Source organism: Elephas maximus, chromosome 14, assembly GCF_024166365.1.
Source record: "Elephas maximus indicus isolate mEleMax1 chromosome 14, mEleMax1 primary haplotype, whole genome shotgun sequence".
NCBI classification, from domain to species: Eukaryota; Metazoa; Chordata; class Mammalia; order Proboscidea; family Elephantidae; genus Elephas; species Elephas maximus.
In genome coordinates, this window is record NC_064832.1 from 71,395,028 (window position 1) to 71,467,116 (window position 72,089).

Here is a 72,089-nt window from a genome sequence, read left to right on the forward strand (position 1 = left end):
TTCCTTATCCCATATTAATAAAAAAAAATATATATATATTTTTTTATTAGTTAATCTATTAAAGATTTAGCTTATAGGTTTATTTTTTACTACCTTCAACACAATAATGCCATTTTAGTTTTATAAAACAATGCAATAATATATATACATATTTTTAATGTTCTAAAGATCTTTTAGATAACCCCTTGGTTATCTACTTTTGAAAACTAACAATTATTTGGAAATTACATTAAAAAATTTTATGCACTGAAACTCGGCCATAGATATTTTTTGAAGAAATGACTTATGAACTTCCTCAGTTTGCATTACCCTGTGTTTGTGGTCTATAATACACAGAGTCTGCTATGTTTTTCTTTTCGTGATCAGCCTGGGGGTGATATTAATATAGATTTATAATTTCCTGCTCCTTTTGCCTCTGCTGTCTTCTTGTATATTTTGTATGTGGCCATTTCCTTAAACATACAGGTTTGTAGGGGTTTTTATTACATGCAAAATTTACAATGGCATTGACCTTAGGCCTTACTTGGAGTACTGATATTTTCATTGCAAAGAAATAGACTTTAAGAGCTATGGAAAACATCCAGAAATCTAGAACCTTCAGATTAAAGCAGAAATGAAATGAATAAAATATCATATACAAAAGGTGGGTTATTGTTGTTATTGTTGGGTGCCGTGAGTCTATTCCAGTTCCTAACGATCCCATGCAAGAGAGTAGAACTGCCCCAATGGGTTTTCTGGACTGTAATCCTTACAGAAGCAGTTTTTCTGCCAGGCCTTTTCTTCCCCGAGTCTCTGGGTGGGTTTGAACAGCCAGCCTTTGGGTTAGCAGCTGATCGCAAACCTTTTGCACTGCCTGGGCTCCTTTTAAAGTTAGAAGTCAAGTACAAATTGTATCCATCACCCAGGGACCTTAACAACAGATTAATGTAGTGGTAATAAATTTCATTTCTAGAAATTGAAATTATACTTCAAGATTATGTCTTCTGCATATTATAGCTTAGATTTTTCAGGGATGAGAATTGTTAGTTGTTTGGCGTGATAGCCTTTTAGCACAGTGCCTGGCAGATAAGAAGGGTCAGTAAATAAATGTTAAACGAAAGAATAAAGGTGGATAAATGAATTACCTGTGTACAATGCCATGTAACTGCAGTGACTTTTCATGTGCTATTGGAATATGGACTCCTTTCAGACAGCGTTTAAAGTAAGGATTGTCTTTGAAATTTCAGAATATACTGGAACCATTAGGGGAAAAATTGTTATTTAGATGGTAGCAAATATCTAGCTAAATTTCTAAATTAATTTTTCTTTAGACCAAAAAAAGCTGAAATGTGTGCTTTCAGAATAAATAGGACTAAGGCTTTTAAAAGGCTTTTAATGATATAAAATTCATTCCAGAACATGAACTTCCTATTTTTTTCAAGAAAAGTACTAAATGCAGGCATTACTTTGGAGGTTATCTTCTATGGCTTTATTCCTATTGACTCTTTCATTTAGTTTTCTATCCTTCGTTGTTATTCTTTTAAAAGTTGATGCAGTTCTTGAGTGGTTGAAATTTTCAATGACTGGACTGTAGACATTTTAGTTAACTCCTTAAGATGCTTCTCTAAAAAAGGGTAACTGCTAACTTTAAATATAGTTTAAATGAAGGCAGAGGAAGTGAGGTTTGAAGTAAGTATTCTTTTATTAAGTTTAGTTTTAACAGCCCATGGCTATTATCTAATTATAGAGAGTTGCCTAAATGAGAAACTCATTAGTATGTGACTTCACAAGGTGTATTCCTCATGCTCAGAGTTCTTGTGAGAGAAATGTTGCGATTTAATATATCCATAAAAAAAAAAGAAATCATCAGTGTTTTGAATTCACCAAACTTGCAAATTTTACTACATAAAAAGTTTCCTTCAAAGTAAATTCTCTCACCAGTTCCCACGAAAGAACCATTTGAATACAAAATTTAAAGCTGGAAGAAATAGAATAACAGTATTTCGGTTATGTCAGTGGGTTTTGTGGTGCTTTGGAAACATATGATACAGCAGGATGTTTAAAAAAAAAAAAGAGATACACTTTCATCTTTATTTATCACGTCTCCATAGAGAATAAATCAGTAAAGTAGATCAAAATGATAATGTCTTAAGTCTTCACTTGTGTTACAGAAAACATTAAAACTCATTGCTGTTGAATCGATTCCAACTCATGTCGACCCCCTGTGACAGAGTACAGCTGCTCCACAGGGTTTCCTTGGCTTCATCTTTATGGAAGCAGATAACCAGGTCTTTTTCCCAGATTGTCTCTGGAAGGGTTCGAACTGCCAACCTTTAGGTTAATAGTTGAACACGAACCATTTGTACCCTTCAAGGACCTATGTGTAAAAACATGTCAGGATACTTTCACTTCCAGGAGGAGGGAGTAGACATATTTTACTTATTCCTCCCACTAAGTACAGCAAACAACCCTGAACATTGTGTATAAAACAAGCATAAAGAGACTTTGAAGGGTAGATAGAAAAAAAGTACACTGGCTAGGGATCTCAGAACCCTAGGGATGATATGGTGGTGAGATCGCAGGTTTTTCTTTTTGCCTCATATATCCCAGACTTGGAGTTGAAGAAGCCATCAGTACAGAAACACCAACAGGCACAGACTTAATCTGGGTTTCCATTCAAACCTCTACTTACATCTTCTGTCCACAACATCTCTACATGCATGGAAATTCTCTCCCACTCCGTGATCCCATGGGATTCCAGCTATATCTTAGTTTTAGCCCTCTTAAATATGTTTTCCAATCTTTTTAAGTTATCCCAAGATTTTCCAAAGTGTTATAGATTGAATCGTGTCCCCAAAAAATGTGTGTCAACTTGGCTGGACCATGATTCCCAATATTGCGTGATTGTCCACCATTTTGTCATCTGATGTCATTTCCCTATGTATTGTAAATCCTACCTCTGTGATGTTAATGAGGCAGGATTAAAGGCAATTATATTAATGAGCTAGGACTCAGTCTACAAGATTAGACCGTGTCTTAAGTCAATGTCTTTTGAAATATGAAAGAGAGAAACGAGAAGAGAGATGGGGGTACCACATACCACCAAGAAACAAGAACCAGGAGAATAGCATGTCCTTTGGACCTGGGGTCCCTGCACTGAGGAGCTCCTTGACCCGAGAATATTGATGGCAAAGGCCTTCCCCCAGAGCAGAGAAAGAGAGAAAGACTTTCCCTGGAGCTGGCACCCTGAATTCGAACTTCCAGCGTCCTAGACTGTGAGAGAATAAATTTTTTTTGTTGAAGCCATCTACTTGTGGTATTTCTTTTACAGCAGCACTAGTTAACTAAGATACAAAACAAAAATTGTATTTGCTGCAGAGTCCCTGATTCAAGCAAAAATATCCCAAACATCACTCCCAAAATTTGTTTAGCATTTTTCAAATGACTTGATGACAACACACCCGTGTGTGCATGCACACGTGTGTTTGTGTGTTTGTGACTCTCCTAGGTCACAAAGCTCAGGGTTGGCTGAGATCAATAAACACTTTATGAATTCACAGATTAATTGAATAGAGTCTACTCTATATTTTCATATCTGCCAGAGCGTATCTAATGTTTTCTTCTGGATAGTATAGGAAGATCACAGGTTGGACAAGGCAGGTATTCCTGAGTGAACACTATTCTCTGTTCTTGAAAGCAAACTTTTATGCTTATTCATATCTCTTGAGTTCATCTCTTTGTTCTTTCAACAAACTTGGCTTTATTTGAGGTGATGGGAATACAAAGATTCATCAATGTATATGAAATTCCCACCCTTGACTTCACTGAAGAAGCTATCCAAAAGCCACATTAAGGAATATTCCTAAATAGGATTGGTATTTTGGAATAAGAAAACAATGTAGGATAAGTCCTAATAATAACAGGGAGTGAGCAAAACTAAGTTTCAACACTAAAAGAAATGAAAAATGAAGAATGAAAAACTTTGGTCCTAAATGGACACTTTCCTCAAGAGATGGGAAGTTAGGATCCTGTCCAGTGGCACTGTGGTTTGGGAACTGAATATCCTGTGGCCAGAAAGAGACGTACATGGACATTCTTTCTTGAGACACCTGGACTATAATGAAGTGACCTTAAGGCTGCTACTAGAAATGCCAGCCCAGCCTAGAGTGGAGGGAAAGATGCAGCCTGGCACTTGGAATTCCAGGACTGGTGTCAAAATGACAACGTCTTGGTCTACAGAGGTTGTTCCATTATTACTGCTCTATGGAGGATGAAGGACCCTGGTGGACAGTGGTTAAGCTCTGCTGCTAACCAAAAGGTTGGCAATTGAAGCCCACCAGTTGCTCCATAGGAGAAAGCTGTGGGAATCTACTTCTATAAAAATTTATGGCCTTGAAAACCCTATGGGCCAGTTCTACTCTGTCCTATTGGGTCGCTATGAGTCAGAATCCACTCAAAGGCAATGGGTATGGAGGATGAGCCAGAGCCAGGACTCAAAGAAAGTGAAGGCTGAGCAATAGGTTCCCTCCCTTTCTTTCCCCACATCCTTCAAAGCTGACCTGCCCAAGCTCCAGCAGTTGTATGGTTTGTGGATGACCTTGCAAATGGCTACACCACTGAGTTCATGAGTTCCTCTCTCCCCTTCCTTCCCTCTTCCTGTTAGCTGACGATGCTGGGGAGAAGGAGGAGTATTCTGATGCTAGGGACAAAACAAGAAACAAGTCATGAGTTGGCATTTTTTGAGGGGTTACTGCCATCTACATATTATCCCTTGTTGGGCTAATAGCCTGGGAATGACAGCATTTTTTGGTCACTTGAATACAGCCTTAGCACCTCTAAAGCCATTTTCAGTTACTAATCATAAGACTACAGCTTAATGTTTCTCGGTCCAAGAAAACACACAAATCAGATACCAGCTACATAGTAATTTTTTTAATTCAGGATCTTGGCCAAAATGTCTTAAAACACCAAGAAATTAATTATATCTAGATGGGAATTTATTAAATGCTATAAGTACACATGCTCAACCACATACTCTAATATGATCCTTTTTAGATCCAAAATTTAGTTTTTATAGAAATCATGGATAATTAATCCAGACTGACTAAGTTACCTAAAAAATAAAATAAGTAAAAACCAAAGCCATTGCTGTCGAGTCAATTCTGACCCTTAACGACCCTATGGGACAGAGTGGAACTGCTCCATAGTGTTTCCAAGGAGCAGCAGCTATTGGATTCGAACTCCCAACAGCAGGAGTAGCTCTTAATCAGTATACCATAAAGAAATACAATCTCTTTGCAGCCTCAGTTTTAACATGGACTCTTTCTCAAAAACTCCTTTGAACCTAATTCTTGGATTTGTCTAGAGGAAATAAAGTAATACCCCCAGATATGGATGTAAAGCTTGTGCATGTCGACACTGATCCTAACTGGACTTGCTAGAAAAGATCTAAATATCCTCCAACATAATACTGGTTAAATAAATTGCAGTAAATTAGTAGGAAGGAATGACTTACATCCATTTGAAATGATGCAGATTATTCGATGACATGAACATAATGTTTAAAAGCAATTTAAAAGTCAGAAAAGAAGTCAATTGGAAAAAGAATTCTATTATGAAAACATTCTGCATCCCACTTTGAAATGTGGTGTCCGGGATCTTAAATGCTAACAAGCGGCCATCTAAGATGCATCAATTGGTCTCAACCCACCTGGATCAAAGGAGAATGAAGAACACAAAGGTCACACGATAACTAAGAGCCCAAGAGACAGAAAGGGCCACATGAACCAGAGACCTACATCATCCTGAGACCAGAAGAACTAGTTGGTGCCCGGCCACAACTGATGACTGCCCTGACAGGGAGCGCAACAGAGAACCCCTGAGGGAGCAGGAGATCAGTGGGATGCAGACCCCAAATTCTCACAAAAAGACCATACTTAATGGTCTGACTGAGACTAGAGGAATCCCGGCAGTCATGGTCCCCAAACCTTCTGTTGGCACAGGACAGGAACCATTCCCGAAGACAACTCATCAGACATGGAAGGGACTGGACAGTGGGTAGGAGAGAGATGCTGATGAAGAGTGAGCTATTTGTATCAGGTGGACACTTGAGACTGTGTTGGCATCTCCTGTCTGGAGGGGGGATGGGAGGATAGAGAGAATTGGAAGCTGGCAAAATTGCCACGAGAGACTGGAAGGTCTGACTCATTAGGGGGAGAGCAAGTGGGAGAACGGAGTAAGGTGTATATAAACTTATATGTGACAGTTTGACTTGATTTGTAAATGTCCACTTGAAGCTCAATAAAAGTTAATAAAAATAAAATAAAAGTCAGAAAAGGATAACAAAACCAAATTATGTATTATCTTGGTAAATAACAGAAATGTATATAGAAATTTTATTAAAATGTAATTTATATATTAAGTCTTCTCCATATTATCATGGAAAAATACTATCCACATGTGATTAATGATTATTTGTAGAATTGTAGATTTTTTTCTTTTTCTTAATATACAATAATAATGATAAAGTTAGGTTAAATATTATAAAAAAATATTATAGACAGGGTAAAATGAAAGAATAAACTTGGAACTCAGTGTCTTTTTTCTTCTAAAAAATAATTAAAAATCTTTTTAAAATCTGTAAAGTGTATTCAACCTAACAACCAAACAAGAAAAGAGGAACAACCACTTGAAAACCTGGTGGTCAAGACAAACCATATTTTCTGGGCTGAGGTCTAGTGGAGTGACTTCTAACTTTACCTCTGCATTCCAATATAGTATATTGGAATTGGGGAGAAAAGTTGAATCAACAAAGTTCTAAGCATTCTCATTAAGATTTGTACTCACCACCACCACTTAGAGGGCAGCAGGCTGAGGGTGAAAGAATGAGAAGGTTATTGCAGGAAATGTCATCCAGGACAAATCCTGTATAGAAAAGGGCTCAGGAGCAGGCACAGAACCACAGGAAATGGAAGATAACCTCCAGGCCTTGAGATTCTTCAGGGTTTACTGATAAATTTGGGTTAAAAAAAAAAAATTCAAAGCCCTGGGGAACTCCCTTTCAGGACTGAAATCTTTTCCCAACTATTTGAAATGATGCAGAACATTTAACCAAATCTCAGGGGAGAGAGCAGAGCTGGTGACCGTAAAGTGAGGATACACCTAGGCACAGCTGAACCCTCGTGTTACAGAGTAGAACTGCTCCATAGGGTTTTCTTGGCTGTAATTTTTACCAGAGCAGATCATCAGGCCTCTCTTCCATGGTGCCACTGGGTGGATTTGAATTGCCAACCTTAAGGATAGTAGTCAGGTGCAAACTGCTTGTGCCACCCAGGGACCTCCTCCAAACTCTTCTGGAAATGCGACTCCACTCTACTTATGCCAAATTCTTTGTAATTATGCTTGACCTTTGTCTTTCTCTAACATCTTATTTCTCTCCATCAGCAAATTCTGCCGGCTCTATTTTCAAAATATATCTAGAATCCAACTACTTCTCACCATCAAAGTTGCTGGCGCAGGGCATGCTAGCATGGGGAGTATGCCTGGAAGGAAAGGGTGCCCAGCCATGTTCTCACAGCCCATGGAAGACCTCACTGGTTCCTGTGGCTCCATAGGAATGAGAGCAGTGGAGAGGAAGCAGAAGATTCAAGTTGATCAAGTGGCCATCACACAAGCAAGACAGTGCCTTACAGGAGAGAAGGGCCAAAGGAAGGTGGGTGCTACTCTCTGGCGGAGTCCTTAGAATGAAAGGGACAGTGACTGTCTGCCATCTCAGGAAAACCATAGACACAATCTACATTGAGACAGCACATCAACAGAGCATCCAGACCAAATCAGAGAATACCAGAGATGCCGCACATCACTGCTGTGAACACTTAAGAGGGTAGGTCCCTGCCTTCTCTTCCCTCCCCTTGCCCTTCTCTTCCTCACCTTTCTCCCCCTTCCCCTCTTCCTTTTCTTCTTTTTTCATTTTCTTTTTTTCTTTAATACAAATATATTAGGAGAGAATGCCAAAGACCGAAGTGTGAGAAGTTGAATAGAGATTTGTATGTGAATGTGTGTTGGGGCCTAGGGAACAGGTGCTGACATGCAGGAAAGTGGTAGGAAGGCAGAATAGACACCCCTGATGCTGGAGCTACAGTCTGACCAGGGAAGGCAGCCAAGACATGTCCGGATAGCTTAGCCTCCAGATGTATGAACAGGGGTTCCCACATTGGTGAAGCTGTTTACATCTAATGGAGGACCATTTAAACTTTAAAGAGGCTCAGATCTAAGGTTCTCTTCTTTTAAAATTTAATATGGCTCTCATGAAATTTCAGTCGTAGAAAAATGTATTTAAAGTAACTCTTTGAAAGTAGGAAAGATGTGAGAAATTATAATTAAAATCATAATTTCTGAAGAAACACACACACACATTAAAATGCCCTTTATTATACTCCGACCCCTGGTGGCACAGTGGTTATGAATTCGTTTGCTAACCAAAAGGTCTGCATTTCAAATCCACTAGCTGTCCTGTTTTGTCCTACAGGGTCGCTACGAGTCGAAATCGACTCGATGGCAACGGGTTCTTTGGGTTTTATTATACTAATGGATGTAGTTTTTCAAAAGTATTGCAAGATAAACACTGTCCCTCTGCGAGGAGCCCTGATTTTAGGCAAGGGATGAAATCTAACTTTCATTTCCTTTTAGACTTGTTGTGTTATTTGGGGAAGATTAAGAGCGCCTACATTTCCCCCTGCTGGCAGCAAGTAAGAAGTGCCGCTTCACTATGTTCGCCCTGACAATAATGGGAAGAGATTCCTGGCTAAATAAAAGCTCAAATTAAAAAAAAAAAAAAAGATTCCTTCTAGCTCTGATTGCTAAAAACGTCAGAAACATACATTCAAAACATGAAAATAATAAAATTTGTGGGCGACACTAATTCCAGAAGTCAGACCAATAATGATTTTATGTTAAAGTGGCATAGTTTCATATTCATACAGACCTTTGTCCTTCTCTAACATCTTATTTCTCTCCATCAGCAAATTCTGCCAGCTCTATTTTCAAAATATATCTAGAATCCAACTACTTCTCACCATCGAAGTTGCTAGTGCAGGGCATGCTAGCATGGGGAGTATGCCTGGAAGGAAAGGGTGCCCAGCCATGTTCTCACAGCCCATGGAAGACCTCACTGGTCTGACAATAAATGAATGAGCTATCAAGCCATGAAAAGACAGGATGTATACTGCCAAGTGAAAAAAATTAAGTCCGAAAACGCTACATACTTTTTGATTCCAACTATACGTCTTCCTGGAAAAGGCAAAACTATAGAGACAGCGAAAAGATCAGTGGTTGCACCGGGTTCGGGGGGAGAAGAGAAAGAATGAATAGGTGGAGCACAGGATATTTTTAGGGCAGTGAAACAATTCTGTATGATACTGTAACAGTGGACACATGGCATAACGCATTTGTGAGAACCCATAGGACTGTACAACACAAAGAGTGACCTCTAATATACACTATAGACTTAGTTAATAGTAGTGTATCAATATTTGTTCATCAGTTGTAACGATGTGCCACACCAATGCAAGATAGGAATAATAGGAGAAACAATGTGCAGGGGAGACGGACTACTTGGGAACTCTCTGTATTTTCTGCTCAATTTTCCTGTAAATTGAAAACTTCTTTACAAAAGAACCTATTGACTTTTTTTTTTTTTTTAATGTGTGTTTCTGAATCTGATCCCAGAATGACTTTCTGATCTTTTGGACATATCGGTTGTATCTCTGCTGGCTCTAATTCTCTCTCAGTAGATGCCATCGTTATCTGTGGCAGAGACAGGAGGTTCACCAATCATTTACTCTGCTCCCTAGCCCACACTTCACAGCCCTCCTTGCAGTTCTTGCAGTTCGTAGCAGTGATGTGTGTCACCTGTGGGTCCACACGCAGGAGAGCCAGCCCACACTGCAGCTTCTCCTCTGCTGCTCTGGCCAAGGCATCTGTTCCAGATGGTGGAGCGCCCATCAGCCCGGGTACCTGGACACTTCATGGAGCCGAGTCCTCTGCATGCATCCCACCCGCCCCCCCCAAATCTACAGTGGACTTTGCAAGAAATAAACTGCCAGGAGTTAAGGTAATTGAGATTTCAAGGTTCTTTTGCTCTGAAAATAACAAACTAACTGATGTTTTTAGAACATTTGTGATGTATTAGTTGCTATCCTGAGCACTTTACACATCTCCTTTGATGCTTACAACAGCCTTATGAAGTATATATTATCATCAGTCACACTTCATAGATGACAAAACTGTGGCAAAGGTAACTAAATAATTCTTCCCAGATCTCACACCTGGGAAGTGATGGATCCAGGCATCAGTCCAGTCTCCAAATTCTCTCCATTTTTATTTTTACACTGCACAGTCACATCGATCAAATTTCATAATTCAGGTAATTACATAAAGTTGAATGTCATCATTCTATTTTACAAATTATAAAGACACAATATGTTCTTATCTATTTAACTAAATGGTATTTACTAAAAGTCTACTTTGTTTAAGGCACTGTCCTAAGCATTGTGAGATATATGTAAAGAAGTATAAAGTGTGTTCCCTCTTCACATAGCTTATATTCAAGCTAACGAGACCAGCCAATGGAACATAGAAAGCTAAATAGCAACATTTTGGAGATTTACAAACAGTCCATGACTAGTTGCTAAATCAGTGTTTCACAAATTAAATTATAAGTAAATGTTTATCAGAGAGAAAGAAGAGAGGAGGTCAGAACGTAAAAGTGGAAAAGAACTCATGAAGAAGGTAAATGATAGGATTACAGGGCAGATTCCCAGTGTGCAGGATGGAATAGTCAGGCAAGGCTTCACCAAGGAGGTGAAGCTTGAGCATGACCTTGAGCGATGGGTTGGGTTGGCATGGACTGAGACTGTCGGACATGCTATCGCAGGTGAGTAGAGCAGCATAGATACATGGATATGCACACAACTTTCTTCAAGTAGTCTAGTTTCTCTGGAACAGGAAACTCATGTATTATCGAACATAGTGAGATGAGGCAGGTAGGTGTAATTGACACCAAATTATGAAACTCGCAATTAAGAAGTTTGTATTTATATTATAGACATAAAGGTATCATTAATGTTCACAGAATAACAACCTGGCAGTGAAATAACTTAGCACATAAAGAAGATATATGCAGAGAGATCAGCCAGTGGGCTTTTTAATACTCACACACGCACACCCCAGCTTATTATTTTATCTATGGCGATCCTTCTATAATGTCTGAAGATGTGATTTCTCTAATTTTGTCTTGACCAATTGTTCATCTATTTGAAAAGCGATACCTGCTTAAAGTGTACATGTTATTATTTTATTCTGTCATTGATTTCTATATTCTTTAATTTAAAACAAATGACGTAGCATGCATGAAGTATTTTGTATGTTATTTTTATTGGTAAAAATATGTGCACATGGATTATAGCAAATACGGCAGAAGAACTCACAAATGATTGTCTCTCAACCCTTCCGTCTCTTCCCCCCTCCTACTCTCCAGAAGTAAATTCTCTTAACTGTATCTCTTTGTTATTATCATGTTTCTCTCCATAATTCTGTGATATGTTGATACCTCTATTTCTTGACTAATTAGAAAATATCTGGGCGGTGCAAATGGTTGCCATGCTTTGCTGTTAACCAAAAGGTTGGAGGTTCGAGTCCACCTTGAGGATGGTTCTATTCTGACACACATGAGGTCATCATGAGTCGAAATCAACTCAACAGCAACTGATTTTCCCCCTTCTCCCAGTCTGGTATTTATATCATTATGTTAGTTCTTTTCATTACTACTTTTGTAATTTTTAATAATATTCTTAACTTCTCTTTTTTTCCATCAACTTTTGACAATACTTTTTGACTCATTCTTTGTGAGATGAGGGTGTGAGCATTCCAACTCTTCTCCACACGTCCTCTCTTTCAAGTGCAACTTTCACCTACATTTTTAATTTGATTTCGCCAACATTATTAACATTTACAATCTCTCCAGTAACCCTAACCAAGTCTTTCATAGTTTGACAATACATTAATGATAAACTTGAGAATCAATAACCAATATTTACTCTGTTTGGATCAGAATACTGGGAATCATGGCCTTACCAAGTTGATACACATATTTTTTTGGCCGGGGGGGGGGGACATAGTTCAATCCATGACAGAATCCTTTTGAATATTTTATTGATTCTCATTTTGAACACTTGAGCAATTATTAAGTTCATGTCACATTTAATTTGCTTTTTATCTAGACAATGAATTTATTAGACAGGTATTTTCTCCAAGATCTATGTTCTGGTGATTATTCTCTTTGTTGTCACTAGTTTTCTTCATACACTTGGTGATACTTGATTATCCATTCAGGGTTGACATAGAAGAAAGGAGTAGCTAGGATGTTTTCCCCCACATGTGTTTCTAACTTAAATCTCTCCCCTAGAGGGAATTAATGATTGGGAGCTCTGTGTGGGGCTGAACACGGCCAAGTGGATGGCAGTGGTCCCTGCTCAACTCCAGGCATGTCAATACAGCCTCACCTTTCCCTTCTGTGAGAGGAGATGGTGGCCACAGTATTTTTGTTTTTGTTTGTTTGTTTCTTTTTTCCTACCTGACCAAGCCTGCACTGATAGCTACAGGGATGAGGCTTTACTTTGGGGAAAGGGGATAAAGAACCAATTGTCTGCCTCCAGCTCTCCAAATTCCAGAATAAGGAAGACTTTCAGTGGTTGGGGAAGTAAGATCCATATTGGAAGCTATGGCTTTTCCCTCACATTTGGGTTCAGTTTCTTTAGAAAAGGGCCTTGCAATGCCTCGTGTGAAGAGAATGTCAACTCTGGGTTCAGTGCTGGGGTGGGGCAGTGAGATGGCACACAGACTGGTCCAATGGTCCCATAAAAGATCTTTTGTTGACTCCCTTCTCTCTATTTCTTTTCCCTTTCCTGCAGTAGTGCTAATTCTGAACCTGGATACCCTTGGGGTTTTTATTAGGTGGGTATTCCTCACTCTCTGGTAGCATATTCTAGACTGACTTTGCCCACCATTTCATTGCTCAACTCACTTCCATTCTCTGGTTTCCAGACATTTTTTTTTTTGGGAAATGTTTGTTCATTGACAACTGCTTTTCCCAGCCCTCATCTTGTTCTTTCAGCTGTTATGGGTATATTCTTTTTGTTGTTTGTACCTATCCCATTTCACCCCTGACCCCATTGGTGTTTCAGAAAAGAATTGGAGGCAGACAGGATACCAATTACATTTTCCTTGATTTCTCAGAGACACTACATAGGTTAGCTGTTTTGAGAATTTCTAAATTCCAAGAGGAACATCTATATGAACAGTTTGCTACCTCCTTAAGCTCTTGTAGCTGAGTATCATGTAGTCAACTCTGACTCATAGTGTCCTATAGGACATAGTAGAATTGCCCCATAGGGTTTCCTAGGCTTTAATCTCTATAGAAGCAGATCAACAGTTCTTTCTCCCATGAAGCCCCTGGGTGGGTTTGAACTATTGACCTTTCAGTTAGCAGCCTGGTGCTTAGTTGTTGCACCAGCAAGGCTCCTTCCTCGTCAAGTAGTATGAAGGAAATGAATACATAATGGCTAGGGGCTGCTGCTCATATTTCTCAGCCTCACAAAGAGACCTGTTTTAATTTTCTTATGCTTCACCTTGAACTTGGGTATGAGCAATTGATGATTTGTTGCACAGTTGGCACCTGGCCTTATTATGACTGATGATATTGCACGTCTCCATTGTCTGTACATAGGCCTGTACATAGACCAAGAACAAGGAGATACTGCATGGTTTAAAATCAGGAAAGGCGTGTGTCAGGGTTGTATCCTTTTACCAGATTTATTCAACTGGTATGCTGAGCAAATAATCCAAGAAGCCGGACTATGTGAAGAAAAACACGGAGTCAGGATTGGAGAAAGATTCCTTAACAACCTATGATATGCAGACGACATAATTTTGCTTGCTGAAATTGAGGAGGATTGGAGCACTTCCTGATGATGATCAAAGACCACAGCCTTCAGTATGGATTACACCTCAACATCAAGAAAGCAAAAATTCTCACAATGGAAGCAATAAGCAATATCATAATAAATGGAGAAAAGATTGAAGTTGTCAAGGATTTCGTTTTACTTGAATCCACAATCAACACCCATGGAGGCGGTGGTCAAGAAATCAAATGACACATTGCATTGGACAAATGTTCTGCAGAAGACCTCTTTAAAGTGTTAAAAAGCAAAGATACCACTTTAAGGTGCCCCTGATCCAAGCCATGGTATTTTCAAACATCTCATATGCATGAAGAAAGTGGACAATGAATAAGGAAGACTGAAGAAGAATTGATGCATTTGAATCATGGTTTAGTGGAGAACATTGACTATACCATGGACTGCAAGGAGAAACAAATCTGTCTTGGAAAAAGTTCAGCCAGAATGCTCCTTAGAAGAGAGAATGACAAGACTTCGTCTCATTTACTTTGGACATGTTTTAGGAGGGACCAGTCCCTGGAGAAGGACATCATGCTTGGTAAAGAGGAAGAGGAAGACCTTCAAGGAGATGGACTGACACAGTGGCTGCAACAATGGGCCCAAACATAGCAAGGATTGTGAGGATGGTGCAGGACCGGGCAGTGTTCTGTTCTGTTGTACATGGGGTCGCTATGAGTTAGAACCAACTTGACAGCACCTAACAACAACATGAAGAAAAGTAAGAGTGCTATGCTGATTTTGATCAAAGAAAATATACTTGTGGTATTTTTAGAATCCCTTATTCCTGTCCTTTCAACTGCATCTGGTTCAGTGTTTGCTTTTGCCCTTGATTCTGCACATTAGTTTTCTTGACTTCATGTCTGGAAGAAGATTTTTTTTTTAAAGATCTTGCTATTGATGCCTCCACAAAAGATTTTAACCAGAGTTTTTGCTTTATCACCATCATCAGTGTTATTATTACTTAAAGGATTTGATTTCTCTGGTTTCTATTTCCAACCTCTTAACTCCCTTTGGATTTTTAATCTGCAATTCCCAGTGTTTGCCAGTTTAGCACCATCTGCGAATTAGTTAATGTGCAGTTTAGCCTTTCTTTGAAATCAGTAATTAAGATGTAAAGTAAGACTGAGCCCAAGACTAATTCCCTGAGCTTCCCACTGGGGGCCTCTCCTGAGCTCAATAACTTTTTTATCACCACCTCTGGTGTATCATCTTCCAGCCAATTCTCAAGCCATTTTACTAGTACGTAATTAAGTTGATTTATGAAGGCCACTAGATTAATTTTATTTTGTTAAATATTGTCTGATACATATATTTATTTTACTTAGCTTTATAGTCATGTATGTTGACATTATAGCCAAAGAAGAGAAGAATATTTTCGGTCAGTCTACCCTTGACATTTTATGTTAGAAGATCATATAGTTTAGACACATATACAGATAGTCTCTGAATATTAGTTCTATCATTTAACTACAGTCAAAGTTCTCTGTCTATAACATAATTGTGATCCAATGATATTTTTTGTTCTTTCTCTTTCTTTTTTTTTTTTTTAAAAAAATATTTCTCAGTTTTCTAGTATCTTTCCACTTCATTAGGATAAAAAACAATAGAGTGTTATCTATTTTATTAAATTTATTCACTTATTCCCTGATCAGCCATAGAAAAATCTTTTGTTTTGGGGTCTTTGACATTTTCTATTAGTTGCCAATTATCTATGTCTCAGACTGACATTCAAATAATTAAATATTCAGGTGCACTGATCTTGCCACCAAGGGTTTTATGAGCATTTGAGAAATTTGTTTAAGTTTAATTGGGAAATTAAGCCATGGGGCAACGTTACTGCAAAGCTATACTGCTGTGTTCTGAGTAACTAGACTAATCTAGGTCAGAAAAGCACAATAGGACATAGAAACACCCAAAGAACTCAAAATAATGCTTTTAATAACTGCCAAATTCTGAGACACTTTAATCTTTCCATTCTGGGACTCTTTCTTCCTTTGGTGTGCAGACTGGATTCTGGTTTATGAGCTAAGTCTTCTTAATGGTTTCTATCTCCTGCCTCTTCCCCCTGGCCTCCTTCTCCCTTCAGAACTTACTCAAGTTATTTTATTGCTTGTGCGTTTGCAAAACATATTGCATTTTTCTCTGTAGGGTCAGATAGCATTCCTAGCATTCTGAGTTAGACCTTGGTTTCTCCTTTTCTGGGAAATGCATCCAGACAGGCAGTAAACATTTTTATTTCACTGTAAATACATAAGAGTTTATGATGTATACGGGACTGTGGAATGATTGTTTCTTCCCAGCTGATGCTTAGTTGCTTCATTCTTAGCTGTTGCTTAACAGAGAAGAGCAAATGAATGGGCTTTATTCATTTTATATTTTCCCTAAGAACTGCTTACCATAACTAAAAATTAGCAAAAGGGAAAGAAGGAAAGAAAAAGAAGAAAGGAAGGAAGGGAGAAAAGGAAGACAATGAAAAAGAGGCAATGAGCATGAGAGTATATAAACTTGTTCATAATCTTGAACTCAAACTTTCCCAGCTATATTCTATTATCTTTTTTAGAGTCAGTAGGCATGTATTTTTAATGAAACCTCCTGGATTCTCCTTGGGTGAAAATTTTCATAGCTACATGGTCACATGTCTTCCTTATTGCCTTCTTCAGAAGTAGAGTGATTAATTGAACACATATAAACCCCCTTAAGAAGCAATTTTATATATTTAAGACTCCTGAAATTCTGAACCTCTTAAGATGGGTGCAGAAGTATTAGATTTATTTTTCTAATGGGGGGTTTCAATTAGGAGTTTGGGTAAGTATTGTTCCAGGCTCAGCTATTCTTTGTGAATTGGAAATCTAGCCATCTCTGTCAGATTTCATGAGTTTCTGTAATCCCGATTTTGGCTTGTTAGTATTGTATTCTTGTTTATGGCTGTATACTATTCTTTTCCTTACTTCCCTGTGATTTTATATAGATGGTGACTTTCAGTAAAGCTCTACTCGACCTAAAATACATGCAAGTATAATTAGCATGGCTCTTGGTTTCTGTGTGCCTATGATGTAAACATGGCATACACATACATTAAAACAAAAGAAGTTGTCATCAAGTTGATGCCGACTCATGGCAATGCCATATATGTCAGAGTAGAGCTGTGGTCTACAGGATTTTCAATGGGTGATTTTTTTGGAAGTAAATTTCCAGTCCTTTCTTCTGTGACACCTCTGGGCGGACTCAAATCTTCAACCTGTCAGTTAGCAGCTAAATATGTTAACCATTTGCCCCACACAGGGACCCCACACCTACATACATGAAGTACACAATCCTGGATATTATTTGAATCATGTTAGGTTCATTTTTATTCTTTATACATTCTCTTACTTCTTCACTTAAAAAATCATTTTACAATTGCTTATTTTTCAGATAATACTATACACTAGATTTGCAATATGGGGATAATAGTGTTCTTAACTAAAGAAAAAAAACTCAAACCCATTGCCTTTGAGTCAATTACGACTTGTAGTGACCCTCTAGGACAGAGTAGAACTGCCCGCATAGTTTCTAAGGAGTGGCTGGTGGATTCAAACTGCCGACCTCTTGGTTAGCAGCTGAACACTTAACCACTGTGCCACCAGGGCTCCAGTGTTCTTAATGGCTGGGTAGAATTCATTGACCTGATGAATAACCACTATTTTCCACCTCTAACTGTATCAGATGGTTTTGGGAACACAGTTTTGGTTGTAAAGACTTTTGGCCCATGATATCAATTTAAAGTATGACTCTACATGTATCCTAGTTGGATATGCCATTAACTGCGATTTTTTTTTAACATTTTTTTATGTGTACGATTCAGTGGCACTGATTACATTAACCCTATCGTACAACCATCACTGCTATCCATTGAAAATGACATACTTTTGAAACTATAAGACTTACAAGTCAGCTACTCTACCCTTTCAATTAAAAGATAAGGTAACCGAAGATCAGAGAAGTGAATACCTCAGCCAAAGCAGCACAGCATGTTACTGGCAGCTCTTAGACTAGAAACAGAGGTAGTTCAGAGTGCTCTTCCACTCTCCATCTCTAACACTACTATTTCTGAGGGTCTGCCCATATGAGTTTGATAAAAGTAATGAAGGAAATACAGACTTGTCCTTTAAGAGGAAACAGCTACAGATCGTGGCCAATCCTGGTGAAAAACCTCGGGAAACGCAGCAATCAATCAATAAATTTGTATGTTACTTGTGAATTATAGAAGTAATAGGTAGGTTGACAATTACTGAGAGCCTTTGGCTAAAGTTCAGAGAGAAATAATCAGAGTACAAGTCACAAAAATAAATGGTGTGGGTTAATCGGCTTGAGTATTAGCTATAATGAATCCACTATTTTAAATTCATAAAAAACTTAATATATTAAGACTATTTCCAAAACTGTTCATTCTTTGCATTGTATAAACTTTTTTTTTTTTAGTTCCTAAAATGTGGGAGTTGTGTTTTAATTAATAACTTGTCAGTTAAAAAAAAAACAGAAAAAAAAGTGTTTAATTCAGTACGGAAGAGGTCAAGCACTATGGACACCACTAGATGGCAGTATGACACAAAACCATAATTTCCACTAAAAAAATAACAAAACTACGTTTCAAAATTGCAAAAAAGAAGTTAGTTTAAAACATAGTGTACATACATATTACAGATTGTATTTATAAAAATATTTTAAATAAAAAATGATATACAAATTTAAGATTCTGATATAAAAACATGAGACAGAAATCAGAGAGAGAGAGAAATGGAAGACCAGACAACAGGAGCTAGAGAGTGAAGGCCAATGACCGGGAAGTGATGTTATCTCAAGAAGACAAACAAGACTTCTATCTACCATGCTGGCGCCGTTACTATGTGTTGGCACAGATGAAGTTGCATCATTTGGTAAATGTTTTAGTCAAAATTACCATGTGGGGGGAAAAAAAAAAACTTCAAAAAATCATTTAATCATTGTGACGTTCTAACTTCAACATAAAAAGTAACATAAATTCCATTTATCATTACCTATTTGGACAGGACAATAATTTTGAGTTCCCAAGAGCTGGTAATTTACTAAATGTGATTTTATATAAGAAGGATTTAACATACAGGGATACTTTTTCTAAAGAAGAGTATTAAGTTCAGTAAGTTTGTTTTTGAAAATCATTCAATTCTCTTCTGGAGGCAGGTGTTGTGCTACGTAAAGTTTCAATACAGGCTATGAAATATAATTTATTCTAAAGATTGAGTATATGGAATATAATTTACTAGACTCCCCTAGTATACTGCCTGTATTAGAGGTCTTAGCAGGCAGAAAAAAACTGAGAGTAACTCCAAACTTTTTTACATTCCCAAAATTGCTATGTATGAGGTAAAACAGACACCATGCCTGTAGCATTCTTAGCTGAGATAGAAATACTATATTTCTAGCTGGCAAAGCTGGAAGGATCTACTTTTATTTTTTTAATTGGCCAATGGCGGGTGTGCGCTTTGAAGGAAACAACGTGATTACTCCTCACTCTCACACCCCTTCCTTTGTAGGACCAACTCCTGACATAATGAGAGGTAAGCAGCGTATGGCGACCAGCTCAATTCAATTCGGTGACATGTTTTAAAGAGGCAAGAGTCTCATTACTGCGAGGGGCTTTTAGGGACCCAGCGATATCCCTTCATAAATGTATTTTGTCCAGTACCCAGTCTGCAATCGTCAGTCGTCTAGGCTTCACTGCCAGGTTCTTCTTTAGATAATTCAATCCCCACAGTAGTGTCTAATCTAGGTAGTTCAGTATTTTAGTCCACCCTCTTGGATTTTGTTATATTGACGGTGTTTGCTAATACTCGTGTATTTGGAAGTCTTTAAAGCTAAAACTCTTTCCGATCCTCCAAAAACAAAACCCACACCAAGGAGCTGCCCTCCACTCAGGGTGCCTGATCCTTCCATGCTCCAGGGCATATTGTTATCACCAGCTGCGGTCAAGGGAAAAAAAAGTCCTCTTCCCTGTGATGTAATACAGTACAATTAGACACCTAATGTGGATTTTATGCCTTTCTCTGAAACATCTGGCATGTACTACTTTCTAAAACCAAAGCTTGGACAGCCAGATCTCCTGTAGCATTTTAATATCTTTTTCACATATTGGTTATTGAATGTTTGTGCCAGATTTTGAAAACATCACATCCTAAATATCACCTCTTAAATGAGTGTAAATTCAAAATGCCTGCCAGGGGGTTAAGTGTTTTGGAGAGAAATAATATCTGCCCTAATCTAAATACCAAATGAATTTTAGGTTGTCATTCTAGCCCAGTATTAGCATCAGCCCTTGGGAAAATCATGGCTTATGTATTCTTTTCAGATGTTCAGAATTAAAAATCAATCTATTTAAACCTTGTTGCTAACCTTGCGTCTGAATTTCTGACATATTATGTAAATGTGTACAGAGTTATTACTTTTATCCATAGAGAAAAAGTCAGCAATGAAAAGTTCCAAACAAATCATCTCCAAGTTCTCAGGAAAAAAGGATCAAGCCACTTGGGAAAAAGATAAAATATTACCCTGAGATCCTTGTAAACACAAACTTCTCTCATTGAGATCAGTGATCTCCTTAAGGCAGGGCAATAAGATTAAAATAACTGCTCTAACCACACTTACTGATCCCTCTTGTCAAGCCATAGTCATAGGTTTCTATTTTCTTTCCCCATAACATTTATATTACAACAACAACAACAAAATGCCAACACAAATTAAACAAGAGTGAAGATAAGCATAAAATGGAGGAAGCTAAATGTATGTGATTCGTATAGTCAGAGTTTTTAATATAGCAAAGTGTTGGTAAAACATTCACAAATGCTGATGCAAAAAGGCTTGTATTAAAGACCTTTAGTTGACACCAGTCAGGGCTCTGTTAAATATGCTGCAATTTTAATAAAATAAATGACAGATTGTTTGAACTTGCTGCAACATAAGTAAATTTGAAAATATTAGAAGATTAAAACCCCAAAAAATTGTTAAGTTGCATAGAAAATTGTCCATATCCTTGGATGATCACTTTAAGAGTTATTAGCAGATTTAATGAAAGGATACCTGGGTATTTACTTTAGCATCAGAATGTTTGGGCGACTTTGAAGAGTAGACTGGTGCCTTTGTGCCATTTTGGTCGAGATGTTGCAAAGACCTTAGGACATTATTCTTGAACTCTCAGGGTCTCAGTTTCCTCATTTATAAGAATTGGTTACAATAAAATGGTTTCTAAGGTAGTTTCCAGCTCTAAAATATTGACTGCATGGATTCTTAGTGTAATACCCTGTAACTGCGTGCGGTGAGTGCCTTGCTGTATGTGAATGTCAAATCTGTGATGTGTACGTTTGCATCACATTCCCATCAGTGTTTTCTTAATAAATATCAGTGAACAATGATTACAACACTATGATATAAAACAAAGATGGCAGTGCTGGATAGCTGTCAGTGGAAGGACAGATGGAGCAGGACTTAGATTCTAGCTCTGGAAACTTCTAAGGAGTTGAATGACTGGGCTTATTTTTTTTCTTCTAATTTGAGAAATAATTTGGTAGAAGAATGAAGAGCACTGTTTCCACTAGGTGAAACAATATAGAGATAGGAAAAGAATTGAGTTTTGCAGTATGACTGACAGACCTAGTATGAGTGGCTATTGCACTAAAAACTTTTGAAATGATGTATAAAGTACAACAATATTGTTTTAATAAAAATACAAAGATAAGTTAGAAAGAAATAGAGGAAGATCCCTAGTTCCAGAGTCAAGGGTAATCATAGTCAGAGCGGGAAGCAGGTCAATTGGGGCCCTGGTCCTTTGGATATTGACAATCAAATATGCAGAGGGCACAGGCTGTCCACAGGGGAAAAAAACAACAAAAAACAACAGCAACAATAATACAATACCAACTGAAAATGAGCTCACAATAAAAATTATAAACTACATAAGGAAATGATAGCCATAAGGTATAGTCAGCATATACACAAATGAGAGCATCCTCAAGAACTGAGCAATTTAAAGGTTAGTGTAAAATGTGTATATTTAAAATATTTAGAGCCATAAAAAAAAAAGAAATCAAAATGATAGAACAGAACACTCTAATAAAATGACAAGAAAGCTTCTTTGAAAAACTCAATGGAAATTAAAGAAATGTGAAATAGATGCATTGGAATTAAAATAGAGGACCAATGGGTATTTCAGTAATTAAAATTAGACACTGTTGAATGAAAAAGTGGTGAACTGTAAGACAGAACTGAGAAAATTAACTAGGATGAAGCATTGAAAATAAAAGAGGTGAAAAATGTGAAAGACAAATTAGAGACTGGAAGATCCAACACAGTCTAACAGGAGTTTCAGAAAGAGAATTAAAGAAGGGGGCAGGGAGTATGTAATATGGTGTGTAGTATTTGAAGAGTTAATGGCAGATTTTTTTCAGAATTAATGATTTTACTCTAGCTAGTTTCTATGAGTTGGAATCAACTCGACAGCAACGCGTTTGGTTTTTTTGTTGTTGTTGTTGTTTGTTCTTGATTTGTAGTAAAGACCAAGAAACACTTCAAACATTCCGCTAAGAATACTACATGCAATCAAACTATATTTCAAAAATGAAGTTGAAACAAGTTTTCAGACAAAACCTGAGTGTCACTCTTAGGTCTTTCCTTAAAAGACTACTAAAAGAAGTATTTTAGTAAGACTCAAGTCACAAAGATGTGAGATATAGGAACCCACTGCCATTGATTCAGTTCTGACTCATAGCAACCCTGTAGGACAGAGTAGAACTGCCCTTAGGGTTTCCAAGGAGGCACTGGTGGATTTGAACTGCCGAGCTTTTGGTTAGCAGCTGAGCTCTAAACCACTGTGGCACTGGGTAAGCAAAAAAAAAAAAGATAAATCTTTCCTCAAATCTAAACACAGACTGTGGAAAAAAAAGCAAATAAAGATTATCATGATGAATTTAAAGGATTTACAAATGAGGTTGAACTTACTACTGAATAACCAACCAACCAAACAAACAAAAAAAAAATCACCCTTTGAGTCTATTTCGATTCATGACGACCCCATATGTTATAGAGTAGAACCAGTCCATAGGATTTTCTTAGCTGTAGTCTTTAAGGAACCAGATTTCCAGGCTTTTTTTTTCTGCTGGGTGAGTTTGGACAGTGAAGTTCTAGGTTAGAAGTCGAGCACAAATGACTTGTACCACCCAGGCACTTAAAAAAAAAAAACTGGATAGAAATAGCATAAAATGTAGGAAAGGGTAACTGATGTTTAACATATCCTAAGGTCCTTGTATTGTGGGGGAAAACATAAAGATAATAATTTAATTGTAGCTCTTACTAGATAAAAATAGATCTTAAAATACAAAGGTGGCAACCGAGGTTATTTCTATGCTATTTACAAGAGACAGATCTAATATGTCATGACATAAAAAAAGTTGAAACTAAAGGGATAGAAAAAGATGCACCAGACATGCTGACCAAAAGAAAGATGTTATAGAAAGATAACAGTCAAAGTAGACTATGAGGCCAAAAGCATTCCTGCGATAAAGAATGCCATTATAAACCACTAAGAAGAAATATTCATCAGAAAAATCTAAAAGTTCTGAACCTGTGTGCTCTAAGAGCATAACCTCAAAATATCTAAAAATTGACCGAATTACATGGAGAGATGTGCATATCCATCACCATAGTGGGAGGTTTTAAAGTTCTCTCAGAAATTGGTTGGTTAAGAAGATAAAAAAAAAAAGGATGTGAAAAATTTGAGCATCACAGAAATAAAGCTTGATCTAATAGATTACTCTAATAGAAGCCTGCACCAAACAATTAAAGAATACATATTCTTTCAAGTATCCATGAAATAGTTTTAAAAATCAACCATGTACTAGATCTCAAAACAGTGTTTATAAATTTCATTCTTTGACTATCAAAACAATTAGAATCACCTATCTATCTATCTATCTATCTATCTATCTATCTATCTATCTATCTATCTATCTGTCTGTCTGTCTGTCTATCGTCTATCATCTGTCTGTCTATCTAATCTATCATCTATTTATATCGACATGTCAGCAGTATTTAAATCATGATGTGTGAATACAAATGATTACAATTTTCTACGTTACTATTTTCTAATTTACATTTTCCCTAGTTTACAAAATGTTCTACCCCACACTGGTATTTATTTTATAACATGAAAAATACCTCAAAGACTTTGCAGCTTTCAACATAATGATTCTTGAGGAGTTACCATCAGGTCAGTGGTAGCACAAATATGTAAAAATCCCCCGTGATTTCCTGGTTTACTGGAAAAGCTGCAGACAATTCTCCTATTCTGGATTGTAACAATATTTCATTTTTATCTTTGAGTAAGCCTTCCATTGCTTGTTTTTGGAACGGTGTCCTGGAGGTGCATCGGTAATCATGGGAAGACTTGTTTTCCTAACTCAGTGTTGCATTCCAAAGACCTCAATGCCTGTGATCTAACAGCGATATAAAGAGTGTGACAATCTAAATTATAAGATGATATTTTTTTCTTTACTAATACACTGTCTTAATTTGATGATCAAAGTACATGGTAATTCATTAATATCAGAGTTTGTGGAACTAAGAAGATTAACAGTAGAAAATAAAGAGCTTCAAGCTAGAACTAATCATATATCTTCCCCGTATGTCTGTAGGAGTACAAATAACCTTTTTTTTTTTTCTCTTCAAAAAAAAAAAAAAGAAAAAAATCAGCTTGGAACCCTGGGGGGGAGCATATTCAGCTCTTGGAGAGAGGAGGGGGCAGGGCTAACAAGGGGCTGCCTTCAAAGAAAGTTGAAACCCAGGAGGATTTTCATCACAGGTTTTTGGCATTGGAAGGTCTTTGAAGATTTTTGGATTTTCGCTTAACAGGTGGTCCCCGTGCCTGCTGCTCTCTCTGCGGATCTGAAGCCACACAGCCCAGCATGACTCCTACCTGCTTGGTTTTCTGGAGGTATGGCCCCAGGAATCACTACTTTTTTTTTTTTTCATTCAATGATTACTTTTCTTATTTCAATTTCCCTCCCCTTCTTCCCCACCCATAACCAACTGTCATCCCAAGGTTCCAGCATAAATACCTGTTCATCAATTAGACAGGGAGAACCTAAAAGAAAAAGTAGTAGAATGAAAAGTGCCCACTAGATGGCAGAATTGATTAAGCAGATAATATGCGAAGGCTGTGAACTCTAGGTACAAAGCCAGCAGGTGAGAAGCGAGTGTTGTAAGACCTGGTGCGTCCGTGTTTCCCCCGGTACCGCTCCTGACCGGCCCACAGGTGCTCTGAGCTAACCCTGGCTGCCTGTTTTTACCTTCCTCAAGGAGATGGCACTTTAGTGAGTGACATCACAGTGTCTGCCAGTTAGTGATGTTAATCACTGGGTGATGCTGTCACTGGAGTTAGAGATGACTCTGAAGGTTTTTGATTTGGGAGGTGGTTACCTCCAAGACAGAGTATGTCCATCAACCCAGAAAGCCCAACACTTGGAGTTCCCGACTATAATACAGGCAATATCCCTTATTTGAGGGAAGACCCTCTATGAGATGGATTGACACAGTGGCTGCAACAATGGGCTCAAACATAACAACGGTTGTGAGGATGGCACAGGAGTGGACAATGTTTTGTTCTGTTATAAATTGGGTTGCTATGAGTTGGAACAGACTGGACAGCACCTAACAATAACAACATCCCTTATTTTCAGCAAATGTATTGACTATAAAACCCAAATTCTCTACTGTTATAGCAAATTGAACTAATCTTGGCAACAGAAATTAAATAATCTATTTGGCTATTAATTCAGGTTTTCACTGGCAAGTTATCCATTGTGTTGTTAGCGTTCTTCAAGATTTACAGAGCACCTCAAGATTGAAATAAATATGATGAAATAAAAACGTGTAGAAGCTCATAATTCAAAAAAAATTTATTCTGTTCAAGTTTGGGCTCATCTAACATCCACTCACTTATGCTGGCTTGCTACATGCAGCCAATTCTATTCACCAGCAATTTTCTGCTATGTAGAAGGCACACCGAGTACTTTGGGCCTGAAGGTTAGACCAATGTTCATCTTTGTACTCTACTTTGACTAGACAATTGCCTTTGTGTGAATGGCCCTGGGCTTCCAAATGATGTTGAAACCCTGCTATGGCAGGAATATGGCTGCATTATCTCATTTAACCTTCTCAGCAAACCTAGGAGCCAAATGCTAATAACAGCTCAGTTTTCCAGATAAAAGAGCTAAGGCATAGAGCAGTTAAGAGACTAGCAAACAATGTATAGCTAGTAATCATAAAACCAGTTTGGAGGGCAGAATAATTCAGGACATTTTCAATCTTTCCTCAGAAGTTTCTTTTTTGAACAATGAATTGAATTCCTTGCTCAGTTGAACTCAAACATCACAAATGTTTTACCTGTATTTAATGGTTGCATATAGGGTCAGTTTTATATTTTCTCTAGTTTGTAAATAGTCACCATGTCTTAGGCATGTTCTGAATAATGGCTAGTATAATTGTGGGCCTTTGATTATTTTAGTTAATTTTCATCTAGAACTTAAGATTTATCTTTTCTAGACAATGTGGAATGTGGGATTGGACTGGGGAAATCCTGGTGGCGTAGTGGTGAAGTGTTACAGCTGCTAATCGAAGGTCGGCAGTTCAAATCCACCAGGTGCTCCTTGGAAATTCTATGGGGCAGCTCTACTCTGTCCTATAAGGTCGCTATGAGTCACAATTGACTCGATGGCAACAGGTTTTATATATAAAGCTTAAGGAGGAAATGAAATTCTGGGTTATGTGAATCCAGACTAAGGAAAGTCCGTTGTCTTTTACTTTTGCAGTTATGCCGATTGTTCCAGTTAAAACTTCCGTGTGTGCTGATGGGCTGTGTTATTGAGTGATCATCTCATTTTAGACTCATTTCTCGCATAACAGCAACCCAACAGTTGAAGGAGAATCAAGAACTGACTTTCTCTCTCTCCTTTTTTTTTTTTAAGTTTTTAAAAATTGTTTTGGAATAATTTTACGTGTAGAGAAAAATTGCAAAGACAGTACAAGAGCTCCCACCTACACTTCACTTAGCTTCTCCTCATGCTGACATCTTCCTTAACCATGGCCAAGACTAAGGAATTAACTTTGGTATAATACTATTTTAAACTATAGACTTTACTTGGGTTTCACCAATTTTTCCACTAATGTCATTTCTCTGTTCCAGGACCGAATCCAGGACATCACGTTGTATACTATGCCCTTCTCTTTTTACCTAATTAGTGCTGAAGTGGGAAGTAGCATCAGTCTCTCCATCTTCTGCTGCCCGTTTGTTTTGATGTGAACCGCTTTGTTGTTGTTAGGTGCCATCAAAGTTGATTCTGACTCATAGCAACTCTATGTATACGAAAGAGTAAAACTCCCCCATAGTGTTTCCTAGGCTGTAAATCTTTACGGGAGTAGGTCGCCAGGTCTTTTCTCCTAAGGAGCTGCTGGTGGGCTCAAATCCCTGACCTTTCGGTTAACAGCCGAGCACTTAACTATTGCACCACCAAGACTTTTTTGCAAACCCTTTTAAAGTCAGAAATCTAATGCAAATCTCATGGGTGTTGGGTCAAACAGGAGCCCTACTTGTGCAGACCTGGGCTGGGGATACTTCAGGTTGCATTTGTTCCTTAAGCTCATGCTCAACTTTTATCTCCTCCATCTCACGGAAGTATTCAAAAAGAGACCTTTTCATCCCTTCTGTTAAAACAAAAAAAAAAGAAAGAAAATCTCCAGGCAGTACCTTGCCGTTGAGGAGATACAAATGGATTTTTAAAGCCTTCTTTAACACTATTTCTTTACACTGTAACTTTATTTATCCAGTAAGTTATTCACTACTTCATTGGGAAGACTGCTAAAGAAGTCTTCACACTGTCAATATTTTTTTGATATATAAAATCCAGGTATCCTTGCTTTGGTAATCTTCTCTCTCTCTCTCTCTCTCCTCGCTAGTTTTCTAGCATCATGAGTCATTCAGCATCAGCACAACAAAAGGTCCTGCAATCCTCTATCGGTCACACAGAATAATTGTTAGCTTTGCTGGAAAGAAGGTAATACAGAACAGGCATTTTAAAATGCATTTCTAAAAAGGATCTCAAGACAAAATCACTTTGAATTCCATATGCAACAGGAGAGACCATCATACGCTGACAAGCATTCTAAACACTGTACTCAAGACAGTCACTTGGGTGATGTGAAGAGGTTACATTTATTATTATTATAATTTTTGGTATAACTAATGAGGCTGCTTATATATGATTGAAAAATAACTTTCTGGTTTCTCAGCTGCCACCTCTGGGCTTGGGTTATGCCCGTGACAGTCACAGAGATAGGAAGCTTATATTAAAACCAGAATCAAAGGCAGCAGGAGTGGGAATCAGCCTACATTAATGAACCATTGAAGCCTCTCTCCGGCACAGATGAACACTAAATCACTCGTTAGATCTCCGGTGATTTCCCACTTGAGAGATGTGAGGGAAGTGGCACATTCGGAGTAACGGCAAAGCCTTCACAGCTTGTCGAGATACTTCCCAACACGCAGGCTTCAAAAATTATTTTAAAAATCATCTTGAGCGAGCCACTGGAAATATTCCCACCAAGTGTTTGACTTGGCGTTGACCCTTGAAGGAGCACGTCAGTGTGCATGGAACCATTGTCATTCATCAGACAGAACTCCTCTGACGTTATCAGCCACTTTGGTCACAATTAACAAGGGAGTCTTTTATGGCTAAAGATAGAGATGAGAGCTAAGTGACTTAGAAAATTATTGGTCTTTTTTTTTTAATTAATGAGATAATTGCATTGACTACCTTCTTTTACTTGTGAATACCTGCACTGCAGTAGAACCATCTACTCTATCATTATTAAATAAATTAGAGAGTGCTGAGTGTTGGGCTAATTTCTAGCACAATTTAAGAGACTGGTAGCAGATCTTTATGCTGATTACTCCTTCTTATAATTGGGGTTTCCGTTACAGAAATAAAATTTGCTTTCTTGTCCTTTATAAAGGAGCTGTACCTTCTTTTAAATTGAGAACACGCTTTGTGCATCTGTTACTCATTCACTTAGCTAGAGGCGTTGTGGTTTGTGATTTAATTCTCTTGCCTTTATTGAGCACTTTCCTATGTTCTAGGCAATATGGGGGTTTGCAAAGAGCAAAACCTACGGTCTTTACAATCTTTAGTATATAATTTAGGACCAAAAGAGGTGAAAGTGAAGGAGGAGAAGAGGAAATAAGGTAGGATGGAAGGAAACAATCTGTTATCAATTTTTATTTTGCCAATATATAACCAGTTGTATGTATGTCATCTGTGTTTCCGTATCCAATAGCTGCATTTCTAGATCCCAGAAGGCTCACAGTTAACAGAGTAACATTTTATGGAGAGTTGGATTAGATGATAAGTAAATTCCCTAGCAGCCTTATGATTGCAATATACGGTCTTACTAAGGCTCAGTGTTTTCCTCCTTTTGCATCTGATAATTACAAAATAAGGAAAACAGAAATATTCCCAGAAACATCAAGAAAGCAGAAGTATTTTGTGAACCAAGTGGCTTCTGTAGTCAGCAAAGAAAGCTTTTTAATTAGATAAAAAAAATAATTAAAGGAGCCAGGAAGCTAGTTCAGGTTTTGTTTTAGTTGATTCAGGTTTAGAGTCTGGAAAGGATGAAAAATTCAAAAGACTTTTCTTTTTTTCTCAGCACAAGGCTTAGTGGGTCAGGATAGCTCAGGAAGAATATGCAACAATCGATTATATAAGGAGGCAAAGACAGGATTCCAGGATGCCTAGACTAAGCCACTGGATAAAAACCAAAACCAGCTGCCTTTCAGTCAATTCTGACTCGTGACAACCCCCTGCCTGTCAGATTAGGACTGTGCTCCATGAGGTTTTCAATGGCTGGTTTGGGGGAATTAGATCACCAGAACTCTCTATGAGGCACTTCTGGGTGAAATCAGCCTTCTAACCTTCTAACTTAGCAGCCAAGCACATAAACCTATTAAACCACCCAGAAACTCCTAGACATTGGATGCTGTTGTTAGGTGACATCTAGTCGGTTCCGACGCATAGCGACCCTATAGGACAGAGTAGAACTACCCATAGGGTTTCCAAGGAGCAACTGGTGGATTTGAACTGTTGACCTTTTGGTTAGCAGCTAAGCTCTTAGGCATTCTGCCACCAGGCCTTCAGACATTGGATAGATAGAATGAAAAATACACCTCCAGAAGTGTGCATACTAAACAGAAAAGGTTATGGAAATCAGTTTAACTGGTGAGAAGGGAAGCACTTAGGGATAGTTTAGGCTTCATGGGGACTTGGAATTTGTACAGGACTTTGAAGAACAGGTTCATTTCAGAAAGCCTGGGAGAAGAAGCAAAGACATTCTCAGAGCTCGATACAGTTAGAACGAAACCCCAGGATTATACAACTGCAAAATGTATCTTGGAAATAATAATTTTATATTTTGTATTTTATATGGGTACCTGGGGAGACAAAATGACAGAAGTGAGGACCAACCTTTAATGTCATGGCAAGGAGTTGAGACATAATCTTGGAAGCAATGGGAAGAAATAGGCCTTAAACAATCGAAAGGCATTTTAAAAGATTAATTTATAAATAAACATTAGATGGGTATGGAGACTAACTACAGGCAGGATGACAAATTATTGCAACAGTTTATCTTGTAGTCAAAGGACCTGGGCTACAGTAGGAAAGTGGGAATAGAAAGGAAGAGAACAACATGAGAGATAAGTCAAAGCTGAAATTGCCAGGGCAAGACTTTGTGCCTAATTGGGTTTGGAGAACCAGACAGGGAGGAGAGATGATAATGCTGTGAATGCTTTGAGACTCCAAGGCTGAGACAATGGTGATAAAATTAATTCAAACTGAAAGTAAGAATAGCTGCCTTACAGGACTTCTGTAAGTATTAAATACAAATCTACAGAGGTTGTATTAAAATTTCATAGTAATACGATAATATGGCATGATTAGAGAAGAGGAAATCTGATTATAATCAATAGGGTAAAAAAGATGATGAATTCAGTTTTTATTCCAAGTGGAGATGACAAAAAGAGTGCCATTGTCAACTACCTCCATGGGTAATATAGAAACACAACAATCCGCTGTTAGGAATAAAAGAGACAGAGAACACAGAACAGAATGCCAGCGTTACCAGGAACACCATCCAAATGGCCGAATCCATTGGCAATGGATTAGGTAAATGAGGAAGGCGGCAAGGCACCCTATGAGGGGAAAAAAAGCAAAGATATTTATTGATTATGTCTGCAACTTATCAAATGCATTTACTCACACATTTCATTTAACACAATTGTGATGCTCAGAGGTAGTATCCCCAATGAATAGACGAGAAATATGGCAATCAGAGATTTTTAAGTGACTTACCCGAGATCTCTCAATTAATAAGCAACAAAGCCAGTTTTCTGATTCCCAGGCCAATGTCTTTTAACCAGATCGTCTGTACCTCAAGTCTGGTTTTATAATCAGAAGATCTACATAGATCCAGTCTTAGCCTTGCCATATACTTGGGCGACTCGAGTGATGCCTCTGAACCTTGGTTTCTACATCTTTAAGGTAGGAGTGATAATATTTAACTTATACGGTTCTTGTAAGGATAATATAAAATCATGTGACAGGACTGTGTAAATTCTTGTGTACTGGACAATACTAGTTAGTATTAGTGTTAAGCACACACTTGTACAGGTTTACTTGGAAGAGGGGGCTATGGACTAATCAGCACGTGACTGACATTCTCTGATGATCTGACTTCAAATTTCCAAAGCTAATTCTTATTTCTTCCACTCAATTTGTGTGAAATGAAACAACGTAATTGTCTATTCTGATTAGATAAAAAGTTTTAAGAATCATTTATTATTTACTATCAAATTCCTTGATCTCTAATCTTAAGACGCCTTGAATATATTAGGCTAGCATAGCTCTTCCATAAGGATCAAACTCCCAGACGGACCTGATGGCAATGCTTATTTTAAAGCCTCTAAAACATGTCCAGACTTTCAAAATGATGGTTACCATTTTGCTCCATAATATTGTGTTTGTCTTCTATGAAAAGCTGCCACATTCAATAGCCATATGTATGCTAATGAAAGAATAATAATGACAACTAATAGAGTACAAGAGCCATGCCAGTACATGAGAATCTGAACAAAATCAAAACAAAACTGCATAAAGGCAATATGAACCCAGATCTGAAACTTCCTGGTTCTTAACTAGCTTTATGTTAATGAACAATTATTAGAACACACAAAAGCCTTCCTTTTTAATTTGATAAATTGAGTGGTGATGTGAGTTAATTGAACCATTGGTGTGATAATAAGATGCAATTGGTATGATTTATCAGAGGGATGACACGGTTACAGGCATTGCTTCCCCAGAAAATAATGGCTGTTATTACCATTTCCCGAGGTGAGCAGGTAAGCCATAAAACCTGGGTTATTGCTACACAGGTCAGAAAGCTGAGGGGGCCATTTTGCCTTTTATCTAAGTGAATCTTTTAAGGTTGTCACTTTAGAGGCACACTTACTAATTTTGTCCTTATTTTTTTCATATTTCACAAAATATCAATATTGAGTTTGTTTAGGTTATTTCATAATGTTAATCTCTTTAGCTAAGCATTGAGGTGAAAAACCCCTAGGTCTCCAAGAGCTTTGAATTCTAATGTTGGTAATTAAAGGGTCATTTTGGGACTTCCTTTCCAGGTCATATTATTTTGTGGAGATATTTTCACAAACTGTTATTCTAGCAGAATAATTCTCTGGATTTCTGCAGCTTGAGAAGCAAAGCCTGTGCTTTTTCTTATGTGATTCAGAGAGAATATTACATGCTATGCACCTCCTAGTGGACGAGAGAGAAATGATCACAAAGCCCCTTGGAATGCAAAAATAAATGGCTTTCACATTCTGTTATACAGCTTTATGCCTTAAATGACTTCAAAATAAATAAAAAATAAATTAGTGCCATTGGGCTACTTGAGGTATATTTACGGACACATGGAATTTATTTCTTCCACTTGTAGATATTGGGAAAAACATCTAACATAAATGTCTATAGCAAGTAAATCCAGGATTAAGGAATAAGCTGATACCTATATGCTGGGGATGTTGTATCTCAAAATTTCAAAACAAATCACCATTCTTTGTTAAGCTTAGGTTCATTTGTTGGGTTTCTTGTTTTTTAAATTTCATTTGCCTATATTTTTGCAAATTTATTTAGATATTCGATTGCATTTAATTCCTACAACCACTTCTGAGGCCGGCATAATCAATCCCAGTTTCCAAGATGAAGGAAGGTATGATGTGGTCATATAATTTATTATCCGAAAGGGGAAACATTTGAGAGGGAAAGAGGAAGCTCTTACTGGTTACTCCAGGACAACAAGTATAAACTAGGACTGTCTCAGAACCAGAAAATACAGTCACCCTAGGTAAAAGACTTCCTGAAATTAGGAAATCTCTCCAAGGTTGTATGGGTAGAAAGTGGCAGATTCAGAACTTGGTTCCATGCCATTAGGACTTAACCTTTCCTCAATGCTTCCCCCCAGTAGAATTGGAGATTTTTTTTTGTCTACTTTCTCTCCAAGTTCTTTCTCTAAGCTCTCTATCCGTTCTCTCTAAGGGAGAGTAGTCAGGAATCCTGCCTCCTTTATCAGTGCTAAAGTAGATACCATGTCTTGTTTATCTTTGGATATCTACCTTGAAACACATCACGTCTTCAATAAACATTTGTGGATCTGAGCTAAATCGCACCACTTGACACTTGACAATTTTAGACGGTAAGATGCTTTCTGTCTTCACTGATTATGAGACGAAAGGGCTCCTGGGAGATATATATACTCAGATTAGCCATTCTTTCATTATTTGGTTATATCTTAGTTAAAACAAACAAAAATTTTGCAAAAAAAAGGGATGACTGTCAGGTAGTGTCTAGTCTTACAGGGAAAAGAACCGTGCTGTCTAGGAAGGTAGGAAAAGAGACACATTGGTCTATGTCATCATTTTTTCACAGGCTAAGTCCTAATGCCAGCTGTCACTTTATCTATTTTAACTCCTTTACTGACTACACAGACAATGCTAAAGGACCATTTAAAAACATTTTCCTTTTGTAGAACCTTCTGGCCTAGGTGAAAGTTTTAGTGTAGTTAACCACATTTAATTACGAAATGTATCTTCTGCAAATTGTGAGTTGCTGAGAGGAGTGACCTAATGAGAGGATGTGGAAAACAAATCAGATATTGTAATCATGATACATTGACTAAACCCCATACTACCTATGTGATCTTAGGCAAGTATCTGCACTCTCTGAGTCTTTGATTCCTCACCTATAAAATGGGGCACTTGGATTATATAATATAACATTTTTAAAGTTTTAATATTCTATAGTTCTGTAAATCTGGTGCACTTCATCATATGGTTCCTGATGTGTGTGTGTATATATATACATGTATAGACACACACATATATGCATACACACACGTATGTAATTTTGACTGATAAGACATGAGGAAATTTCCATTGACACTCTCCTTTCATTTTTAGCCCAAGCCACCTGAACATTTAGTTTTGTTCCCTTTCTAAAAAAAAAAGAGTGTTTCAAACATTCATTTTTCCTATCACTATCATATTAATAAGAGCTATAAATAAAGATTAAATTTAAGAAGAATTACAGCATGGAAAAATCTCCACTTCCCTACATATTTAAATATCAGAAATTATTTCTGGAGATTTTGCTACATCGTTGGGTTGTCAAAATGACAAATTTCCAATTAATATTTAATACTATTATTTCTCAATTGTTCCCTTACCCCCTTTTACACTCCCCAGTGATTTACTTTTAATTCTAACTTGCCACACTATGTAGCAATGGGATGCTAGGTGTGTTTCCTACCATTTCTGAGCCTATTTATACACCTGCCAAATGGAAACAATGAAATCTCCACTTATCTCAGAAAAAAAGGCTTAAGATTTAACTTTAACATTGAATGTAAATAAAGTATTTTGAACATCTTGAAAAAAGTAGATAGCTACTGCTCCATAGCTCGTGATTCATGAATCAGATCTTAGCCACTTAGTTCAGGCTAGTTTTCCCTAAGGGCCTTGTTCTTGGAAACTCTCAGAATAGTTGGCACCGTAAAGAACTTGACACACTCATTCCCAAAATGTTGAAGGATTTTCTACCCATATTTTACTAAAATCATATTTGAATTATCTGGTGTTAACCATATTATCTTTCATTCACAACAGGACAGGAAATAAAGAAACAGTCCAAAATTTCAATTTTCTTTTATTTAGCTTGTGCCATATTTGTTATGCTAAAAAAATTATTTATAATTATCTTCTTAAATTTTGATTAAACAAAGATTATAGTTATTTTTGAGAACTAAGCTAACATTTCTGACACTACTAGCAGCAAACATTTAGGAGTACAGCTTTTAGGATTGTGATAATATGGCTCCCTGTGTTGCTGTGGTAGTCATGTCCTCATCTTGTAGCATAAGGGTAAGAAGCCAGAAAAATATTACAGTATAATGAAGATATTAGTTTGCAAACTACCTAAGGGGGAAGAATATTCTCTCTTCCTCATTTTCTTAGTCTAAAAACTAACGAGATTAAAATGTGGAGTCATTTGTCTCCCAAAAATACGTAAGTCATCCTCTTACAGATATCCACTACTGAGACTCCAACAGAATTGATTTTGATGTTTCGAAATAAGAAATTTCAGGGGTCATAAAACTGATTTTAGTTTTGTTTCAGATGACAATGTTTTGACATTAGAGTTTATTCTTAACATAGATAATCCCTTCTAATTCTTGAAAGATTTGAACTCAAAAAACTTTTAAGACATCCAGTTGTTTAAACTGAAGATGATTCAGGAAGCTCTCAACATTAAAAAAGAAAGAAAGAAAGAAAGAAAAAACCTGAAGGCATCGTGTTTAACACAATAGTGAGAATCTGCAGTTCTTATTGGCAAGTCAAAGAGGTTTAAGCAAAGATGAAGAAGTACAAACCTGGATAATTTTAAGATTTCTTCATACTGCAGAATCATTTTGGCAGTATTTAATCAATACTCATGAGTAAAGGAGGGTCTGGGTTGTGAGAGGAGGAAAATAAATAATAGCTACCATTATTACTAGAGTCCCTGGGTGGTGCAAGTGATTAATTCACTTGGCTGTTAACCAAAAGGTCACAGGTTTAAGTCCACTTGGAAGCACCTTAGAAGAAGGTCCTGGCAATCTACTTCCAAAAATCAGTCATTGAAAACCCTATGGAGTACAGTTCTATTCTGACACACATAGGGCCACCACGAGGCAGAGGTGACTTGATGGTAACTGGTTGCTTACCATTATTGTTATTGGCCATCTCCTCCAAAGCCGATTTTAAGGAAGTTAACATGTTTACCAAGAATGGCAAAAAGAAAAAAATTGCTATTTTCTATCCTGGCATCTTAATACTTCTCCACTGCCAGCAAACACTATCTGATTTTTTTTTTTTAAAGTGTCAAATACTCTGTACTGAAATCAGATGAACAATGTGGTGCTAAGTACTAGTGTGGTAAAACTGATATGATTTGAGTAGTATGTCAGTCAAGTGAATGGTGACAGGAACAACCTCCAAACATCTACATTAAGTCATTATATTGACTTATGTATTTTCTGTCATCATGGAGCCCACATTCAGGCAGTTTGCAGATTTGCTGCTCCCTAGAGGTTTATGCGTTTCGAGCTTGGCTTTCTGGGAATGCAAGTTACAGCTAGTATGTTGTGTTATGTTGTGTTATGCTATGTTGATAGTATTTTGTGTGATTTGTTCCATATCTTCAGTGATCTGAATAAAGATTATGTTTCTGGCTTTCTAGTCCATGCAAGATAACAGGAAATACATTGTTGACTCTATTGCACTGTCAGCACACTGCTGCAGACTCACAATCTGACTTTTGAAAGTTGAGGTCATGCACCAGTCTGCTCTCGAGAAACCTTAGACATGCCTAAAGATCTCTCAAGTTGATATCGAGCACAAAGGTCCAAAAGAATGTTTCTATATTGCAATGTGATCTACAATGATTTATACCAGACTAAAAACTAGACTATGAGATCCAGGTGGCAGCATAAGTTTTAGGAAGACCTGAAGACAAATAACTGTCATATGAATTTGGTAGTGTTCCCCAGCCTGCTACAATGAAATCTTGTTCATTTGAAATGCAAGTCATTCCCCCATCAGTCTGTATTTCTGCTTTGAATTAAGAGAGCATAAAATAAAGATGCAATTAGAGTGCCTGAATAAACAAATGGATCAATGAGGAAATAGAATCTTGTTGTTGTTGTTAGGTGCCATGAGGTCGGTATCGACTCATAGTGACCCTATGTACAACAGAACGAAACACTGCCTGTTCCTGCACCATCCTCACAGTCATTGTTATGCTTGAGCCTATTGTTGCAGCCACTGTGTCAATCCATCTTGTTAAGGGTCTTCATCTTCTTCGTTCACCCTCTACTAAGCATGACGTCCTTCTCCAGGGACTGGTCCATCCTGATAACATGCCCAAAGTATGTGAGACCTAGTCTTGCCATCTTTGCTTCTAAGGAGTATTCTGGTTGTACTTTTTCCAAGACAGATTTGTTCATTCTTTTGGCAGTCCATGGTATATTCAATATTCTTCACCAACACCACAATTCAAAGGCATCAATTCTTCTTCCGTCTTCCTTATTCATTGTTGAGCTTTCACATGCATATGAGGCAATTGAAAACATCATGGCTTGGGTCAGGCACACCTTAGTCTTCAGGGTGATTTCTTTTCTACACCTTAAAGAGGTCTTTTGCGGCAGATTTGCCCAGTGCAATGCATCTTTTGATTTCTTGACTGCTACTTCCATGGGTGTTGAATATGGATCCAAGTAAAATGAAACCCTTGACAACTTCAATCTTTTCTCCGTTTATTGTGATGTTGCTCATTGGTCCAGTTGTGAGGATTTTTGTTTTCTTTGTATTGAGGTGTAATCCATACAGAAGGCTGTAGTCTTTGATCTTCATCAGTAAGTGCTTCAAGTCCTCTTCACTTTCAGCAAGCAATGTTGTGTCATCTGCATAACACAGATTGTTAATGAGTCTTCCACCAATCCTGATGCTATATCCTTCTTCATAAAGTCCAGCTTCTCTAATTATTTGCTCAGCATACAGATTGAATATGTATGGTGACATGATATAACCCTGACACACACTTTTCCTGACTTTAAACCATGCAGTATCCACTGTTTTGTTCGAATGACTGCCTCTTGATCTACGTACAGGTTCCTCATGAGCACTATTAAGTGTTCTGACATTTCTATTCTTCCCAATGTTATCCATAATTTATTATGACCCCCACAGTCCAATGCTTTTGCATTATCAATAAAACACCAGGTACTCATCTTTCTGGTATTCTCTGCTTTCAGCCAGGATCCATCTGACATCAGCCAGATATCCCCAGTGCCATGTCCTCTTCTGAATCTGCCTTCAATTTCTGGCAGTTTCCTGTTGATGTACTGCTGCAGCTGCTTTTGAATGATCTTCAGCAAAATTTTACTTGCCAGTGATATTAATGATATTTTTTGATAATTTCTGCATTCTGTAGGGTCACCTTTCTTGGGAATAGGCATAAATATGGATCTCTTCCAGTGGGTTGTTCAGGTAGCTGTCTTCCAAATTTCTTGGCATAGATGAGTGAGCACTTCCAGTGATGCATCTGTTTGTTGAAACATCTCAATTGGTATTCCATCAATTCCTGGAGCCTTGTTTTGCGCCAATGCCTTCAGTGCAGCTTAGATTTCTTCCTTCATTACCATCAGTTCCTGATCATATGCTACCTCCTGAAATGGTTGAATGTCCACCAGTTCTTTCCACCAGTTCTTTTTTGGTATAGTGACTCCTTATTCTTTTCATTTGCTTTTTAAGCTTCCTGCATCGTTTAATATTTCCCCCATAGAATCCTTCAGTGTTGCAACTGGAGGCTTGAATTTTTTCTTCAGTTTTTTTCAGTTTGAGAAATCCCAAGCTTGTTCTTCCCTTTTGGTTTTCAATCTCCAGGTCTTTGCACATATCATTATAATACTTAGGTTTGTCTTCTCCGGCCGTCCTTTGAAATCTTCTGTTCAGCTCTTTTACTTCATCATTCCTTCCTTTTGTTTTAGCTACTCCCTGGTGGGTCAGCAGTTAAGAGCTCAGGCTGCCAACCAAAAGGTTCACCATTCAAATCCACCAGTCACTCCCTGGAAACCTTATGGGGCATTTGTACTCTGTCCTAGAGGGTTGCTATGGGTTAGAATCAACTTGATGGCAACTGGTTTGGTTTTGGAGGAAATAGAATAGCAGTATAGAAATTAACCCAACTGCACATAGTAATTTAGATTTTAATAAAAGTGGCAACTCAGATCAGCGAGGTAAATATAGGCTATTTCAATAAATGCCGTTGGAGCAAATGGGCAACTCCTTGGGGTAAAACAAAGGTGGATCTTTAACCAAACAGGATATAGATCAAGAAAAGATAAAAGATTTAAATTAGATCTTTTACATTAGATAAAAGATTTAAATGTAAAAGGGAAATCATAGAAGTACTAGAAGAAAACATGGGTTAATTCTTTTAGAAACTTGGACTAGATAAAGCTTTCTAATTATGATCCAAACTCCAGAAGCCATAAAAAAAAAAAAAAAGGATTGGCATCTTTTTCCTAAATAAAAATAAAAAACTCCATAAGCAAAATCAAAAGACAAATGTCAAATTTGTAAAAAAAAAAAATACAACATACATAAAAAAGGTTAGTCTTTATAATACACAGAGAGCCACTAGAAATTGAGATGAAAAAGACCAATAACCCAAAAGAAAAAAATAGGCATGGTACATATACTAAATTTCACAGGAAAAGAAATACAACTCGCATTAAAAATATTAAAAAAATGGTAAAAGTATATATATGAAAAGAGGCTAAACCTTACTCATAATAAGAGATATGCAAAATGAACTAGAAACCATTTCTTAACCTATCAGATTGGCAAAGAATCCAAAAGTTGATAACATGATCTGTTGGTGAGACTGGGAAAGAGTCACAGCTGTACATTTCTGGAGGGTGTGCAAAATGGCACAACCCCAAAGCAGAGGGTTTAGACAATATCTATTGAAATTACAGATGCGTTTAGTCTTTAACCTAGAAAATCTGCTTCAAGAAATATAGCCTGCAGATACACTGCGTGCTTAAATAGCACAATTACAAACTTAAACATTTTAACATTGATTTTAATTACAAACTATTGGAAACAAGCTAGGAAACTGACTGTATAGACTATGCTTCATCTACGAATTTACTACGCAATTGTAAAGAAGAGATAGGCCTGTTTCTTCATACTGAGTAGGAGAGGTGCAAGGCTACACTTCTCACTAGGTGTATAAAACAAGGTAGTATGCTACCATTGGTATACGTAAACAAGGAGGGATAAGAATATGTCATATTCCAAACCAAACTCTTTGTCGTCAAGTCGATTCTGACTAATAGCGGCCCTACAGAACAGAGTAGAACTGCCACCTAGGGTTTCCAAGGAGCAGCTGTTGGATCTGAACAGCAGATCTTTTGGTTAGCAGATGTAGCTCTTTACCACTGTACCACCAGGGCTCCATGTCATATTAGCATATGCATAATATCATTCTGGAACTAATAAAAATCATTTCCTAGGGAGGTGAGAAAGACTAGAAAGAATAGAGGTAGGAGAGTATCTGATAAAACTAAAATACTTGAAAAAAATTAAAAGAAAAGCTGAGAAACCATAGAGCTTAAGATTTTTAAAGATGCACATTAATGTGACTTTATGTAAACTGCAAATCTCTTAAAGATAATCTAAGAACACATGCTAATGCTTTGAGTAGTGTGTAAAGCAAAAAAGTAATTAGTAGATTACTTAGTAGCCTGTTGAATTAGAGTTTAGTACTTTACACAAATACTTATTTGTTCTATTTTATATGATCCTATCTTGAGCACAAGTGTCAAAAATATTCCATAGGGAACACTTAGAAATGTGACCCTTTCATTTGAACCATTGGAGGGTAGACATTTCTCCTTCTGAAGCTCAGGAAGAGCATGAGGACCACTGAAGGCTGAAGACCCCTTAGGATTGAAGCCATGCATTCATTCATTTATTTATCAGCACATATTAAGGACTTCCTAAAAGACAGGCAATGCAAGAGGTGCTAAGAAAATGTAAATAAATGCTGAAGTATAAATGATTCTTTGACATACCTGGCATCCAGATACAGAAATAGCTAAGTGAATACAACATAACACATACTTGAACTATTTTTATTAAATGAGATGTGACAAGGTAACATGTAACATGTACATAAAAAAAGTAAATCTGTTTTTAAAAGCAACACTTTCAAGAGGTCCTTCATGTCTAGTTTTGTCTACTCTGGGACCCAGAAGTCTTGATACTAACAGTAGGATAGACGAAACCCATTGTAGATATCAATAGCTGATGGTCATGCATGTAGTGATTACAGGTGGACACAGGCTGTGTGGGTTTAAATCTGGTTGTTGTTGTTGTTGTTAGGTGCCGCCAAGTCAGTTCTGACTCATAGTGACACCACACACAACAGAATGAAACACTACTCAGTCCTATACCATCCCCACAATCATTGCTATGCTTGAGCCCATTGTTGAAGCCACTGTGTCAATCTATCTTGTTGAGGGTCTTCCTCTTTTTCACTGGCCCTCTACCAAGCGTGATGTCCTTCTCCAGGGACTGGTCCATCCTGATAACACATTTGTACAGGTTCCTCAATTAAGTGTTCTGGAATTCCCATTCTTTGCAATGTTATCCATAATTTGTTATGATCCACACAGTCGAATGCCTTTGCATAGTCAATAAAACACAGGTAAACATCTTTTTTAAAACATCTTTCTGGTATTCTCTGCTCTCAGCCAGGATCCATCTGACATTAGCAATGATATCTCTTGTCCCATGTCCTCTTCTGAATCTGGCTTGAATTTCTGCAGCCCCTTTTGAATGATCTTCAGCAAAATTTTACTTTCGTGTGCTATTAATGATATTGTTCGATAATTTTTGCATTCTGTTGGATCACCTTTCTTTAGAATAGGCATAAATATGGATCTCTTCCAGTTGGTTGACCAGCTAGCTGTCTTTCAAATTTCTTGGCATAGAAGAGTGTGTACTTCCAGTGCTGCATCCATTTGTTGAGACATCTCAGTTTGTATTCTGTCAATTCCTGGAGCCTTGTTTTTTGCCAATGCCTTCGGTGCAGCTTGGACTTCCTGCTTCCATACCACCAGTTCCTGATCATATGCTACTTGGCATATTTGCCCTCCTCCCCAAAAAAACAACCCACTGGAAACAGGAAAAAGGCTGGCCTGCCTAGATTCTAAAAGTGTTGCTTCCTTTTCCCTTTGGCTCTAGTGAGACCACACGTCAACATCTGTACTGTAAACCCTTGTGAACTTAAAAATAGAGACGAATTTAATGGAAAAAAGGTGAAAATAAAACTGATTAGGCAGATTAAAAGGGTTATATATGATTTGACTCAGACTACTAAAAACAGGTGCTAATTGTGTGTATTTGACTGCTATAAAAATGGCATGGCATAAGAATTCCCCTAACTTCACGAGGGGGAGGAGAGAGAATCAAGATCGGTATCAGCCGAAAGCTGATTCCTGTGAGGTGAAGGTCAGCCATACTTCTGCCCTCCAACCTTTTAACCAATCCTGACACTTGCTGTTCCCCCATAGCACTCACTACTTCTCTGTTGGGTTCAATTATTTGATGCAATGGCCACACAGAACTCACAGACCACACTCACAACTATAGGGCTTATTAGGGAAGTAACAGCTCAGGGTCTGGATCAGCCTGGACGTAACAAGAATGATTCAGGATACAGTTCTTCCATCAGGACAGCTTCTTCTTGGCAGTATCTGAAGGGAGGCCTCTCTCTTGGCCCTTGGCCCTTGCTCTCAGCCTGGCCTCTGCTCTGCTCGGACAAGTGTTATAAAGCTCTTCGGTTCTGTTGATAAGTAACAGGAGGCACCCCACTCGGCCAGGGAGTCTCCTGCCCAAAGGCGCTCAGCTATCTCGATTAAGAGGTTGGCAAGCCTAGCCTGTCAGTCTCGTGCTGCTGCCATCTTCAGTGTTACTGCTCTCACTCTGTCTGTTGGGTCTAGAAGGTTTTCAGCGCAAGGACCCTGGGTTCAAAGGACATGCTCCACTCTTCGTTAAAAGGACTACCATTTTCTTAATGTCAGTCAGGTCCCCCTCCAACCTCTGGAATTGGCTCCCTTTCAGCCTAGTGGGATGGCAAAACTTACCAATCCCCTACAAGGGTTGCTTGCATCTTATTTGCATGACTCCATCTCCACAAGGATGTCATAAACCTTATGTGCATTAGCGAAACTGTCCAATCCCCTTGGTGAGCCACAAGCGCCTTATTTGCATGGCCCCACCCAATCATTTTGTGGGAGTAATGAGAACAGGGGTAGAAGGACTATATAACAGTAATTAACTGGAACAACTCAACTGGTGTGGGTATTGAGGATGTAAAAATAAGTAGATAATATAGCTAGAGGTATAGAATAATATAGTTAATAATTTTGAATATATCTTCTATTAATACAAATCTATGAAAATTGCTTATCCAAAACTTCAGTTTAATGAAATTCAAGTCAATAAGCACTTACCAAATACCTACTATGTGCAATGTATCATCTTAGATGCCATGGAGAAAGGTCACTAAATGACAGGGCTTGGTATCTGCTGTCAACGTACATATAATCAAGACAGAAAGTCAGGCATTAGACATGTCAGCAGTTTTTAGATGTAAAAACAAAGCCACGTGGAAGCACTCAGAAACAATTACTTCATATAAAGAATAAACGACACTAGCCCATTTAAAAGGAAACCCTAGTGATGTAGTTAAGAGCTACGACTGCTAACCGAAATGTCAGCAGTTCAAATCCATCAGGTGCTCCTTGGAAACCCTGTGGGGCAGTTCTACTCTGTCCTATAGAGTCACTATGAGTTGGAATCAACTCAATGGCAACGGTGTTTGTGTAGTCCATTTAAAAGGAGCCCTGGTGGCTCAGTGGTTAAGCAATGAGCTGTTAACTAAAAGGTCAGCGGTTGGAAGCCACTGGCTTCTCCAGAGGAGGAAGATATGGCAGCCTGCTTCCTTAAGCATTACAGCCTTGGAAACCCTATGGGGAAGTGTTATTCTGTCCTATACAATTGCTATGAGTCGGAATCAACACAATAGCAATGGGTTAGTCCGTGTGAATTCCTATGAGCGATGTAAGAGAGTTTCAGTTGCTTCACATAGTTACAGGCACTTGATACGGTCAGTTCCTTTTATCTTAGCGTCTCTAATAGATGCGTAGTGGTATCTCATTCAGGTTTTTATTTGTATTTCCCTAATGTCATGAGTCAGAATTGACCAAATTGTAACTTGTTAATGACTAATCGGAGTCCCTGGGTGGTGCAAATGGTTAACGAGCTCCATTCCTAACTGAAAGGTTGGAAGTGCAAGTCCAAGGTTCAGTGCCTTGGAAGAAAGGCCTGGTGATCTAATTCTAGAAAGTCAGCCATTGAAAACTCTATGAAGCATGGTACTACTCTAACACACGTGGGCTCACCGTGAGTCAGCATCGACTTGACAGCAACTAGTTTAGTGACTAATAATGTTGAGTATATTTTTATGTGCCTATTTGCTATCCACATATGTTTTTTGGTAAAGGGTCTGTTTACATCTTTTGTTCATTCTTAAAACTGTGTTCTTTGTTTTCACTGTTGAGTTTTCAGAATTCTTTGCATATTTTGCATATAAGTTCTTTATTAGATACAGGTTTTGAAAATACTTTCTCCCAGTATGTGACTTGCCTTTATTTTCTTAAGAGTGTCTCAAACTCATATATTTAAAAATACTAACGGCACTGGTACTATGATTAGTTTCCAATGGTCTGTATTTTTCTAAAAGGAAATTAAGAGAACAATAGAACTTTTTCTTTGATGGACAATTTTTAAATGATATCCATGAATATTATAAAATCGAGCAGGAAATTTTATCATGCCACAGCTTTATCTTCAATCTGAACCTTAGCCATGACAATAAAGTCTAGACTCACAGATATTCTCTAACATATATTTAATTTTAAAGAACTTTAAATCTTTGAGAAGTGACAAAGGAAAACGACACATCTATGAAATAGGACATCAATCTGCCTGCCTTGGCTTTCAAAGCACAGTAAAAGGGAACATTTTCAAATAGTGAGCTGTCTCCTTTATTTATTGATCTTCACGGAGAAATAAGGCTATAGTAAAATGCTCCCTCCATATCTTTCTCACTGTATGAAAACAGGGTTACAGATCAATTGATTTACCATCACAATTGATTAGCTACCTTCCCTACTATCTCTATTGTGACACAAGACATGCAGTCATATAGATCTTTCATTAGGAAAGTCATTGAAAAGCTAAGGTTCATTGCATGCTTAAATGGTTTGTAGCCCACTCATTAAGCCATTAACTAACCATTAATATTGCTTAACCTCGAACCTTACAGATAAAATAAGTTATTGCCATTTTATCTTCCCAGGGCACTTTTGCCAAGTGAACAAGTACATGATTTTGTTACAATCTGACTTGAATAGTCACAGATATGCCAAAGAAATTCAGGTGGCTAGACTATTAACACTTAATAAAATTTATGCATGTATTTCTTTAGCTACATACCCCCGGAAGCATAAAGAGTAGGATGCGTTACTAAAAATTGCTTTTTTCCCACCCATTTAATCTGTTTTTAATGTTTTTCTACATGTTATTACTACTATTGGTAACATTCATTCCAATGAGAAGTTTTCTTCGTGACACGCTTAACCATAATAGTAAAAACAAGGATCTGAGAGCTCTGCAAACAGAAGTTAACCATTCTAAGACAATTTGGTACCTTTACACTCAGGCCTGAAGTTCAAGTGAGTGAGTGATCACATACAACATCTAACAATCCTCTATTAGTATATTTCTCTTTAAATAAAGCCATAGAAATTCAGATAGGTCCTAGTTATTAACAATATTATAGACTAAATATGTTGTATGCTTTGTACCAAATATACCATAAACAAATTACTTGATTGCTGCATTGCTAATATCCCATCAGGTCAACTATAATCAGCACACAAACACTTGCATATAACCTCTAGAAGATATTTTTGCAGGCAGATTTCTCCACAGGAAAAACAACAACAATGCAAAACCAACCATTTCTGTCCAGTCCAAAAGAAAAAAATGAGCACTTGAACAAAGATTCTGTAAATTTAGTGGCAGACGTGCAAGAAGGAATGTGAAGAAGAGTAGAATTGTGCAATTAGGGAAAGCCATAAACAGAGCTTACTGTTCATATAAAAGAGTATCACAAAACCATAGGGGACACTAAGTAAGTAGTACAGTAGGTAAGTAAATGTAACTTACTTTTATATATATATATACTGACTGCACTGAAATTATGCCGCCAAATGTCAGTTTGGTCAAATCAGGGCTGAATTTCATTTTATTTTTCAGTTTCTCTCTACTTAAACCTTTAGCATTTCTGAGGCCGTAAAAATTAAACAATGGGTCACGTGATATTTCACTGCTGAATGAGGTTTATGTACATGTAATATCATTAAAAATATCATTACTTCTATAAAATTCACCCATGTGGTTTACAAAATAACATAGAAATGGATAATCGACTTAAAGGGCCAACCCTGTAGGACCTAAAATGTCTGGCTGTAGTTTGCATTTATTAAAATCATTTATAACCGCTCAGCCTTCCACCCCAGCCAGTCAGAGGAGCCTGAGCTGGTCTCTCACAGGCAGGTGAACGTGATAAGCAGGGAGGTAGTGCCCTGGGCCATAGCTTTCTGAGGCATTTTAATTATTTTCAATACACAGTGAGGGCAATGACACATGTCCAAAGAATCATGCAAATATCCCTTTGCTGAAAATATGTCCTACACCCTGAGGCATTGGAGAGGGTAGAAATGAACTTTGGAAGAGTTAGGAGTCAATGCACCATAGCAATGAAAGGAGAGGATGCAGGCACACTGTGCTTTTCAGTGCGGCTAGCCTGCTTATTCTTTCTCCATAAGCCTACTGAAATCCCCTGCCTCTAATCCAGAAGTGTGTCTATGTGTTATGGATTGAATTATGCCCTCCCCCTCCTCCTCCAAATATGTGTTGGCATCCTAACCCCTGTATCTGTGGATGCGATCTCATTTGAGTGTAGGGCTCTCTTTGTTAACGTTAATGAGGGTGTATCAGCATAGGGCATGTTTTAGACCTAATCACATCTGAGATATAAAAACAGCAGATTAGGCACAGAAGGAAGCAAGTGTGAATGGGGAAAAGATAGATTCCAAGAGAAAAGCTCCAAGGGATGCCAAGGAGAATGCTAGAGAAGCTGAGAGGACAGCCAGTGCCCTGACTCCAGATTTCTAGCCTCCTAAACTGCGGTTTTTTTGTTTTTAAACTGTGAGAGGAAACCCTGGTGGCATAGTGGTTAAGAGCTATGGTTGCTAACCAAAAGGTCGGCAGTTTGAATCCACCAGGTGCTTCTTGGAAACCCGGTGGGGCAGTTCTATAAGATAGCTATGAGTTGGAATTGACCCAACAGCAACAGGTTTTTTTTTTTGGTTATACTGTGAGAAAATAAGTCTGTGTTTCTTAGAGCCACCCAATTGTGGTATTTCTGTGATAGCTGCACTACATAACTAAAACACTGTGATTCTGCTTTTGGAGAGGGAGGGACAGGAGGGGAAAAGCAAGATGATGATCTTCTTTCTTCGTTAAATGAAGGCAGCACATAGGACTAGGTTACCCAAGGGGCAAGAAGATGTGTATCTATAGGCAAGTTGGCCTTTTCTTTGTGTTTTCTCAAGAGTGATCCAAGAGTTTTGATTCACAGTAGATACAGGGTGTTCTTTTCTAGATCAGTGTTAGAGAGTAAACAACCTATAAGATGAGACACTAACTATACTGGTGGCTCCTAGATCTCCTCAGAGCATTCAGAAAATCTCACTAGCTGCTGAGTTCTCCCAGGTACTCCTAGCCTAGAGGTAGAACCTCCATGGTAGTTTCCTGAGTGATACTGAAGACTCACAGGGATCTAGGAGAGCAAGAGGGCTTTGGAATGTGGTGAGAGTTCTGTGGAGAAAATCCCAGAGGATGGTGACTCCCTCTTCATGGAAGCTTTCCTCTAGAATATAGGACACTTGGCTCAAAGCTTGATTCTAGAACAACATTCTACATGGAGTCACTGGCAGTGAGGTGTAAGCCCCAACTTTTTCCCTCTGGAAATCAGCCCGGTTACATCCTGTACCCTGCTGAGAGACTCTGGGCTGCTAGGATTTTAGGGGCTAGCATTGGTCATCTGGCAGTTATCAGGTGTGTCCAGTTTAGGGGTGGCCTTAGAAAATTGATTTACTTTGCAATTAAGAGGGATGAATATATAATTTTCAGGATTAGTGTGGCATGGCTGTGCAGGGTGTTTTTGCTTAAAGCAACTTTGTAGCTCCCCCTAGGGTGTCTCTGGTGTTAATGGGGCATTGACACACAGCTAACTGGGGCTCCTTTGCTGCTCTGCATTGGAGTGTTTCTCACCATCCTGCAGCCCAATGCTATTAGGCTAAGGCCTATCATGTTTAGGTGGAATATTGGTATATGACTTTGTTATGGAACTCCCACAACCAAATTAATCCTCTGGTCATTAAATTTCTTCACATTCTAATATCAATAAGAAAACTGAAAGAAAATTTTCTCCCTCTCTCCCTCTGGGTGTGTGTGTGTGTGTGTGTGTGTGTAATGAATTGAATTGTGTCCCTTCAAAAATATTTGAAGTCCTGAGCTCATACTTATGAATGTGACCTTATTTGGAAATAGAGTCCTTGGAGATGTTATCAGTTAAGTTAGTAAGAGGTCATAGCAGAGTAGGGTTGACCCTAATCTCATCTGAGTGGTGTCCCTATAAAAAAGAGACAGAAAGACTGAGATGGAGGAGAACCAGGTAAAGATATATGTGCAAGTCAAGGAATACTGCAGGCCACCAGAAGCTGAGAAAGACAAGAAAGGATCGTCCCCTAAAGCTTTTGGAGAGAACATGGCTCTTCAAACACCCTGAATTCAGAGTACTATCCTCTAAAACTGTAAGAAAATAAATTTCTGTTGTTTAAAGCCATCCACTTGGGGTATTTTGTTACAGCACCCCCAAGAAACAAGTTCTCTCTCATACACACACATGCACACACATACACACACATGTATTTCTCCACCATGGTACATAATATAATGTCCTCTTAAGGATGTCTTGGGGTCTCTGGGTGGTATAAATGGTTAACATGCTTGGCTGCTGTCATGGATTGAATTATGTCTCCCCCAAAATGTGCCTATTAACTGGCTTAGGCCATGATTCCTAGTATTCTGTGGTTGTCCTCCATTTTGTGACTGTAATTTTATGTTAAAGAGGATTAGGGTGGGATTGTAACAACCTTACCAGGTCACATCCCTGATCCAATGTAAAGGAAGTTTCCCTAGGGTGTGGCGTGAACCACCTTTTTTCTCTCAAGAGATAAGAGGAAAGGGAAGCTATCAGAGAGTGGGGATCTCATAAGACCAAGAAAGAAGCACTGGGAGCAAAGTGCATCCTATGGACCGGGGGTTCCTGCGCAGAGAAGCTCCTAGTCCAGGGGAAGACTGATGAGAAGGACCTTCCTCCAGAGCTAACCTTGAGAGAAAGTCTTCCCCTGGAGCTGATGCCCTGGATTTGGACTTGTATCCTACCAGATTGTGAGAAAATGAATTTCTCTTGTTAACACCATTCATTTGTGGTATTTCTTTTATAGCAGCACTAGATGACTAACACAGCTGCTGACAAAAAGATGGGAGATTTCAGTCCACCCAGAGGTGCCTCAGAACAATAATCAGTTATTAAAAACCCTATACAGCAACGTTCTACTTTGAAACACAAGGAATTGTCATGAGTTGGAATAGACTCAACAGTAACTGCTTTACTGGTTTAAGGACATCTTAAGGTAGCAATTTAATTAATTTAAGTAGTTCGCATGGACACAAATGACTCAGAAGATACTGACAGGATTCCCACTTGATTTTTGTTTATGTAAGTAAAGGAAGAATTTTAAATTAAATTGTCAAATATTTGTTATTTTAAATACCAGAAGAGTGTTGTTTTTGTTAGGTGTCATTGAGTAGAGTAACCTATGTACAACAGAACGAAATATTGCCCAGTCCTTTATGCCATTCTCACAATCCTTGCTATGTTTGAGCCCATCCTTGCAGCCACTGTGTCAATCCATCTCGTTGAGGGTCTTCCTCTCTTTGCTGATTTTCTACTTTACCAAGCATGATGTCCTTCTCCAGAAATGATAACATTTCCAAAGTACATGAGGTGAAGTCTCACCATCCTCACTTCTAAGGACAGATTTGCTCATTCTCCTGGTGATCCATGGTATATTTAATATTCTTCACCAACACCATAATTCAAATGCATCCGTTCTTCTTTAGTCTTCCTTATTCATCGTCTGGCTTTCAAATGCATATGAGGCAATGGAAAATACCATGGCTTGGGTCCTCAAGGGGACATCTTTGCTTTTTAACGCTTTAAAGAGGTATTTGGCAGCAGATTTGCCCAATGTGACATGCATTTGATTTCTTGACTGCTGCTTTCATAGGTGTGGATTGTGGACCCAAGTAAAATGAAATCCTTGACAATTTCAATCTTTTCTCCGTTTATCTTTATGTTGCGTATTGGACCAGTTGTGAGGATTTTTGTTTTCTTCAAGTTGAAGTGTAATACATACTGAGAAAATCAAACCAAACTACTGCCGTTGAGTCAATTCGGACTCATAGAAGGTGTTACCAATGGCCCATCTGACACAAAGGGGTCTTGCCTTTTCCCAAGTAAGAATACACACAAAAGACAAACTATCTTCAGCAAGCTTTATTTTGCTTGAGTCAAGCAAAAGGAGTCAGTGAGGATCTAAGTCTCTCCAAAAGACTGACTCGAAAAGGGAAGCAAGGCTAGGGCTTATATGGGTTTGGTGGAGACAATAGAGTACTGACTATTTAGTGGGCTGCTTTCAAAAAAAAAAAAAAATTTAAGGGTTGGGTAATTCTCAGAATGGAGATGGATGTTAATTAGGGTGCATGGGCATCTGGAATCTAAGATGGAACCCACTGATATTCAAAATGGAGTCCTCTGTGCAGCCCTTGGTATCACTTATTATGGGATATAGCACAAGCACACTTGATTTTTGGCACTATATTGCCATCTTTGGAGGGCTAAGGAAGGTTAAACAGTAGTCACACTTAGTTCTTCTCCACATGCGGAGCCTGTAAAGGAGGAGGAGACTAGCAAAACACTAAAAGGAGATAGTAATTCATGGGTTGTTTCAATCATATCTCCTGTTGACAAGGTGGGTTCCTGTTTACCCAACTTCTAGATAGTAATCTTTTAACAGCTCTTTTGTTCAGCCACTGACACAGTTAACCCTATCTGTCTCAAAGGCTGTGGTCTTTGATCTTCATCAGTAAGTGCTGCAAGTCCCCTTCACTTTCAGCAAGCAAAGTTGTGTCGTCTACATAATGCAGGTTATTAATGAGTCTTCCTCCAAGCCTAATGCCCCGTTTTCCTTCACATAGTTCAGTTTTTCTGATTATTTGCTCAGCATACAGACTGAATAAATGTGGTGAAAGGACACAGTCCTGATGCATACCTTTCCTGATTTTAAACCACACAGTATCTTCTTGTTCCATTCAAACGACTGCCTCTTGGCCTATGTACAGATTCCACATGAGCACAATTAAGTGTTCTGGAATTCCTATTCTTTGTAATGTTATCTATAATTTGTTATGATCCACAAAGTCAAATACCTTTGCGTAGTCAATAAGACACAGGTTAGCATCTTTCTGGTATTCTCTGCTTTCAGCCAGGATCCATCTGCTATCAATAATAACCCTTCTTCCATGCTCTCTTCTGATTCTGGCTTGAATTTCTGGCAGTTCTCTGTCAATGCTCTGCTGCAATCAAACAAAAAGTAACTGAACAAAGAGATATTGCTGTTGTTAGGTGCTGTTGAGTTGGTTCTGACTCATAGCACCCCCACAGGAGAGAGTAGAACTGCCCCATAGGGTTTCCAAGAAGCCACTGGTGGATTTGAACTGCCGACCTTTAGGTTAACAGCCCAGCTCTTAACCACTATGCCACCAGAGCTCCTCGAACAAAGAGTAGGAGAAGTTTAAAATATATATATGTATTTTTCTATTCCAGAAAATTATTGTCACCCAATCTATAATTTTCTTTAATATGCTATTTTCTAAAAAGTTTTTGTAATTAGGAAGGCTGTGTAGCTTACTAGGCACTAACATATTTTCAGATTTCTGAGATTATTTTCATGAGACCACAGTTATTAAAAAATCATGTGATATAAAACAGGATCCCTTCATGCTAAAATTGTGTTAATAATTAATTGGAGGGAAAGTATTTCAACATGATAAATGAGGGACTGTATGGAAGGAATGATGCTATTTCTTGGCAGAAATAATATAGTAATATGCTGTTAAATGCAAGACATCATATTAAATTTTACAGTTAAAGTACAAAGACATCAAAATATATTAAAACTTGAATTGATTATAAACTAAAACTCTGTTACTGGAGATAGTAATTAGAGTTTTTCATATATAATTATTAAAATGAGGGGAAACAGGGGGAGTGTTAAGTGGATCCATAAAAACAATTTGCTAGAGAAAAGGCTAGTTACCCGTAAAGTAAAAGGATATGAAATGAGAGGGAAATAAGGGATAGGCTGTTGGCTTAATGTAATAAGGGTATTATTTTAATCAAAATCAAGTCCATGGTCAACAAGGACACAGTTCTAATAGCAAAGTAACTCTGATGCTAACATATGTAAGAGTAATTGTGTTAAATTAAAATATGATGGCTAAATTCAGAGTAGTTATTAACCTTCAGAACAGAAATGACTGCGAGAGCATAAAGTATTCACTGAAGACAAAAAGATCCCAGCTCCATCAGTTTACAAATGAAGACACACTTCACTGTGCAATTTTTTTACTAAAGATAATTTTAAAGACCAGATCTTTAAACACTGTTTCTATAAATTAAGGACTGAGCAGTTGCAAAAAAAATTTAAAAATATGAAAAATATAAAGATTAAGGAACAATGGCATAATATTAGCCACATACTCAACACTTAAGGAAAATAAAATTACTTTTACTTATCTTTGAAGGATGTCTTATTCATCTAGTGCTGCTATAACAGAAATACCGTACGAGACATTTATTCTCTCACTGTTTAGTAGGCTAGAAGTTCAAATTCAGGGCGTCAGCTACAGGGGAAGCCTTTCTCTCTCTATCGGCTCTGGAGGAAGGTCCTTGTCATCAATCTTCCCTTGGTCTGGGAGCATCTCAGCACAAGAACCTCAGGTCCAAAGGATGTGCTCTGCTCCTGGCACTACTTTCTTGGTGGTATAAGGTCCTCATGTCTCTCTGCTCACTTCTCTTTTTTATATCTCAGAGAGATTGGCTTAAGACACTATCTAATCTTGTATATTTCATCAATATAACTGCCACTAATCCATCTCATTTCATCACAGTGATAGGGTTTACAACACACAAGCAATCATATAAAATGGTGGACAATCACACAATACTGGGGCTCATGGCCCAGCTAAGTCGATAGATATTTTTTGGAGACACAATTCAATCCATGCCAAAGGATGTTTTGTTTTCCTCTTCATCCATCCCATTTTTTCCCTCCTAGGAATTACTCACTGTTGTGAATTTTGCTTTTATCTTTATGGTTTTTCCACATATGTTTGCATCCCTGAACCATATTTTATTTTGAATATTGGTCACTTCATAAAATGGAATCATATGTTTACTTGGGTTTTATGTATGTCTTCCTGAGATTCATCTACTTTGTAGAAAATAGCTGCAATTTATTAATTTTCACTGCTGTGTAATATTTCATTTTAAGACTATCCTATAACTTGTTTATCCACTTAGTGTTAATGGATACTTAGGTTATTTCCTAATATTTGCTATTATACCATATGATATCTTAATATTACAAGAATATAACATTCTTGTCCACGTGTGCTGGTATACATACATGCAAGAAATGTGTGGCATGTTGTTTACTTCTCTTGCTTTAGTAGATAACACCAAATTGTTTTTTGAGAAGTAATTCTAGCAATTCGCACACTGTGAGGGAGACCAGCTAGCTGTTTCTGTATTTTCGTGTATACACAGGTAAATTATATTTGCAAGCACCCTGTAGTTGGAGCAAGCCATATGCTTAAGTGCTATTCAATGGAATTTAAGTAGCAGTGATTGTGCCACTCATAAATCTGGCCCCTAAAATACTTCTACATGTAATTCCATAAACTCTTCCCCACTTCTCGCTTGGCTGACAGGAGACCACCCCAAGGATGTCAGAGAGGCCACATATTAAAAAATGGCAAAAGCCCAAGATGGAGGGTCACTGGGTCATCGCCACCTGGCAATTGGTAGTTATTAGGTGCCATGTAGTCAGTTCTGAATCATAGTGACCCGATGTACAGCAGAATGAAACACTGCTTGGTCTTGTGGCATCCTCGCAAGCGTTATGCTTGAGCCCATAGTTGCAACCACTGTGTCAATCCATCTTGTCAAGGGTCTTCCTCTTTTTCGATGACCTTCTACTTTACCAAGCATGATGTCGTTCTCCAGAGACTGATCCTTCCTGATAACATGTCCAAAGTGTGTGAGACATAGACTCATAGACTCGCCATCCTTGCTTCTGAGGAGTATTCTGGTTGTACTGCTCCCAAGACAGATTTGTTCATTCTTTTGGCAGTCCGTGGTATATTCAATATTTTTCACCAATACAATTCAAAGGTATCGATTCTTCTTCGGTCTTCCTTATGCATTGTCCAGCTTTTCTACAAAGCTTGAAAGTGTCAAACTTGGCATCTCTTACCAATATGGTGAGTGTTAAATGTCATGTTGCAGTGGTTACAATTCTCATATTTGATGAGCCATTTGGGTTTCCCGTTCTCTGAAGTGTTTAAGACTTGCACCCATTTTTATATTGGTCTATTTCCTATTTTCTTTCTGATTTGTGGGAGTTCTTTAGGTATTCTGGTTGTTCATGTTTTTTGTAACTTATTTGTGCTAATACATATCTTCTCCCAGTGTGGGCTTGTTTTTTTACTCTTTTTATGGTGACTTCAGATAAAAAGAAATTTCACTTTTAATATAATGGCATTTATCCATTTTTCCCCTTTATTGTTTTTCACTCTTTTAAGAATTTTTTTTCTACCCCAAGGTCATAAAAATATTAACCTATACTGTTTCCTAACAGTTTTATAATTTTGACAAAACTACTTAAGTCATTAGTCCAAATGGAACTAATATCCATTCTATCGATTTCCAAATGGATAGCCAATATCCCAGCCCAGTATTTCAAAAATTTATCCTTTCCTCATTGACCTTTAATGCCTCTTCTATGTCATATGTGAACTAGTTAGCCTATGCAAGCTTTTATTCTATGTGGGATGTTTTAGGCTCTCTATTTTCTTTTGTTAGTCAGTTTATCTCTCTCTCCACCAGGACCACTTTGAACTACTTATTATAATTTTATAATAAGTCTTAGTATCTGGTAAAACAAGTTCCTTCATTTAGGAACCTGTGAATGCCTTGGTGATTCTTGGCACTTTTTATCCTCCATGTACATTTTAGAACAGGCTTAACAAGTTGCACAAAAAAAACCTGTTGGAATTTTTATTAGACTTGCATTGATTCTGTAGGTCAATTGGGGAATAACGGATACTTTTTTATTTTGAGTCTTCTAATTCATGTATATGATGTATCTCTTTAGGTGTTTATAAAATCATTCTAAAAGCTTTTATATTTCCTCAATAATGACCTTGCTTGTCTTTTGATGGATTTATCATGAAATACTGTATAGCTTTTAGTGATATTATAAATTATAACACTTATTAAATTATATTTTTTAAATATTTATTACTGGTGTGTAGAAATGCAACTGATTTTTGTATATGTTTTTATCAAGAAAAAAATGCTAAGCCCTCTCTTTGTAATAATTTGTAGATTCTGCTGTTTTTTATATTTGCAGCCATTTCATTTTCAGATAAGAACAACATTTTTTCTTCTCTTTCCAACTTTACACATTTTTATTTCCTTGCCTTTCTATTCTGGCTAGGATACCCAGTAAAACGTTGAATAGAAATGTTGACAGTGGGATACTGTTGACTGTTCTTTGCCTTAGAAATGTCTTCAGTGTTTCACAGTTATATACTATGTTTACTAAAGAGCTTTTTTGGATAATCCCATTTGGTAAGTTATGCTTAGTTTGGTAAGTTTTTTTTTTTTTTTTTTAAATCATAACTGAAGGTTGAATTTCAATGTAAGGTTTTCTTGCATTTATTAAGATGATCATTTAATTATTCTCTTTTAATCTGTTAATGTAGTGAATTTCATTAATCATTTTCTAATCTTGCATTCCAGAATAGTTTATGTAAAACTGGAATTATTTGTTTCTTGAACCTTTTATAGAATTCATTAGTATAACCATCAAGGCCTGGTGTTTTCTTTGTGAGAAGGTAATTATCTAACAGTTGAGTTTATTTAACAATTAAATAATTACTTAGGCTCCATATTGCTTCTTGAATCAGCTTTGGCAAATTATACATGTTTGTCAATTTCTCCTAATTTTTCTTTAATTTAGTTATCCTATGTTTTTTTGATATCCCTATTCTTATAAGTATATATACTTATATCACCTTTTTGTTGCTAGTAAAATTTATTGTGCTTTTCTTCATTTTCTCTAATTCAGTCTTGCTATATATTTGCCAATTTTTATTATTACTTTCAATAAACCAACGTTTTAAAAGTCCCTCTCCTTAATTTCACTACCTTCTATAAATTATCATCAAGGAAAGTAAAATTAATTTATGTGATTCTCTGGATTAAGTTAATGAATCTTCTACCTGTTGTCTGGATAGGCCAAATCTCCACTGCTATTCCTATTATATGTAGAACATTACTGTCCTTATCCACATAGAAATTAAGGGAAGGAACTTTTATTTGGACCAGATTTTGACCAGAAAAATAAGTGAATTGGAAATATGGAGGCGAATGCAAAAATGAATAAAGGACTATGAGAGGTCAGTGCACCCCAGGTTGTTTGAAAAGATTTAGTGAAAATAACAATATCATCTTATTGCCTTAAATTCTTAATGGGAAGATCATCAAGACGGATGGGGGCTCTTCAAAACAAAATCCATTCAGTAAACTCCAGTCATTTTAAAAGACATGCTCAACATGTGAAAAAATGGGCATTTAATCAATATGAGTACAAAAGACCTTCTTAAAACCGTAAGAATAACTTAAGAAAGTCTCAAATTGACTGAGGCTTTCTTTTAAGAAGAATCAAAAGAACTTAATTTGTTAAAGGTAAGAAGGTTAAGAAAGGAGTAGGTCCATTGCCTGGAATAGATTTTGTGCTAAGAGAACTGAGCTACTTAATTCATATTTTCTTACATACTTTGTTTAAAAAATTTTTTTTCCTGTCAAAAGGTAAGAAAAAAAAACTATTTACAAGGTTATAACAATTCAAGATAGGTTGTTAAGAAAAGTATTTGTTGTTAAAAACTCACCACATTTGAGAAGGAGGTGAGGCAAATGCTAAACCAGACAGAATTTAGGAAAAGGCCATAAATTGGAATAGTCTCAGACAAACTAGGGTATATGTTCAGCTTATCAAAAGGACTTGGTTCTCTAAGTGAATCTCCCAGCCTATCTGAAACCCATCTCAGTATCCTGAAGCAGCATAGAGTAAAGTGGAGATGTCAGAAACCTGGTAATAACAATTTTCCAAATTATCAGTACAAAAGCAGGAAATACAATTTATACCCTATACCAGTAGACATATTGATAATATTTCAGAATGAATTATTAAAGAAGTATGTTTTGATCACTTAAACATCATCATTAGAAGGCAGCATTATTTCACCAAGAACAGTTTAAAGTGGTCTTTTGTAGCAGATTTGCTGTTTTTGTAAGGTCTATTAATTAGTACTTCAAAGTAGCTCTAGAAACCAAGTGTGTACGAATTTCACTGAGGGGTGTTCAACAGCCTCTTCTGATTCCTTGTGACAAGAGATAACAATTTGGATGAGATGATAGTATTGCAAAAAATTAAAATAAAAAACTTGTCCTTGAGTCGATTTCCGACTCATGGAGACCCCATGTGTTACAGAGTAAGACTGACCCATAGAGATGTCTTTGCTGTAATCTTGGCAGAAGCAGATCACCAGGCCTTTTTTCTGTGGTGCGGCTGGGTGGGTTCAAACTGCCAACCTTTATGCTAACAGTTGAGCAAAAACCATTTGTACTACCTAGGCAGCATACTTGCTATAGAGCTTGGCTGCTAACCAAAAGGTTGGCAGTTGGAATCCACTAGTCACTCCTTGGAAACCCTACAGGACAGTTCTACTCTGCCCTATAGGGCTGCTATGAGTCAGAATCAACTCAGTGGCTATGGGTTTGGTTTTTGCTTTTTTAGGGACCACTGATGAGAGTATCCCTCATTGCCGTTGCGTCAATTCTGATTCACAGCAACAGAAGAGAACTGCCCCATAGAGTTTCCAAGGCTATAATATTTACAGAAGCAGACTGCCACTCTTTCTCCCTTTTGGGTTTGAATCTCTAACCTTTCAGTTAGCAGACAAATGCTTTAACCACTGTACCACCAGAGCTCCTTGATGATAGTATAGGTTGGTAAATTACCCACTAGTTGGTAAAGATGGTGAAAAAGGAGCATCCTTTTATTAGCTCTTTCAACAAATATTTACTGGGGATATGTTCTGTGTCAGACTGTCAAATGTTGATGTCAGCATGGAAAGAGGTCTCTAGGACTATAAAAAAGAAGTCAGGGTATATAGAACCCTGTTTAGCTGGTATTGTTTTAATATTTTTACTTTTCCTTTAGTCCACATGGACAAGATTATTAGAATGTTCCTCTGCTATAGCCTAGGGATAGAGAGGCTAATATTTAAGTCTATTATCATCAAATCATTATACTCAGAATTCTTCACCATTAAAGCTGTCCAAATGTACAATAAGCTGTTTCTTGAGGTAGTGACTTGCCCATTGTTGGAGGTAGCCAACCACAGGTTAAATAATCATGTCTTAGGGATTTACAGACTGGATATACATACTTGGTTGGATTTTGAATTCACTGATTTTACCTTTTTTAACAACAAAGCTACTTGTTTAAGTGGTAGTTTTATGCACTGGAACCTAATAGATAGGAGCAGAATGAAAGGGAAGGAGTCCCACCCACTGGACCCTCTCCGCATCTTTCTTTAGCCACCGAGATGCATCTCAAGTCTCCAGCCTTCATGAAACTCTATTTGACGGTCTCTAAGGAGCCTTGGGAAACCCTGGTGGCGTAGTGGTTAAGAGCTATGACTGCTAACCAAAAGGTTGGCAGTTTGAATCCACCAGGAGGTCCTTGGAAACTCTATGGGCCAGTTCTACTCTGTCCTATAGGGTTGCTATGAGTCGGTAATCTACTCGACGTCAATAAGTTGAGTTCTTTTGAATGAGCCTGGTCATGCAGTGGTTAAGTGCTCGTCTACTAGACAAAAGGTGGGCAGTTGGAACCCACCAGCCGCTCTGAGGAAGAAAAAGGTCCCAATGTGCTTTGGTAAAGATTACAGCATCGGAAACCCTACAGAGCAGTTCTACTCTGTCCTGTAGAGTAGCTAGGAGTTGGAATTGACTCAGTGGTAATGGGTTTGGTGTTTTGATTTAGATTGGTGTCCTCTACATTGACTTCAGATTTTCTCTTATTTTAATTATGCGGCAACTATCACAAAGGGAAACTTAAACAATAGGACTAAAGCTAAGTACAAAGTACTATGAAATTAGAGTCAATAACAAATAACATTTAAATGAGTTAATGTGAAATGATTAAAACAGCATGTAGCAGATAGTAAAAAAAAAAAAATTTGTTATGTAGATGCAAATAAATGAGGATTCTAGAAGACTTCTGTAGTTCTATTTTTATGTCTTGGCTGACAAGAACCTCAGAGTTAATTTTTAAACAATTGAAGTTGTTTTTTTTCCAAAAGAGGAAAATAGGACATGCTTACTAGAGAAAAGCACAAAATACAAAAATTATAAGAATAAAAAGATTAGTCATCATGCCGTCAAGAGATTACAATTTTCCTTCTAGAAAGAACGTGCCCTTTGGTTGCTAGGCACACAGTTGCCTGATTGCCTGCCGTGCTTTCATGATCTACTGTGAAGTTTGAGCCAAGGCCATATTTTCCCTGGGGTGCTCCAAGCCAGTGAGCGAGCATGGTGAGGGTTCTAGGTCTTGGCCATTTCTGCCTGAAACAGGACTCCTCTAATGGCAGAAGCTTTGTAGGATCTGCATGGCAGTCTGAGGCTTTCCTTGCCAAATTCTACCTGCCTCCCTCCACTTTTTTTTTTTTTTTTTACAGGTATCAGATCTGAAAGCATTCCTTTCTCAAGCCTGCTTTGTCTCCTCCCTTTTATCTTCCTCAGGTGTTAACACCTACCCACTACCCTCCCTGCTTTCCACCACTACTCTACATGAACCTCTTGAAATTCTAATTCTATCACAGGGTCAGTTTTCTAGAAGACTTAAGCTAATTTTATGCCACAACTTTTCATTATTTTTTATGTATATATTTTACACAGTTTAAATCCTATTATACATGTAATTTGGTAACATTTTTTGTTCCTGAGTTATTACAAAAGCTTAGTAAAAATTATTTTTAAAGCCTACATAATATTCCACTATGAAGACGGGCAATCATTTACTTAAACTTGCCCTTCATGTTGGATTGTCTCCAAGTTTTTATTCTGGCAAACAATGCCATACCTGAGATGATTTCCTTTGGAGATGAAACTAAATCAGTTTATATGCTAACCAGTTTATAGATTAAAGAACCTATCTTGTATGAAACCAAATGGTTAATATTTACCCTAGACCAAAGATGAGAAAGGTAGGGTGACAGGGAAGCTAGATTAATGGAAACAGAATAACCTAAATGGAAATAATGAGCATGCTGATATATTGTGAAGAATGTAACCAAAGTCACTGAACAATGTGTATAGAAATTGTTAAATGAGAACCTAACTTCCTGTGTAAACTTACCAAAAACACAATAAAATATTTAATAAAAAAGAACCTATCTTGTAAATTCAATTCAGTAAGTACTTACGGGACACTAACCATGTTCCAGGCATTCTGGTATACACTAGGATTCAACAGTGAAAGTTCAGTGGCAGAAAGAGATAATTAAATACAGGCAGTTTCACTTTGCGTGGCAGTGCAGGACCGTAAAAATGACTGTCCAAGCTGAAACTGTGCAAAGCTAACTTCATAACGGATGGGAAACATTATGATTGTTCTGTGACCTTTAAAAGTTGTTTTTATCAACATATGGATGTTAATTAAGATTATGGGAGTAGATTAGTTCTCCCTAGGAATGTGAGAAGTATGATCTTAGAGTAGGAACACCAAGATTCAAGGTGTTGGTATAAGGAGAGGAAGAGGGATCTATAAGGAGGATGTTTTATACCTTTCCAAATTATAGCAGGTAAATACCAACTATTCTTAACAAACGAGAATGTTGAAAGTTATGTCTTAGATACAATGCTTTGTATAGTTCCTACTTTTTTAAACAGAAAATTAAAAAAAAAATCAAATTCTTAATGTGCACTGCCATTCTTCCATCACTTTAAGTTCTCATCATTTGGATGATGTTCTAGAAATAGTGTGTATGTCTCCACCTTGTGTTACACTTAGTGCTTTGTTTATAGGTAACATATATAGGGGCTAATTTTAGTTATTAGCAAAGTAGATGATAAAGAAATTGAGATAAAGAAAAGCAATTAGTGGCTCAGATATTTCTCATCTTATAGGATTTTCTCATCTATAAGTCTCTAGCCATCATTTACAGTGGGGGGAGAGATAATAGTTACAGTTCAGAAGTTAAGACAAGTAAATAAAATTATATATTTCAATGACTGACATCAGCTTTTGGCCCTTTACCAAAAATTGCTCTTATTAGAACAATGTGCTTTTGGAAATGATGTAGCCATTTTTAAAAAACGTATTTATTCAAATAGCTGTATTAAAATGTCACCATTGACATACATTTATCCCTGATAATGAGTTAGGATGAATTCTCAAATTTGATATTAATGTGAACTTAATGAACTGTTTCTATTTCTAGAATGTAATATAATACCATGTTTTTATAATAAATAAATATTATGTGATACAGATGACAAGCAATGTATTAAACACAATGTGAAATAATTATAAGAAAGCCAGTCACTCATATTATGGAAAATAAACTACTAGCAGGTAACAAGATCTATCTATATTTTAAAGTTTTGAATTATATTATTATGATAGCTAACTGTAGAGTTAATGGGGTGATATCTACCAATAGATTCTAATTTTGCTGAGAAATCTTCTCTTGGCTTTTGCTGTTTACAGGCAGAGTCCACTGATAAATCTTGTTATGCATGTTGGATGCATAACAGGGTATAAAGTGTTTTCAGATACCTCTATTTGAAAAATAAAAATATGACATTTGTTAAAGGTAATTCAAGGACACATGTGAACTCTTGTCATGCTTTTGTAACTGTGGTATTTTTAGAGAGAAAGAACTTCAGGAAGATCTCAGTACTTCAAGTAAAAACAAACTAATATCTTATTCAGAATTCAGGGCTATCTCTGCCTGACTTCAAGCTAAATCTTACAGCAGGATATGCCAAATTATAGCACTGTGCTTGGGGTTTCCCATAAACATGAGGACTCAGCAGCAGTCACAGTTGCTTAATGGCAGCCGAAGCAATCAAATCTTATTCAGCTCTTTTCTCCTCCCCTGTACAGCTCTTAAATGTCATATTATGCTGCTTCATTTTGAGAGCAGTCTGTCCTGTTTTATCCTTATTAGCTGACTTTTTGTCCCTCCTTTGCAATTGCTACACACTATTTTTATAACCTCATCCCATAGCTTATTTGTTACTACAAATAGCATCCAGTACTTTTACAGCTGCCATCCTAAACCTTCCACCTTCTTTCTTTTCAACCACCTTAATAGGCATTTAAATCTCCTTTATAGAACTTTCTTTATTGAATAAATTTACTATTTTTGTAGCTTCCTCATTCTCTACCACCATCTACGATTTAGACTTCATTTTAACAAACCAAAGCAAAAATAAAACCTGGAATAGTCAAAACAAATTTTGATAGAGATTTCAAGTGATCACCCAATTCTAGCTCTACATCCGTTTGAGCACATGGGAGTGCTTTCCCACACCCTCACTGTCAAGTGGTGTCATGTGACTTATTGTATCCAATAGGTTGGGAGTAGAAAAGCCAAAGAATTTAACGACCAGTGAGATAAATTCCAAAATCCTTTTACCCTGTCAAAGCAATTGAGGAGGCTACGCCTTCCAGCTGATGGAGCTGAAGATGCTGCTTCCAATAGCAAGGGTCCCTGAGTGACTATTTGGAGCAGATTCTTGATGAATAAGTAGCATGACTAAGACAAAGCACCAAGATTTCAGGTTTAATTAGTTACTGAAGTATAACCTTGTCTATTCTAACACTTAATGGAAATAAATTAGAACATAAAAACATACCATTTGATGGATACAATGTATCTGTAAAGCTGGCACACGATATATTGTGAAGAATGTAATCAATGTCACTGAACGAGGTGTATGTTTTTGCTGTTGTTAGATGCCGTTGAGTCAGTTCCAGCTCATAGCGACCCTATATACCACAGAATGAAACGCTGCCCGGTCCTGTGCCATCCTTACAGTCGTTGTTATGCTTAAGAACAATGTGTATAGAAATTGTTAAATAAGAATCTAATTTCCTGTGTAAACTTAGCAAAAACAATAAAATATTTAATAAAAAGAATGTTCCTTGTAAATTCAATTCAGTAAGTACATTGTTAACAAGATATCAGTATCTAAGATGCTCTAAGGTAACAAGTTATTAGCCGCACCATGGAGAAAAACTTTTGTTGTTACCCATTTTTGTAGTTGAGAAAGTTTTATCAAGGACAATGTTACACACAATGTGTCATGTAAGAAGAAGTCATAGGTAGCCCAGAAAGTTTATATTCAAATGCTTATTGTTGTTGTTAGCTGTTGTGGGGCGGGCTCCGACTCATGGCAAACTGAACGCAGAACAGTATGAAAGGTTGCCCTGTTCTGCACCATCTTCATGATCTTGGTATGTCTGAGCCTATAATTGTGACTATTGTGCAGTGTCTTTCAACCTTGGGGCTCATCTTCCAGCGTTATATCTGACAATATTTTGCTGTGATCCGTAAGACTTTTATTGGCTAATTTTCAAAAGTATACCAACAGGTCTTTTCTCTGAATGCTCCACTGAAACCTGGCTACCATGGGTGACCCTTCTGGTGTGTGAAATATCTGCTGCGTAGCCCAGCACCATAGCAACACACAAGCCACCACAGTAGGACAAACTGATAGACAGGCAGTGTATTCGAAAGCTCAGACCTACTTAACAAATTTCCTATAAGTATCCTGTAGTTATTTATTCAAATCTTTTGTTTGTAAAATAGGGTATGAGGTTAAAAGAACGGAAATTTGCATTTGTTGTTGTTGGACCCTCAAGTCGGTTCCAACTCATAGCAATCCTATGCACAACAGAACAAAACACTGGCCGGTCCTGTGCCATCCTCACTATTGCTATGCTTGAGCCCATTGTTGCAGCCACTGTGTCAGTCCATCTCATTAAGGGTCTTTCTCTTTTTTTGCTGGCCCTCTACTTTAACAAGCACGATGTCCTTCTCCAGGGACTGATCCCTCCTGATAACATGTCCAAAGTACATGAGACGTAGTCTCACCATCCTTGCTTCTAAGGAGCATTCTCGTTGTACTTCCTCCAAGACAGATTTGCTCGTTCTTTTGGCATTCCACTGTATATTCAATATTCTTTGCCAACACCACAATTCAAAGGCATCAATTCTTCTTCAGTCTTCCTTATTCATTGTCCAGCTTTTGCATGCATATGAAGTAATCGAAAACACCATGGCTTGGGTCAGGTGCACCTTAGTTTTCAAGGTGACATCTTTATTTTTAACACTTTGAAGAGGTCTTTTGCAGAACATTTGCCCAATGCAATGCATCTTTTGATTTCTTGCCTGCTGCTTCCATGGGTGTTGATTGTGGATCCAAGAAAATGAAATCCTTGACAACCTCAATATTTTCTCCATTTATCATGATATTGCTTATTGGTCCACTTGTGAGGATTTTTGTTTTCTTTATGTTGAGGTGTAATCCATACTGAAGGCTGTGGTCTTTGATCTTTATCAGTAGAGTTTCAAGGCCTCTACACTTTTGGCAAGCAAGGTTGTGTCATCTGCATAACACAGGTTGGTAATGAGTCCTCCTCCAATCCTGATACCCCATTCTTCTTCATATATAGTCTAACTTCATATAGTGCAACTTCTCAGATTATTTGCTCAGCATACAGTGTGAATAGTCATGGTGAAAGAATACAACCCTGACGTATGCCTTTCCTGATTTTAAACCACGCAGTATCCCTTTGTTCTGCTTTGAACAACTTCGTCTTGATCCATGTACAGATTCCTCATGAGCCCAATTAAGTGTTCTGGAATTCCCATTCTCTGCAATGTTATCCATAATGTGTTATGGTCCACATATTTTTATTGCTTGATTCCTCTCAATTCAGTTTAGTTTGATTCAATTCAATCCAGATACTTTCAAGGGAAGATGTCACACTTGAAATTTCAAACATCAATAGATAAGCACGTAATTTTTTTTTCTGCAAACCTTCCAATAATAATGTTACTAATCTTTTTTAAATTTCTATAATAAGCATGTGGATATAAAGTAATATATCATTACCTGAATTTTAATTTTCCTCACTAGTAGAGAATTTTAATATCTTTTAATTTTTTTTCATTTGGATTGATTTACTACCAATTTCTACTCATATGTTTTACCCATTACTCTTTCAGGCTTTTATTATTTTCTTTTTAGCTTTTCACTTAATGGCCAGCAGAAATCTCTTGTAGCCAATTAACATAGCTCTAATTCATGTTTAATAACTGTGTAAAACTCCTGGAAATATTAACCATAATTGTTTGCATCATTCTCCTATTGATGGACATTCTCTTTAGTTCCAATTTATAAGGAAAATAAATTTCTTTTTATATTGCGAATATTAATCATTTTGTCATCATCTAAATTGCAAATGTTTTGTTCAGATTTGTAAAATTTTAATCCTTCAATTCACTAGGATTGAGTTTTGAATGTAGTGTAAGAAAAGGTTCCAATTTTATGTTCTTTCAAGTTACTAACCAGTTGTGTCATCAGAATTTATTAATTAATAATTTTTTCATTAAATTTAACTTTTATCTTTGTTATCATTAAATTCTCCTATATATCTATTTCTGTAATTGCTAGTTGCTTTTTCAGGTGTTTATTTTTATACCAATGGCATTTTTTAATTAAATGTATTTACAGTATGCTTTGATATGATATGAGTGTTTGCAATAATTTGCCCTCTATATTCTTAAAATGTTATTTCACTGTCTTCTAGACTCCAGCATTGCTGATGAGAAGACTAATGCCTATGTCTTTCTCTTTTGTGAGTAATTTGGTCTGCTTGAATGTGTAAGATTTTTTTTTCCATACAGTTCAGAAATTTTATCTTAAATTTCTGCCTATATATATGTCTTTTCTCTCTCAACACTGAAGCTAAAGGAGGTTATCCTTCAACTTACAGAGATCATCTATTCTCTTTTTAATTATTTCTCTCTTCTCTCCTCCACTTCCACCCTCCCCACCCCCCTACCTCATGGAATTTGTATTACTTGCATGTTAGGTCTTCTTGATTATCTTTCCCCTCTTGATTATCTTTCTCTCTCTCTCTCACTTTTCCTCTCTTATGTTCTTGAAAATAGTTATAGCTCTTGATCTTCTAGGCCATTCCTACAGATTTCCTTTAATTCACTTATTAAATTGCTTAGTTGTGGAGCAGGGTACATTGATGTGATGGGATGCTTTGATGTGATCAAAACTAGCACTTCCTGACACCATTCTGGATTTTCCTTTGCCTTTAACTTCCTCTTTTAAAATTTTCCTTTCTATTGATTGTGCAAACATTAATACAGCTTTTGTGGATTCTGTGTATGTTTTAATGCTTCTGGGTTAATGGAGACTTCTTAGAAAGAAAGGTCTTTAAAGGCAGTATCTATATGCTCTAGTTCTCATTGAACCCGAAGAACATAAGCTGTGCTCTCCACCAGTGACTACCCAATGTTGTTGGCTAACTGAATTACCTTTAATGTGGCTAGCTTAAAAGAAAGGGAGCATGTCTTCTATTTTCTTTTAAAACACTAAAATTTTAGTTTTAGGGTTATTTTTAGCTTAGTTTATAAATACATTTTCCAACGATTTGAGTTTTGTTTAGTTCCAGTGATTTGATGTATACTCATTAATTTTATAAAGTTTATAAAACCCAAAAACCAAACTCAGTGCCGTCGAGTTGATTCTGACTCATAGCAACCCTATAGGACAGAGTAGAACTGCCCCATAGAGTTTCCAAGGAGCGCCTGGCAGATTCAAACTGCTGACCCTTTGGTCAGCAGCCGTAGCACTTAACCACTATGCCACCAGGGTTTCCGTAAGGTTTATAACTAATACCAATTAAATTGGATATTTTCTCTGATTTATGCTTAACACAAGAGGCTTTATGTTGTGCTAATAATAAAGCAAATATAAAATCATTTTCTTAAAAAGGTAAGAATCCATGAAGCAAAAACTACTTTTGTAAGTTCTGGAGGTCAATTATTTTTCTTAAGGTTTTTGAAAAATAAATTCTATGTGCACAAAGCTAAACAGGAAGAGGCTTTTAAGCCACTAAATTATTATGCCTGTCATTTTTTTCCTTATTTCTGCACGATAATCATAATTTTCCCGTGAACAATGAAGTTCCTATTTACATAAGCAAACAAGGTCACTTAGAAGATGCTGGTCTATAGATGGCCAGGATTAGAACATCTAAATCCTCAAATATTGGGTTATTTGTCCCTGGGAGAGATGTAAAACGGATTACTCTGAATTACTTACTAGGATTTTGGCCCCAAATCTCTCTGTATATGTAATTACCTAACTTGATGAATTATACTGCACATGAGTGAGACCTACAGCCTCTTTTAGAGTGCCTGTGTTACAGCCTAGACTTAAGGAAGTTCAGCCAGGTGTCCTGTCCAGTCCCTTTTTTCTCTATATTTCCAAACAGAAGATCCAAGCTGGTAACTTCATAGCAGCTGTATTCTCAGTGAAGGAAGCTATCTGAAGAGGAAAAAAACACTCTGCCTAAAAGGTAGACTTTAATCATTTTTCTTCCTCTCCAGAATCATCTGCCTTGTCAACATCTGACCCCTTCCTTACCTGGAGAGAAGAAACAGAGAGCAGGTGGGCAGCACCAGGCTCCCTCCCAAAACTGTGGCCCCCCAAATATGACCAGTAGACCATGGCTGCCATGTACATGTAGGAAGGTGAAGAGTTGAGTTTACTTTTTTATTTTTAGTAAATTGTATTTTGAAATATTCACAAATCTATAGAAAGTTTGCTAGTACAGTACAAAGAACTTTTATCCTTCTGAACCATTTAGGAGTAATTGTCAATTTGATGTTCTATGAACCCCCTCCCCAAATACTTTAGTGGGTATTTCCTACAAAAAAGGACATTCTCCTACCTAACCACAAGACAACCGTGAAAATCAGAAAATTAACATCTCTGTCATAATATTATCATCTATTCCTTGCTGTTGTTAGGTGCTTTCGAGTTGATTCTGACTCTTTAAACCTCATGTGTCAGAGTAGAACTGCCGCATAGGATATTCTTGGCTGTAATCTTAATAGAAGCAGATCGCCAGGTCCTTCTCTCACAGAGAGCCACTGGGTGGGTTTGAACTGGTAACCTTTCCGTTAACAGCCAAGTGCTTAACCATTTCTACCACCAGGGCTACTTATCTAATCCTTACGCCCCATTCAGTTTTCTCTAGTTGCCCCAAAAACGGGTGAAGGGCTTTTTTTTTTTAGATTTTGCTAACACCAAGTCTTCTCATTTTAGGAAAATGAGTGTCTTTATTTAGTTAATAATTATTTCCTGAGCTATGATGTGCCTGAAAAGCTGTGTTCTGATGGTCTCTGCAAGAGCCACAGCCAGGACAGCAGAACGCAGAGACACTGCTATGCAAAACACAAAATTGGCCTGTCCATACAGCTTCACAAGGAAACCCTGGTGGCGTAGTGGTTAAATGCTATGGCTGCCAATCACGAGGTTCGCAGTTTAAATCCACCAGGTGCTCCTTGGAAACTCTACAGGGCAGTTCTACTCTGTCCTATAGGGTCGCTATAAGTCAGAATTGACTCCACAGCAGTGGGTTTATATAACTTCATACCCTGTTATTTGTAGAAAACAGTAATCAGAATGACTCATAATCTTATCTCTGGGTTGAGAAAAATAGTGAACATTGTAACTATGATCAAATAGTAGCTTCTGAATGCATATCTTTCCAACCTATCATTAAAAAAAAAAAAATTACAGGCAGAAATAGACAACTTTGCTCTTCTACTCTGAAATACATTTACTGTTAAGGAATATGGTGCTCTTGTCAGTTTTTGAAATAAAGATTGAGATTAAAAAAATGTTGATGACCTCGATAATGCCAATGAAGACAATTTTAGATTAAAATTGTCATACTTCAGAGATAAACAGGCCTAATCGTTCAAGGTCAAAATTTTATATATTTAATGTTCTAGATAAGAACGTTTTAAGAAGATGTAAGTGATGTAAACTGGGATACAAATGGCTCACTCATTACTCTTTTTTAACATTTGATTGTATTTACTTTTGGAGAAAGCAATTGATCATGATTCTTGGTATTTGCAAAACCAAATGCATCAGCCAAAGAATGTGAAAAAAAAAAAAAAGATATGATCAAGAGTCAAAAGTTACAAAGTTATAGGAATTTACTACTAACTCTAGGCTGAAAGAATCAGCTTTCCTGCTTTGACTATGATGTGGTCATCCATTTAGTATCTAATGAAAAAAGGGACTACAAACTGTCAATCAGGTTTTGAGGTCACCAAGAGAGACAAAATTCACACAGGCACTGAATAGAACAGCACTTACTTACAGGGAAGAGAAGCAGAGTAAGGTCAGCTTCAATAGTGGGCATCAGTTCCGTGCAGTAAGAAGGTCACCCCCGACAGGTGACACTGGATGGTGGGCTGTATATACCCCTCTCGCACTGCAGGACAAGGACCTCATTCTCTCCAAGGTGGGAATAGATATGGCAGGGGGGTTGGCCAGGTGCCAGATAACACACACACCTAAGCAGAACAAAGTACTCATCAGGGCTGTATCGGGGATATATCCCCAAACAAGGCAGTTAGTACAAACTGTGCTATGTCTTTGTAATAAGATGTTCCAGGCCTGAGGTCCTGACTGGACAGCCCAAAGTGGGGCAGAGAGTTACATGAGGGCTACCCTCTTAATGGAAACCCTGGTTGCCTAGTGGTTAAGAACTACGGCTGCTAACCAAAAGGTCGGCAGTTCAAATTCACCGGGTGCCCCTTGGAAACTCTATGGGTCAGTTCTACTCTGTTCTGCAGGGTTGCTATGAGTCGGAATTGACTCGACAACAATGGGTTTGGTTTTTTGGTTTACCCTCTCAGCACTGTACCCAATAAGATCTCTCTCAGCAATAAGGATCCATTATGAGAGTTAAATATCCAGAATTATTTGGCCAAGTCCAAGTATTTGATGCCATCCCAGGCAACCTATAACTTAGTTGGCAATTCTATGTTAGTTTCCAAATGAAATACATGCATCAAATGATACATGCACATGCTGACAACTCCCAGATTTATATTTCTATCTCTGGCCTGTCTTCCCTGAATTCCATACTCATATGGCCCACTTTATTCTGGAATGTCTAAAAAGTAACCACACCAAGCATATTCAAAACATTTACCCAGTCTTCTTCCTATCTTCTTGAATGGCGCCACCATCTTATCAAGTCAAAAAATTAAGACTTCATCCTTGATTCTTTTCTTTTATCCCCACCTCTCATTTTCAAGTCCAAATCATATTCTAAATCTTTTCATTTTCTACATCTCTCCTAGCCTGGCCTTTGTCAAAGGCATTATCATGTCTCACCTGGATTCTTGAAAGAACCTCATAACTGGTGTCCCTCCTGGCTACGCAATTCACACAGCAGTGTGAGCAATCATTTAAGAATATACATCAGGAGGCGGGATCCCTCGGATCCCTCTTGCAACAAAGACTCGGAAAAACAAGTGAATCGATCACATACATGACAATCTACGAATGCTGACCATCAAACACAGATCTAAAGAGTTGACCTGATTGACAGGTGAGCGAAAAGCTGCGCCCTGAACCAGAGACCGCTTCTGGGACCCGCGACCCACCCCACAGCCTTGAGCCCCCGCGGTTCCCTGGTGCCAAGTGGCGGGGCTGATTGAGGCTTGCTGAGGTGGGGCAGGCACAGGACATAGCCCTAACCCCTAGCCCCATGGGGTAACCTCCGTAGAGACTCAGCCAGTGCAAGCAGGCTGCACACTGACAAGGCTAAGGAGAGAAAGAACAACCACAGGGAAGCAGTGACTGTTTTCGGAGCCAGGAGCCAGCATCCCAGTCAGAAAACCTTGGCGCTGGGCTTTGGACTGGGCACAGGGGAGCTGAGCACGGCATCCTGAGATGGTGCAAACAAGGGGCACAGCCCTAGCCCCCTGAAGTGACCCCAGGGGAA